Genomic DNA, 52,263 nt, shown 5'->3' with positions numbered 1-52,263 from the left:
GTGAATGGGTTGATTCAGGGTGGAATCCCTGAGTTGGCAGTATTGTTATAATACTATGCATATAGTGGAGACACTGTATAACAATATTGTAGAGGTATTGTACATTCACTGTTCATGGGTCCCCTGTGGAAGGATGTCGTTTCCTTCCCCTCCAGAGGTGTAAGGCAGGAGAAATTTATTAACTTAGTTTGATTCAGACGTGTACATGATAGGAATCTAATTGTCTAATGTGACATCTGACCGAGTTAATAAATTTCTAGAGGGTCATTAAGCTCATCATGAATCGATGACACCTCTCATGCTTATGCGTCACTTGACACCCTATTGTGAGACGGGGCTTGCCGCTTTTTGTATCACCACACATCTTATTCCGTCTCCACTAGACCAATTTATACCCATGGGTTAACACAAGCAGCATATATATATATATATATACATATAAGTCACATAGACCCATTAATTATCTTAATATTCATATTGAACTAGCTTTATATTTTAATCTATTAATTTTTTTTTTAATTTTGAAAAATCCTTTTGAGAGAAAGAAAGCTTCTCACTGGCACCCAGAGACAAACACAATAGCCATTATGCTTCTATGTTTGGAAACACAAACCAATGGAATTACCAAATCAATACCCATTTCAATTTAATGCTCTTAATTAACTCATTCATTCATTTTCTCTACCAATCTTTTTTCCTCCCCCAAATCACATCTCCCCTTTTTTTTTCTTCTTCTTCTTCTTCTTAAAAAACTTTTCATCTACCTTCACAGAGCAAGAGAAACAATGGAAAAGATTAATCTTTTTTTCTGGTCCTTTTGTTTTCTCCAATGGTTTGCAGGTGATTTTCCTCTGTTTTTATTTATTTATATTTATTTTATATATTTTAAAATGGTGATTTGACTGTGGCTGTGGTTTTTGAAGGTGCATATGATCCACTAGACCCAAAAGGGAACATAACAATCAAGTGGGATTTCTTTGATATTCATGATGGAGATGGATATGTCGTATGTTACATCAATCTCTAGTTTATTACCGGAATAATTTTTTCCGATTAAGTTTAAATTATTTTTATTTCAAAATAATGTAATCCATTCTGTGTTTGATTCATTTGGTTTGGAAAATATTTACTATGAATTTGTTTATTATATGTGTGTGCGTGTGATTTGTTTTTTTTACCCTTGTTACTCTATTGCCCAATCTTAGTGTTTTGTTATTTAGAATTGGATTTAAATTTTTTTTAATATAAGAGAAAAATATTCTTACCATTGTTCTTTAACTAAATATTTGCACTCATTTATTCACTTTTTTTTTAATCTCGAAGTAATTTGATATTAGAGAGAAAAAAAAAATTCTTTCTGATTTTCTCTTTTTTAACAAATGGGTGGCATAATTTATTTTGATTTTTTTATAAAATGAAAGTGGATAAATAATTTTGTGAAGAGTACTCAAACGACAATAAAAAGAGAATACAAAAGGTACTTTTGTTTTAACTATTTATTTGTATGAAAGAATGTATTTTCCATTTCCCCAATGTATCTTACTTCTATCTTTGTCATTTTAATATGCATCCACATCTATTGAACTCTGTTCCTTCTCTTTTACATTCTCAAGTTTATTTTTATCTTTTAAGTAAAACATGTTGAATTTAATTTATAAATTCAATAAAGTCGTTAGTTTTAAGTTTTAACCGTTTAAACTGATGTAACAACTATGTTTTGTATATGACGAATGAATCCATATCAGATAAATCATTTGACCAAATTAAATAAATATATGTTCACTTACTAGTTCAGCCACTACTTAGTAACAATAATTATATACATAGCCATGCATGACACTACATCTGTCCATCACTGTCACATCTTTCACTGGTACCAATAATGAATCACTGACCTTAAATTTAAAATCCCACAAATGAAAAAGCTCTGAACTTCCACCACTTTGTTTGCACACAGGTGACAGTGACCATGTACAACAACCAGCTTTACAGACACATTGAAAGTCCAGGTTGGGCATTGGGGTGGACATGGCCAAGTGAAGATGAAATCATTCTGCACATGAGTGGAGCTGAAGCCACAAAACAAGGTGACTGCAAAAGGTTCAAGAGTAATCCTCTGCCACACAGTTGTGAGAGGAGCCCTGTAATTGTTGACTTACATCCTGGAGTTCCTTATAATCTCCAAACAGCCAATTGTTGCAAGGGAGGAGTCATTTCATCCTTGACTCAAGACCCATCTAAGGCCATTTCTTCTTTTCAAATGGCTGTTCAAAGCTCTGTAAATTTCACTGCAACTTCTGGTGCTTTTGGAAGTCCTTCAAACTTCAGCATTGGTGTTCCTGGGTACACATGCAGTAATAATATGGCTCTTGTTGAACCTACCAAGTTTTCTACTGGGAATAGCCAAAGGATACAACAGGCTTTGAGTTAAGTCCTGTAATACTTTGTTTTAAGTTATGTTTGTGTTTTATGGATATAAAGAGTATTATTACTGTTTGATGCAGTGACATGGCAGGTGGTGTGTTCCTATTCTCAGTTCAGAGAATCAAATGCTCCCAGTTGCTGTGTTTCTCTGTCAAGCTTTTATAGTGATGCAATTGTAAATTGCCCTCGTTGCAGTTGCAGATGCCCACATACAGGACTTGCTGGAAACTGTTACATGCAAGCTTCTTCTTCAACCTTATTCTTGTTGCAGTTGCAGAAGTCCATATAATATCATATGAAAATAGTTTTCTTACCATTTCTATAATATTTATTTGTTTATGTATCTGTTTGCTGATGTGGTGGCAGAGATGATGAGCCAGATAACAAATTGCAGACGCCGAATGGAGAAGGAGATGACAAAATAGCGGTGAAATGCACAGAGCATATGTGCCCAATCCAAGTACATTGGCATGTGAAAGTGAACTATAAGGATTATTGGAGGGTTAAAGTGACCATCACTAATTTGAACTTTTTCAAGAACTATAGTGATTGGAACCTGGTTTTGGAGCACCCGAATCTCCAGAACATAACACAGATCTTCAGCTTCAGTTACCAACCTCTGATTGTTTATCCCGGCACCAGTTGAGTTCTCTTATCAGCTTTCTTGATGTTAGTAACTAGTGATATGAATCTATTATAACATGGCTTGATATTATTTTGATTATTTCAGATAGTTCATGCTCATAAACAAATATAGAAATGCACACATTCTTCAAGCCTTCATCTTGCTTTGTTTTGACACGTGAAGTTTATGAATATGTTAAACAGTATCCGGATCGAGGAGAAGAAGAGAAAATAAGAAGAAAATAGGACGGATAAATACAATGTGACAATAATAGCATTCTGATGTGAATTGGATTGATTGATTGTGCAGATGACACAGGATTGTTTTGGGGGATACCATTCTATAATACAATGCTACTGGAACATGGTGAAAGCGGGAATGTGCAGACCGAGATGATACTGCATAAGGATCACAGAGACTTCACCTTCAAAGGAGGATGGGCGTTTCCCCGGAGAGTTTTGTTCAATGGCCATGAGTGTGTCATGCCCTCGCCAGAGACTTATCCTTCTCTACCCAAGGCTGCTGTTGCTGCTGCTGCTGCTGCTGCTGTTCCTGTTGCTTCATCAATTGCACATTTCCTCATCACTGTGCTCCTTTTCTTGTAAATGCTTTTCCATATGTTATATTAAGATTATGCTCTTCATATCACTGACATGAAATAGCAAACCATCACTAGCCAATATGATTGCTTGCTTCTGAATCAAAACTGATTTTTTGCAGTGATGTTATAGAAACAGACCTAGATAGTAAAAAAAGTATGGTTATTATGCAGATATCTATATCTACATATGTATAGAGATATTCATTGTTGTGGCCCTTGAAGTGCCTGGACAATTTCCTTGGCTCTTGATTCAACACCTTTGAGATATTCGGTTAGAATCCTCTGCTGGTATGAACCTCCTTCCTGAAGCCAAGAATACAAGGTGATTTAAACAATGGATCAACCACTCACTTATTTTAGAATTCATTCACAATAAAAGGTACATCTTACGGTGCGAATTAAGATCCTCTCATTTCGTTTATTAATAACAGCATAAAACTCTTCAGGAGAAACTTCTCCATTTCCGATTGTAAGTCCGGTGAGTATCAGCTTATTCCATTCCTCTTCAGGGGCTGTAGTTTTCAATACTCATCAGACAATGCAGAATTATAAGGGGTTGCCATAAGAGCAAAAGCATTTTTTTTTTTCTTTTTTGTTTTTGAGGCAATAGTTGAAGCATTAAAGTATGTATGATGTATCAGGCCAAGAGCAATGTTAAATTGATCATAAATAATCCCCCCTTGCTAGATTACCTTCAAGAATAGATTCAAGGAACTTTTCTGCCTTTAAAACTTCTCCTCCTGCAAAATTTATGTGGAGAAAAACACACATTACAAAAAAATGATCATCTTTCAAGTTACATCATCAACCACTGAACCATTGGATAATCTAATGATTAAAATGAAAAAAAAGAAGAAGAAATCGATCAGTTGAAATGCTGCTTGTATCAAATACTAATGAGGTTTCCATTTGCACCAGATAAATTGAGAGTATGAAGTATAGTTTGCATAGCCCACCAAAACTATGCATACAAGAAAAAGAGGCAAGAGTTGTGGGATCAGTTCTAATGAAATTTTACCTTTGTAGGCATAGCTGCGTTTACAAAGAACTTTAGAGGCATATATCTGCAAGACCTTCTGCAGCATGGCCACAAGTCCTGGCTTATCGCCATCTTCTTTTGCCTACAAATGTTGTGAGCTTGTGATTAACAAGTACTCCCTTCATTTTGAAATACAAGTAGTTTTGAATTTTTTTCTTCCAAAATAATTGTTCTCGTCTTCAATTTTCAAAGGCATATAAATAAAGCCAGTCATATTCATAGTCCCAAGACTCCCAACAAAAAGATATATTTTCAACAAACGGGTAGTTTAGTAATTTGATTAATTTTTATTCTAAATTTTAAAAAAATTAATGCCACCCTTAATTTTTGTGGAAGATATTTAAACGACATGTATTTCAAAATCGAGGAAATAATATACTGATGAGAAAGACATAGCTCATTAACCAAACCAACAAGGACATGCGTCCGTCCTGCACAATTTACCACATAGTTACTCTTCCTTGATTTGGAGAGTTGGCAAGATATTGAACTTTAAGAGAGACCAAGATTTGGAGAGTTGGCAAGATATACTTAAATCTAGATTATCTAACCATATCAAGTTGCGGACTTACAGACTTAAAGCATAAAGAGGCAGTTCAAGAATCTTTATTGTACTTGGAAATTTATTATTGAGAAACATCCATACTTGCCGCAATTGGGCATTGACCTCTGAAAGAAACCCTTCATCCAGTTGTCCTTCTTGTTCTCTTCTTGTTAATTCCTGGAGAGCCACTTGAGTTTTAGAATGAAAATCATAAGAGATGAATGAATCTTTTGGGAATAATAAAATGCAAAAGTTCAGTGCAGAGGCAGTATAGAGACAACCCTATTTCTGTGGAAGATAAGAAGTGTGACACAGATACAACTCATACAACACTTCTATCTGCAGCATTTTGCACAGAAGCGAAAGAAGAGACATAAAGACATGAACTTTCTTTGCCTAACAAAAATCCAAGAATACGCTAAGGTTTCAAATAAGAGCACAGATGGAGTAGGTTATCTAAAATTTTTGTGATATTCATTTCAGAAACAAAAAGGTTTATACATCATTACAATGTATAGAGAAAACAAAAAGATAGCAGTTCATTTGTGATTACACAACAGAACCAGGAGTGTAAAGTACGAACCACAAACAAAGGAATATGGCTCACCATGCATGGATGGTTCCAATGGCTCAACCAATAATCATGGGTGACTCTAATTGCTGTAGATACTCATTTTCTTCTTAACCATATCAAAATGAAATATCATAAAAAGAGAAGAAGAAATATCAGGAGATGGGGACATCCCCGAAGCACTTCAACATTATCTTTCACTATTTTTTAGAGTTACAATAACTTACTTTTTCCATCAATATGAGGCCTTCAGGATCTTTAGGTGGCCATGAAGTTTCTTCAACGTCATCAACCACAGGTTTCAGGATTGCCTTGAGAATATCAGTAGCAGATTCAATTTTTTCCTGAAAGATAAAAGATACGTATGGTGCATGCTTAATTCAATCATTTGTCTAAAGTGAAACAATAGATGTACATGTAACAATAAAGCATTCATAAACATATAAGTAAAGATGCATCTGGCTTTGTCTCACCAATGGGGAAACCTATCCCTGTAACACTTCCAAGTTGCAACTTTGCTAATAACTATGGATGTAGAGTGTATCAATAAACCTTTTTTTTTTCTCTCCCTACGTTATGATATTCAAAGAGAGAAAATTCTGTTTGAAATATGATAAAAGATATGAAACACCTACAGTAAGTCTTTATGCTAGAAAAAGGGGCAGACAACTTGAAATGGCCATAAAAGATTTCACAGTTCCCGGATGGCAATACAAGTATACAACAGACAATACAGAGTAGAGACCTATGCAACAAATAAATTGCTCAAGTAGCGTTACTGCTTATTATGTTTAAATAATCACAAAAATCTTAAAAAATTAGAAAAGTAGGTTTCTGAAGAATGACTGAAGTATAACTTAAAAAATAGCTCAAGTTTCCTCCTTAAAAGAAGATTCTATTTTGCACCTCTTATATTTCAGAACTGTAAAGCATTTACAGCTCAACTACTTCATGCACATGAGTGATGGCAAAAAATTATAAAACCTACTGATTGAAAAGATACAAAACCTTACATGGGCCTTATGAACTACACAATCAACTATGCTCATCACTGATGCGGCTAATTCCTCGTAGTCTTTCTGTCACGTACAAAAATCAGATTTCCATCACAACAAAAGTAATAGCTATTGTAAGGAAAATTGACTCTGAAGTAAAAAATTGTAACTAAGAAGAAAACCATGCTTTATCATCATCAGATTTGCATGAGTCTGATCTAGCAGCAAGTCGGATCCAGAAGTCCTCATTGAATGCAAAGATATTTTCAACCACAAGCTTTTCTAGCTGTTTGGAGAAAAAGGGATCCATCATTAATCTAATTGATAAACTTTAAAGACAGCTTTCTTTAAGTAGTTATGAGGCATGACTCCTCAATTAGCTGAATTTCAAATGAAAAGAAAAGGCACAAGTGCACACTGATATTTGAAACCATTAATTAAAATTTCTGCAAATTGCTGGCATAGCGCGAAATTTTAGATGTTTTTGTCCTAAATGGATACGCTCTGATAAAAAAGCTACAATTTCAACAAGTCATCCCATGCGAAGTGTTGGAAAAGCCTGAATTAGGACCATGATTTGAGGGCTCAAAATAATGAATGACTAGTCCAGTTTTGCAGCAGAGATGTTACAGAAAGAATGGAAACTTTGAAAAAAAGGAAAGATATATTCTTGGCTATGGTCACTGTAATACTCAACAACAGAGCTAGGCAGGCAGGCAAACACCAAACAAAGAATATTATTCCACTTACTTCTCTAGAATTTGACTCCCTTAACATGTCAATCAGTCTATCAACTTCCACAGTTTTCTTAAACGATTTCTCAGCATCTTGATTCACCGCAAATACTAAATTTCTCCTGTTCATAGATCCAAACATAGAATTCAACATATTTAGCTCTTCACAAGATGCTTAGAAGATAAAGAAAGCGAGAAATATCAATAAAGAGAATGCTTTCCATCAAACAAACATCAGCCAAATCAGGACGAACCTCCTTCTGGACCGAAAGGGGCAAACTAAATGAGGAAGCCTTGAAGCAGCATCAATCCCTACATTCACGATAAATACCCTACTCGAATGGGGGAGAATCTGAAACACAAATCAAAAGCATCACAAAACGAGAAACAAAGATCATCAAGCAGTGAGCTTGGAGAACGATGCAGGGAGGAGACGCAATGGGGTTGACGGCGCCGAAAGAGAGAGACAGGAGTCATTGCCTGATGATGGAGGGGAGGAAGACGGAGGGATCGGGCGGCAATCGTCGAAGCAGCGGCCATTGCCGCCATTGGTGAAGGATTGGGTGAGCTCGGTGGAGCGGGAACGGGAGCTCAAGAGAAGCCCCAAGAAATGCGATAGTGTGTTGACGTGGCGGCCCATCAGTGGGCATTTAGTGAGCGAGCGTGTGCCACGTCAGACGTGCGTATTTTCACGTGGCAGAAAACTATTGATCCTTGTAGGCCTGACCCACCACAATATCTATTGTTTTGGTTATTTTATTTTTTTTTAATTATATTTATTTTAAATTTATTTATTTAGGAGAAGTTTGGTTGTCATTAAATGAATTTACATGTAAGTGAAATTACAGTATAAGTGAAATTGGTTTGCTGTAATTTAAAATGTTGTATTTGTTTTTTCTTTGTTTAGTTTGATATAAGTTGTGAGGTATAATTACCACGTAAGTGAAGTGGTAAGATTACCCCCTATCACATATTGTTAATACTTATTATTTAATATTATATATAAATTTTTTTAATTATATACTATGATTCAATTTTATTTTTAAAAACTATTTAATAATAAAAATAGTGAATTAATTAATTAATTAATTAATTAAAATGAATTAATTAATTAATTAATTAATGAATTCAATTTAAATTAAATAAATAAATTATCTATAATGTTTTAAAATATATAATTTTAAAAAAAATATTTTTACTATAAATCCAAATAAACAATAATATTTTTATACCACAAAACATTATACATATTTTCATTCAACAAATAAACCAAAATCACACTCACCATGTATATACAATTAATTGATAACTTAATAATAAAGTATTTATCAGCTAAGAATTTATAGACAAGTGATTTTAGTCTCACTACGAAAAATATTAATGTAGTACATTTAAAAAATTTTGAGTTCAAGCTTTCTTAAATTTAATGGCAATAACAAATTCTCAATATCACAGAGTGAGGGTGCATTAACTGAATGTTCAATTCCCATGAGCTAGATATTCAATGGTTTATGGGTCCATTCTCTAAACGTTAAAAATAAATAAATAAAATAAAATAAAATATTTATTAAAACCGCCCACCCACTGACGGGCGGTCAGCAACCAATTTTCCATGTTATTATTAATTTCTTCGCAAATACATATACAATCTACTGTTATTGTTAAGGAACTGTACTGTTCACCAAATAATTTGTATTTGGTTTGTTCAAATGCTCAAGTTTGAGTATATAATTGGCTTGTAAATTAAAAGAACTCGAGCTCAAATAAATAACAACTCAAAATTCAGAAGTGACTGATGGATTTAACTCTTTTAATTTGTTTAAAAAATAACATCAGAACAAGGAATCAACCTCTCAAAGAAAGGTCTGTCTGATTTTATTAGTACTTGATTAATGCCCGAAATCATGAAAAATATGATAATAAGGAAGAAATATCAAAGATGATAAATCAAGACTTAAGCCATTATTGAAATAGTTTGCAGCTTTTGCATTTGTAGATATATTGAGTCCCAAATATCCATGTGTAATCACTGGCATAAACAAACTTTCCCACTTTAAAGAATTATCTCTTCAATCCCAACATCAGAAGCAGTAATCCAAAATAATCAAATCTGTAGAGCAATCTCATAAATTTCAGCTTGCCTTCATCCCATGGTGGATATCTGAATGTAAATTCAGTCCAAAAATTTCTTCTAAGAACTGGTTTTGCATGGCTGAACAATTCAAAAGAGAATTTGCCATGGTAGTGTCCGAAACCACTGGCACCGACTCCGCCAAATGGTATTGTATCACAAAGATACTGCAAGACAACATGAACCATGATCACATTAATTTTCTACTGGCTCTTATTGCGTAATACAATACAAATACATAAAGTAATATCCTGATATATACCTGTACAATTGCGTCGTTGAAAATAATGGATCCTGAAGATGTCTCCGCGACAAGGCGATTTTTGAAATTCTCATTGTGTGTGAAAGCATATATTGCAAGAGGTTTAGGCTTACCCCGCAGAAATCCTATGCAATCCTCGATGTTTTTCAGCTATAAGAGAGTGAGAAATATCAGATAAAAGGTTATTGCAGATTGATTGGAAAGTCGGCAATGGCTAGATGTTCACTTACAGTAATAATTGGGAGTAATGGACCGAATATCTCTTCTGTCATGATCTCAGAATCGAGTGGTGGATCGACTAAGATAGTTGGCTCGATAAACCTTTAACATTTGAGAATGGAAAGCTTTAGTTTTGCGCCGAACTTTAGTTTAAGAAGGGTGAAAATAAACACTGAAGGTGATGGAAATTACAATGTATCTGAGTCAATTGAACCACCATACACAATTGATCCTGCAACCTCAGGATCTTTCAGAAGACTGCTTAGCCTTTGAAAGTGCTGCTTGGTAACAATCTTCGTCATGTATTCGCGTTTTGGATAAAATCTTTTGATTGTAGCCTTGAGTAAGTCAATCTTTTCAAGCCGAAAAAGAACAAAGTGAACAAAGTTATATTGAAAATTCGGAGAAAACATCCAACATAATGACATTGGAATGGAAAAAAATTTGACAAATTAGTAATGATACCACGACTGATAAGAATTTCTCTTCCACAAAGAGATAGTCAATTCCGATACAAGCTTGCCCATAACAAGATCCCCATTTTCCCCCAACCACTCGATTAATGGCTGTCTAATGTTCAGAAAAACACAAAAAAACAGCAATCACAATTGTAATTTGTAAAGAATGTTTGCAAAAGCTTACTTTCTTGTTATTCCTCAATGAAGCATGCATGTAAAAGCAGAAATTAATAAAAACTAGAAACAGAATTTCTCACCTGCCTATCTGTAGACCTTGATAGAGAATCAATAATGGCTGGACATTTCCCTCCAAGTTCAAGAGCAACTGGTGTCAAATGCTTTGCAGCAGCAGACATAACAATGCGTCCAACTCTACTGCTACCTGCTTAGTTTTTTAGTATCACATTATACATGCCAATTCAAGACATCTGTTTTCATACAATCATATACACAAATTTTACCAGTAAAGAAGATTTTATCCCATTTATACTGCAGGAGTTGTTCTCCAACTTTTTGGCAACCCTGGACAACCTTCACTGATTTTTTGTCAAGATATAAAGGAATGTTTTTTGCTAAAAATTCAGATGATGCAGGAGCAATTTCTGAAGGTTTCAGAACAACAACATTTCCAGCAGATAAAGCTCCAATCAATGGTTCCAAAGAAAGTCCTGCAGTAATAGATAAAAAAGCTCAATGTCATCTAATTAATGCCGTGGACCACAGACTTGAGTTTGAGCTTTATGTATCATTTACTATTCAACCAAAAAAAAAGTAACCATTTAATAATGACACCGACAGCAAATTCATTCACTGCCTGCTTCAGCATCTGAAAATCTATGTATAATTGGGAGAGATTAGTGGAGAAAGACAAAAACTGTGTTTTCATTTCATTGAAGATATGCACCATCTTGCTCAGTGAGTTGTTGTGCATGTCAAGCAATCTCCAGCAAATAAACAAGTCATTCAAATGTGAATTTATGAACACTAAAAACAACCAATTGCTCTGTTTCTTCCATTTAAGTATTGAATAGTTGAGAAAGATAAATTCCAAAGACAAACCTATGGGGAAGTTCCATGAGGAGAACAAAAGCAAAACCCCCAGAGGCTCCGGCACAATCTCCGCCGACGAAGGGAACGCAGCCAACGGAGTATATGCCTAAAACAACAACAATAACAACAACAACAACAACAAACATAAAAAAAAATACCAATCATCTGCTACCTTCTTTCCAGTCATCCATGTCTTCAAATTATCCAGTGCATAATCCACAGACTTTATCAAAGCACCTATCTGAACACCAACACACAAAACAAGAAGAACAACATCAAAAGAAAAGTCTTAAAACATGAATTCTCTGTTGTTATGAGACAAAAATCAATCACCTCATCCCTGAAGACCTCAACATGATGCTTGCCAAGGTCTTTATGAAGTGCCATGAAGATGTCCTCCTCCTTCTCTTCCAATAACTTCAACAGTGATTTCAGCTGAGCTTTCCTCCATTCAAAACTTCTCGTCTTCCCTGACTCAAAAGTGTTCCTCAACTCCTTAACAAGCAAGTCCAACTCCACTGACTCCATGAACTCCACCTCTCTCTCTCTCCTTAAACCTCTTCTTCCTTTGTGTGTATTAGAGTTGCTGAGAAGTTGGCCATATATAACAAGAGTTGTAGTGATTGGTTGAGGAGCAAACAAAGAAGCATTAAATTATCACAACGAGGTGTAGGTGTCATAACTCAAAGCGTTGCAAGGCTAAATCACCCAAACGGTTACGCTGACAAAAGTATGGATTTGACAAGAAGCATCCAAGAAACTATTTTAAGACAACATGAGCAAAGAATTTAAATTAAAAAAAATTGATTTTTTTTTAATGAAATTTACTTTTGTTTTAAAGGATGCAGTGATTAATGATGAATGCAGCGGTGGGTTAATTAATGGCAAAAGCTCTGTAAGAACCTTGGGGGCACACTTTGTATTTATTTATTTATTTATTATTTTTAATAAAATAAATAAACTGAAAACACATTAAAAAAAAACCAAAATAGCACAATAAGTTCCAAAATACAAAACAAGGAGAATGAAAAGATTGTTGGAAGAATGACAATAGAACACAGAATATATAATATGAGTTCACTGGAGGTGGATACAACATGAAATACTTGGAAATAAAAAGGCCCCAGATGTAAAGTAAGTTAGCTGGTGACAATATCATGATTATCATTACGGTTATACTCATGCCACAAAAAATGTATGGGAACATAATACTCTTTTTTTACCGCAATAAATGGCTCCTCTATTTTTTGCTTTTTAGTATCAAGAACCGTAGGCACCTCAATATAAATATGTGACTAATTAATGAATATAATGAGAGAGTTCTAAAATTAAAATTACATTTATTTCTATTAAGTCAAATTTGTCAAATAATTGGTGTTGCAAGTAGGGATTAAGATGCTCTATGCAAAAGACCAAGACCTTTGTACTAGCAATTTTATAGGCCTGTCACTGAATTTGAGATCCGGTCTAATCCTAAAATCAGCGCAAAATGATATTAAATGGATACTACGATAGGACAATTGATGCAAAGGTGATATGCGGTTGTTGGTAACTTGTTACAATCTCTACCATAAAGGTTATTCAAATTATGAATTTTGTTATACTAAACTAACCACTTAGCCACATTAAATTTCCAATGATAAGAGCTCTTTAGGATGATTAGAGTCATCCTGCATCATTGCCCCCATCATTTAGAAACTTATAAAAAAAATTGAATTAAGAGTCTACCAGTTGGTGTCAATTTCCAAGTTCTGTTGTCAGACTTCATAGGGAATTCAATTATGAAGTACTACACTCTTCAAGTCAGGTATACCTTACTACACAACCTTTGAACCAATTGTTGTGCCAGAAAGGATCGAGTGTCTTTGCATAATTGTTTTCAGGAAAGCATTGTTGTACTGGTAAAACTTTTTTTAAAAAAATCAAACTTAAATGTTTAAAGGGATTTAATACAAATTAGATTCTGGGAGACTTATATTTTTGTTAAATGAAAATCATAATTATATGATAACCTTTCCCCATGAGACTGTAAGTTACACTTCATCATCAGAAATTGCTTTTTTTTTTTTAAAAAAAAAATCAGTCTCTTTTATTTATGAAATGATATCTTGAAACAAATTTGCATTGATAACTAAAGGACAGAAAAATGAGTGGTAAAATGATAACAAAATCTCACAATTGGAAATTACTAAAGAAATAAAATAACTTGACATAGAAAAATGGTTATCAAACCAAACGTGAAGACCCACCAAACAGATATTAATTGATGAAAGCAATGCTCCAACCAAAAATTAATTGTTCTGATGCTGACTCATTAATAAATCTTGTGATATAACTAACTTTACTCTACTAATTAGTTCTACAGTTTCTTTTATTTTTCCTTAGAAAAATAAAATTAATTCTCTTAGTTTTAATGAAGAAGAAAATATATAAAAAAGATATATATATATATTGGGATGAAAATAATTTATCTCTGCTCTATTACTTTGGTTCATATCCAAGTGTTTGTTTCTCAGAGCACATGAAATTCTCATCTAGTTTTGTCAATAATATATACATGATTTTGATAATAAAGTGAAATACCACGTCATTACAAGGATTATGAATGAAAGTGAACTAATAATGACTTTTTTGGGCATCTTGTATGCATCCGCATATTTTTAGGACATGGAAAAGGATAGAAATTTATTAGCTTTTACTCCTTGGACTATTTTTACTTGTCCATTTTAACTATAAATTAAATTTTTTTTTTGTTAAAGTTAGTTGTTAATGTAAAATTTATAAAAAAAACTATATTAATTTTTCAAAATTACCTATATTAAAGTATGATTTAATAGAATGTGCAGTTGAATGTAATTTATTAGAGTTGTAGAAGTATATTAAATATAAGGGATAAATTTGAAAAAAATAATATTTAATGCTTTATAGATTCTTTTAATTGACAAGCAAAAAAATAAAAAAAAAGTTTTAAAATGAGACAAGTAAAAAAGACCGGAAAGAGTATTAAATTAGTATTTTTAAAGGATTTATTTATTTATTTATTTATTTAGATTAAGGCATCACAGCTTAAATTTCCTCTTGAATATTATATTTTAATATATTGAATTATATTAAATTTTGATTTAATTAATACTCATTAAAATAAATAATTTAAAATTTATTTTTTATTCATATATATTTTTTTTAATTAAAATTTGTTACTAAGTATGTTTCTTTAAACTATCAATTTTTTGGTCTATTTGTACTGATTCAGCGTAGGGTATTCATACTACATGAAGTCACAGGTGTGTTAAAGTATGAATTACACTCCTACAAATGCCCCTAATATGTTTGTTTAAATTTCGTCAAATATATATATATAATATTCTTAAATATTAATTGTTAAATAGAGACCATAAATGAAGAATATTAGTTACCATCTTAATAATAAAAGGATGATAACTCTCTCTCACAACAAGTGGCGTGAGCGATTTATTCACTTTGTTTTAATAAAAAAAAAAATTTAAAAGAAGAAGAATACGGGAATAGTCAAGTTGTTGCATTGTAATTTATCCACTTTAAAAAATATATATATTTACATATATATATATATATATATGGTGTCGTTAGCGTCTCATTGTATCAAACATGTGAAGTTGGCCCCATGTTGATTGAACCACCATAAATATATATTATGCCACTTTCATGACTCATTCTACCCCCAGTACTTCTCCTCAAAGTATTCATTATATTTTGTCATCAATAAAAACAATATGCAATTTGTATATCTCTATTGCATTGCAATAAAGCTTGCCCAATTCTACTGTACTCCTCTGTTTTCTTCTTTTTAATAAATTAGTGGTTTATCCACTTTATTAAAAAAAAAAAATAAATAAAGCTTGCCCAAAATTTTAGTTTCAATTCATAAAACCTCTCCAACAACTTGAATATTCAAATAATCATGGCATGCATGCATCATTTTCTAGTTGTTAGTTGGTAATTACTGCAAGTGCTTAAATATGTATATATATATATATATATACTTAATTGTGCATTTAATATTCCAACCACACTCAATAAAGTTGTAGCTAAATAACATAAGACATTGTTGATTTGTTAAAAATGAAAAAGAAACAGTCAACCATTCAAATAGATAAATAGAATGCAGAGCTTAATTACTAATTAAATATGAAAAAGACCACCGAGGACAATGCTGGAGTTGAAATTTAATGATCATCAAGGTCTTGTATCAATTAATCAGGCAAGGCTAAGATCATGTGAGTTGAATCTAAAGCCATGAAGATTAGGTTGGTTGGGTTGAAGCTGGAAGGCAAACAAGTGGGAAGCTCCGTTGGCCAGTGCTAGCTCTTCTTCATAGTTGTTGTGGCCCTCACTCAAATAAACATACTCTGAACTCTCATCTCTCATTTCCTGTACTCATTTGCAGCAGTTAAAATATAATCAGAACTCATATCATTCTATTTTTGATGTTGTTAATAATAAATTTGTAGAGATGTAACAGGGATAAGAATAAGAATTTACTGACCAGTTCATGAAGTAAATTTCTGTATGCTTCATGGGAGTTTTTTAACTGCTCACAAGGAAATAAATCAGTACAATAGTGTGATAATTGATGACAGAGTACTGATTTAGCTGAACTGAAGTTTTTTCTTATATTGGGAAAGACTTTTATTTCTGTCAATTCATATATATGGTGTTATCACATTGTTTATGAAATAAATCATTTTGCAGAAAAGTTGGAAAGGTGCATTTTCCTATTTTTGTAGTTGGAAAGGTGTATATTCCTATTTTTGTCAATTTAAATAGTTCAGACTCACAACAAAATAAATTCATAGTTTTATTTTCTAACTCAACTAATCAATGATTGAAGACTCATATAAAAAAAAAGTTGTCAGTATATATACTTGCTGTGAACTTGAATTAATCCTTATCCTACAAAATATCAAGTTTCAACCTTTGGGATTTCTTTAGCACAAGTGACTAATTTAAAGGTTGTGTTCAGTTTGTGGAAATGCAGGAAAAGAAAAGAAAAAACAAAAAGAAAGGAAAGAAAGAAATTTAATTAGTTGGGTTGGATGAAAGAACATCTGATCTCTAATCAAATGAAGACATCCTAATGGTTTTGCATATAACTCACATCCACTAATCCATGAAGAAGTCATTGAAATACACTCTTTGAATTGAAGTCATTTTTGGGGTGCGTGAGATGTGTTTGGGAATGAAATAAATAATTACATTAATTAACCACATGAGCAACCTAACATAAAGCAAAGCAAGCATATTATTTGAAATCAATTCAACTTAAAAACTTAAGTTTATGAAAGACCTATGTGATGAGACTATTAGTTACTCTAATAATATTTACGTTATGTATCAATATTGCGTTAGTTTTCTATTGTATATATTATAATATAATTAAATTTCTACTCTTGTATATCATTACTTGTTCTCACAGTCTTGTTTCTTGCAAAACTACCCTAGTTCATATTCTTAATTTTAACATAATTATGAACTCCTGATTACTTATTGCCATCTTCCAGTGAATTATTTTTATTATTCACTAAAATTCAGCCAACCTTTTAATTTGATATATTGATCTTAATTTCACTGATGAGAAATCACTGATTTTCATTGACAATCTTTTACCTTTGATTCCTAAAAACACTTGTCCACAACTATCATATCCATTGAAAGAAACATGTTACATGTTTTCCATCAAGGAATTAATCTCTCTTCCTTTGTAGTGTCCTTATTTCTAATTTTACTGTTTTCCACCTTGTTTATGTGACTTTGTTTGGTATGCTAACATTCAATTGCTACTCAAAGCATTTTAAATCATCTTAAAATGTTTAACAAATCTTTTATGCTATGTTTGGATGAAAAAAAAAATTACGAAAATCAAGAACAACATATATACAGATGAACAACTTTCATATATCTATTATCTTTTGTCAATTAATCCAACATATGAAAACAACTTATTTAAATAATTAAATGAACAAAGATAATAATTAAACCATCTAATAAAAAAGATTAGTCTAATTACCTTCTTCTTGTAAGTATCTGTCTGTGTGCTAATCACATGATACTGCCAAAAACAAAAACAAAAGCAAAGTATATACACATGATTATCCATCATAAGAACAAAACATCTTGTTCACATATTCATTCAAATACCACTACTAAAAGTAAAGGAAAAAAGAGATGAAGATCTCTTCTTTTATCTGTAGGATTATGACATGCACCACTATACTGTCTCGAACAAACAACTTTAATCATGTCTATTTATTTTGTGTTTTGCCTTTTCATTCCTCAGCCCAAAGGATCAAACAAAGAAGACAAAGAGGATGGAGCATGCAGTTATCCAATGGGCACAAAACTTCTCAACTTGTCAAATAAAATGAGCATCAAGTTTTTACTAAGTAACAAAAGTGTGTGTATATATATATATATACCTTTCTATTCCTGACAAGCTTTAAAGACTCATCCAAACTTTGCTCAAGACCGCGCAGTTCCTCCATGGCCAACCCTTCAGTATTTTCACCCATCCTCTGCCTGTTCATCAACCATATATATACATATATAATCAAGAACAACATACATAGAATTATAAACAAGACCTTATTTCCTTCCTGAGGTTGTGGTTGATTTCTTGCAGATGCTTCAGAGTGTTGTGCATTTTCTACTCCCATAAAAAACACACCATAAAAAACTTTACCAAATGGATACAAAGAAAAGAAGAAGAAGAAGAAGAAGTAGAAGTAGAAGTAGCAAGACATTGCCTCATATTGAGCACTCCACAGGTTAACACCAGAAACTTGCTGGTATCTATCAAACATCCTCTTAATTCTATCAGATCAAGGAAACAATAAAGGAAGAAGATTCAAGTTCAGTATTATGGGTGTCCAAACTAATACATGAAAGTATGACAAATGGATGCACATACTCAGTGGAAGGGCTGCAATACTCAGCAAACTTGCCAGTGCTGGACACCATGATAATTAAGACCTCAGCATCACAAAGAACAGTGAGCTCCTTAGCCTTCTTCATCAGTCCAAGGCGCCTCTTGGAGTAAGTCACCTGCCTGTTTGTAGGGTTCTCTATCTTCTTTATCTCTATCTTCCCCCTCCCCATCCTCTCCACCACTCTGCAACCTCATGAGTAGTCATGGACAGGATATATAATGCTTGATGATGAGAAGAGAAACAAAGAAGAAGACATTGATGGATGGGAGGGAATTCCATTAAAGGTAAGGGAGGCTAAAAGATAGAGTACCTATAAAAGGTAAAGGTTTCCAACATGCAGAGAGGGGTAACATGTGATGTCTTGCCTCTATTTAACAGTCAGTCACTTGTGGGAACTACTTGGTTTACCTGCATGAACTGGAAAGAGAGGTAAAAATACAGTTGTTATATGATGGTGCAAGTTAAAAGCATATAATATATTATTGTTTTCAGTGTATTTAATTAGTGTGATCAATATCTATCTTCACAACATGCTTTGATTCCTTGTCTTGTGTGCTTTTTTACTTGGTGATTCCCCCTTAAAAAATTATTCATCTTCTTTTTCTCTTTCACTTGTGTGATCACATGCAGTGGTGGTCCTCCTGAACAATGGAAAGCTTCTTTCTTCTCAACTTCAACTGCCCACTTTCTTGGACTGTCAGCTCTCAAACTTGAAGAAATAGAAAAGTCTATCAATTTAATAGTGATTGGTTCAAATAGTATTTAAAAGAGTTAGAAAAGATGCAAATGCATTGATTGGCAAGTGTTCGAGTAGCTTTATTAGGAGCCATTGTCAAGGTGTTAAGAAATGGTAAGCATGCTCATTGGTGAAGAGGACACTGTGACTTAGCTCCCATTATTCCTTTGTCTCCACAACCATACTCCTTAAAGTCACTCACTCAGTCACTCGGAAGAAAGTCCCTTGTGCATGTGGTTTCACTTTAGTGACAAGTTGTTTGTGTCTCCATTGGTGTTTGTTTCTCATGTTCTTTTGGCTGATCAAGTATTTAGCATTCATTCTTTGGTTTTATATTAAGCTTTGTATTTAGATTCAGGCCATATCATGTAAATATGTTAATATATCAGGTAATGTAAAAAGTTGTTTGCAAGATGTAAAACTATAAATACTCACCTTTAAATGTGAATGCTTTACTCATTTGCATGCTCATTTAACATTGGATGCTCTTCATATATGAATGTTTACTTTTTTAGTGTTAGTCCATTTAAACTGTCCACATCTACTTACATACAACCAAACAGACCACCTATCCCTAAATATTGTCCTGATTATTTCTAGATTGATGGTTGATGAGCTAATTAAAGATTTAAAAGCCAAATGTTGCATGTTTCAGGCTAATATAAACCAGCAGCAATTTCATCTAGGTTGCACCTCATTTGGGCTGCCTATCAAACATTTTTATGGGTCTAGTCCAATTTTAAATAGGCTTGTTTTGCTTTCAAACTAATGGGATCTTCAACAATAAGGTAGAGTCTGGTTAGATGTAGTTAAAGATATAGTGGGTTTCTAATTACAGTTTATTTGTAAATTTTTATATTTGAAAATTTAGAAGAGTCAAATCCAGTGTTTGGTTAAATGTATTTGATGTAATGGATTACAAAATTTTGTGTTTATTTGTAGGGATTTGTAAATCTGAATTACATATGGTGAGATTACCTCACCATGGATGACAATTAAGTTTTGTTAAATATTAAATATCATATTGTATTTTGTTAATTATAAAAAATTATTAGATATATATTTAATTACTTTTATATAAATTTAACTTTAATATATGATTATGTTTTTTAGTTTCATTAAAATTTGTTTTGTCTACTATTTATATTTAATATTTGCATGATATGAAAACTTATTTGAAATTTTTTTTTAAAAAAAATAAAACTAAGATACATGAAATTCATCGCTAATTAAAAAAATAATTTCTATCAATCTTGTTGGAAATCCAAATCTTAGATTTGAAAGTAAGCCTAGTTTGAGTGTAGTTCCAAATTCACCCCGATTCAATGGAAATGTATTTTCAAATCCACTTAACCAAACAAGTTACCTTAAAGAATTTTGTAATTGCAACTTTAAGAAATTTTAAATTCTACCAAACAAACACTAAGATAACAATTAGTTGTAGTGATGGCGCAGGTGTGATGGAGAGACATGGGCGTAGGCGCGCAAGTGGGCTGCCACATGCGCATGGTCAGGTGGGCGCGTGGGCTGGTTGCCGCACGTGAGTGACCAAGAAATGTGCGGTGGGGCGTCCGTGTTTGGCTAAGAACATGTGCAGTTGAGGAACTGACGCTTGCTCCAAGAGGTTGTTGAAGCGATGGAGTAGTGGACGGTTGCTGTAGTGGAGTAGTGGATGGTTGCTTCAACCGGTTGGCAAAGTGGTGGAAAACATGAGAAAAGTGGTCAACACTTTCCTCCCGTATGCGCATGATCACCGAGGTGGCGTTCGGTCATGAGTGAGTAGCCTTGACCAATAGCAAAGGTGGAACGGGCGGTTGCAATAGACTGTTGATACATGTTCTCCTTGAAGATGGACACTTGGTGGGAGCGATTGTAATGGATAGTTCCATTGGGCGGTTTGGCACTTGATCTCCTAAAAATGTGAGAGTAGTGGGTAGTTCTCAACCCATGTTCATGTAATGGTCGATTAGTGTAACCGCCATGCCCTTTGTGCTTAGATAAAAAGGCCTATGGCATGCAATTTTGTAAGCATCGATCAAGCATTAAGGGATGCAAGCATAGAGATTGTGAGATAGAGAATTGATCAAGGAAATCCATAAAGTTTAAACTAAGTTTGCACCTTATTGACTCTTATGGTGAGGTGAGGCTTGGCTGGCGATGAGCAAGCGCTCGCATTGCGCCATCGCAGTTCTTCAGAAGAAAAAAATATAATAAGGCATTGTTGCAGCGGTATCCTTTCACAGGTAGAGTTATGACAATACCCATGGTGAGGTTACCCCCCTCCTTGTGTCATTGTGTGACCATAGGTTTTGTGAAGTGTAAAATAGTCCATTAAATTTTTTTAATTATAAAATTAATAATTAGGTATATATTTATTTAATTTGTATACGATTAATTTAATATATGATAATTTTTTTTTATCAAAATTTGTTTTATGTTTAATATTTATATATGAAAACTAGTTTTATGAAGATACATGTGTTTAACAACTACTTTTATAAATAAAAACAAATTAAAATAAATATTGGTCAAATAAAAGTCGTGGCTAATTAAAAATACAATTTCAATCAATTTAAGGAAAATATGCATATAAAAGAAAATGGGAGTGGATCGGGCAAATGGTAAAGGGGTGTGATGGAGCTGAAGTTAGGGAAATGTGAAAGGATTGTGATGAAGGTCCAATCAACCTTTGTCAATAGCCTCACATGATGTAGCATGATGAAGTTGTTGGAGATCCAAATCATGGATTTGGAACTACGCCTGATTTAGGTGTAGTTCCAAATTCACCCAAAACCAGTTGATAAGCATTTCCAAATTCAATAGATATTTTAAATCCCCAAACCAAACATCTGATTTGGATCAATCATATAATTTCATCTATAATGACTTTCAAATACACCAAAAATAAACATGTGGATTTAATTAGGAAGTTACTTATGTTTTTGGCCTCTTTATGCTATATAGTCTACCATATTATATAATTATTTTCTAATATAACTCAACATTATACATGAATCTTGTGAACATACGAGGAGGCCTTACACCATGCTAAATAAGATTAAATTGACTATAACAAAAATGTAACAATTATCAAATATCACATTAATAGTTTGATATTTTCAAATAACAATATAGATGAAGGCTATCCTTCATAAAATACTTCAGCATTACCAAAACACAAGCAGAGCCTAAAACTTTAACACACCAAAAAAAAAAAAGTATTTGAAACATCCCAAAACAATATAAAAGCTAATCCTGTCCACTGACGAGGTACCTCTTGGCTCTTGCTACTCCCTTTATTAGAAAACTTATTAATAAAAATTAATGAGCTTAAAAAATTAATAATTTTTTTAGAAATGAATATATATACCTCTCACAATAGATTGGTATTTCTTTTTGAGTAATGATAAATGCACCAAATTCAATTCCCGAATTCGGTGCACGAATGACCTGGCAACCAGATCATTTTTAATATTTTTTTTAAATAATTTAGCAACTTTGCTGCACGTGGTTATTTTGCATCAACTTTATAATGGCCAGCAACTTTACTTTGTTTATTATTTTTTATTCAACCCGTGAACACCTCTCTTCTCTTCTCTCCTCACCACCACCTTGAGTCCCTCTTCTCCCCTCACCTTGCTTCGCCGTCGTCGCCGTTAAGCCCCCTGTCACTGTTGTCACGCTTAAGTCCACTGTCGGCGCTATCGCTGGAGAGCCTCTCGTCACTGCTATTGCGTTTGAGCCACATCGCCGTTGTCGCCGTTGTCGCCGTTGTGTCCCCGTCTACGTTTCACACTTGATCAGCATCTCTCTGCCCATCTTCTCCCTTATTCCCAGTGGACGCTTTCATCAATAATTATAAACAATTTGTGCTTATTTATTGGTGAGCAGGTCACCTTCCACCTCCCGCATCGGTGCTAAGACGTGAGCTTGACGGTGTTTACTATGAGATCCAGGCTACTGACCCAACTGAGATGGATTTGGAAATGCTCAGGGACTGCGCACACTAGGTTCTTGAGTTGCACAAGGCACATTCTAATTGGTTGTAATGGCACCTCCTGCTCTCAGATGTGGTTGACATTATGCCCATGCTCTCAAATATTGGTATTTGTGGATGACCTCTTTGTTTAGTTTGCCAGTGTCCAGAAAAATTTGAAACTTATCCCATGCTATTTTGATTGTTGTTATTATTATTATCATTATTAGCATTTATTTATTTATTTATTAGCATGTTAAATATTTTGTGCTCATTTGTTAGATATTGTCTCTTGAGATAAAGTTGTGATTCCAGTTGCTGCCATGATACACAAATCCATAAGTGTATCAATTGCTGGAAAAGAGAAGAACATAGATAATTTTCAATATGCATGAGCTTCTCCAGGATGACTGGATTGAGCATTCAAAAAACGGCTGCATAAATTCTCATGAACTATGATACTTCAATCACCAAAATACAAATTCTCATGAACTATAAAAGTTCATAATATCACTCAAAATCTGCAAATAACTTCTACAAACAAAATACAACAAACTAAGTAATATATTTTCCACACTCAAAATATGCAAAAAACTACAACAAAAAAAAATATACAACAAAATCTAACAAACAAAATACAAATTGAGTGATATATCATCAAAATAAGTTCAATGCATCCAGCAGCTTCCACTAAACAATAATCTAGAACCAGTAGATTCTCATTTCAAATTCTGAACCACAAATTCAGCAGCATTACAAATGGCTTTAGCATCCCTGAAGAACAAATTTCAACATGCATCATCACTCAAAAAAAATCTAAAAATAGATATACTTACAATCATAACAATTTTTTTCAACCATGAAATATAAATTACCTTTGAAGAAAAATCAATGCCAATAGTTTGCGTTGTGGAACTATCAACATGCATATTCGGCATATTAGGGAGAGAATTTGAATTCACCAGAGAGAAAAAAATGTATTCCAACATTTTAGATTAAAATGTTATGCAAGTTCATAACAAAAACAAATATTAATTGACATAACATTACCACACTTTCTTGAGTACAAAATTCTGCTAGTGTTTCATTATGGGTTTGAATATTTCCCTTTGCTTGAGATTTCTGAAATAATTAAAAATAAAATTAAAAATAAAATTAAAAATAAAATTAGAAATAAAATTAAAAATAAAATGAATACCTTTTTTTTATTTCTAATAATTAATTCTTCAACTTTTGACTTCTTTCTTTTGGATGGTGGCCGTCCTTTGCTACGCACCTTCAAAGGTGTTAGAAACTTCGTGGTTGAAGACATTGGTTGTTCTTGCTCATGAACTTCATTACAAAGTATTTGTTGTTCTTGCTCCCAACCATTATCCATGAGCTTCTCTATTGCCTCATCCATGCATTTCATCAAGAATAAATATTTCCCAGTAGTTGTTACTCCAATTTCAGCAAGTTTGGCAAAATGAGAATACAATTTGGTGTAGTGCACATTTTGTTCATTAGTTTGTGTGTCATCATAACAATTCATCATATAAGTATGTCTCCGCTTGATATCCTTTCTCCATCGAGGTAAAATATAATGAGATGGAATTTCTTTCACATTCCTCTCAATAAGAAGTTTGCATATATGTCTACAGAAAATTCCTCTAAACTCGAATAAAAGGCATGAACATTTGATGTCAAACTCAGCTTCATTGTAATAAACATTAAACACCACTTGCTTTCTAAATCTGCCTTCTTTCCCTTTGAATATGTCTGTCACCTGAAATGCATGTACTGGCCCATTTGAGTTGATAAGTCTGAGATTGCAAAATAACATTCCTCTCAACTCATTTTGGAACAACTTAAAAATTTCATTTGTATAAGTTTCATGTAACTGCTTCTCAAAATAACAATCAGTTAGCAATGAGAAGTTTGAGTTAAAAGAAGCAAAATCAGCCTTGTTCTCCTTCTCAATTTTGTTTTTCAATGCATTATCATATTGCTCCACAAATTGCTTTAAGGATGTTGTTGGCCCAACATAGCCATCAAAAAAAACATTTATACTCTCACTTCTTTGAGTTGTAGACATTCCTGCCCAAAAAACACCCTTAACATATATAGGAGCCAAACGTTGACGATTCATATACAAAAAATTCAGTCATTCATTCTTTTCAATATTGTAATCTTTTATCATCTTCAACCAAATGTCTTCAAATTCTTGCACATCTATGGCCTCATAAACAATAGACTTCAAGATTTTTTTTATTGCTTTGTAGTGAGTCAATCCTCCAAGCTTCTCAGGGACCTTTTTCATGATATGCCAAAAACAAAGACGATGATGAGAGTTAGGAAAAACCATCCTAATTGCACCTTGAATAGCCATGCATTGATCTGTAATTATCGCATTTGGGGCCTTCCCCGACATACATTCCAACCAAGTTTTGAACAACCAAATATAGGTTTCGGTATCCTCCTTTGACAATAAACCACATCCGAATAATATGGTTTGCCCATGATGGTTTACTCCAACAAAAGGAGCAAAGGGCATATTATACTTATTTGTTAAGTATGTTGTGTCAAAGGATACAACATCACCAAAAGATTCATAGGCTGCTCTAGACAATGCATCAGCCCAAAACACATTTCTTAATCGGCCCTCATCATCCATATCAACCAAATAAAAAAATTTGAATTTCTCCGTTGCATGCGAGAGAAATAAGCCCCGAGTGCATCAGCATCCCCAACACCAAGCCTGATTTGCCTTGCTTTCGCAATGTAGTTCCGACAATCTCTTTCTGTGTATGCCAAATTTGCATATCCACCACTTTCAACAGCTAAAGAATGAAAATTTTTACTCAAACTGATACCTGCTCGATCATTTAATTCAAGTCTTCTCTTGACATGTGCATCAATTTTTTTATTGCATTTTTGAAACCTAGATTTCTGGGGACTAAGTGCGTGATTGTGCTCCAAATGGACCGAGATATAGTATACCTTCCATCATTGCCAACAATAACATTAATTTTTGCTGGACAATCTGTTTTGGTGGATAGCCTTGGGTTGAAGGAATTTTGTGAAGAAGATATTCTTCTTTTGCCACCTCTTACACATGCAAGTGTGTAATACTTCAACCTTCCATCATCTCCGGATTTTGTTGTTCTTTTGGTAATACCAAACCCTTTATGTCGAGCATATTCAACATAAAAATTTTAAACTTCTTCTTCTGAGTCAAGCGTCATACCGGCCTTAGGAATAATTGTTTCACATATTGAATCTTCAAAGTGCACATTTTTTTCTTTTTCTTCATTTACTATTTCAAAAATAGAAGACCCTTCTATCCATTCTTGCTTGGTTTAGAAGACTCAATCTCTAATTCTTCCATATTTAACCAAATACCACTTTGGATATTATATACGTGCCTATGCAACCAAATATTTGATTAGATCAACAAAATAATAATCATATACAAGATAGTCTTAATGATATTAATTATTATGCATGCAAAATTCATGTTATATAGGGCTAGAAAAATTAGATATATCATATTTCTACTAATCTAATTTAAATCACAGCTCCACAACACAAAATATCCCAAAGGAACAAAACAAAAAAAAGTACCTGCGCCAATGAAGACAATAGACTACAGTCAATCCTAATAATGGATCTGAACATAAAAGTTTAGAACTCTCATCCTATTGCCTTCAGCTTTTGGGTTGAAAATTGAAATGGACTTCAACTAACTGGCTTATACCAGGAGAGCTTAACTAACAATCAATCCTAATCATTTGTTATAATTCTTTTGAAAAAAAAAAATTTACTTAATGAGAAAATTGGTTAAAAATGAGCATGGAGACAGAATAACACCGGTTGCAAATACAGATCCAATTTGGAATTCCTATGCATATTAATTACTTACAATGATTTGTTTGGAAAAATCTCACACCAAATAAAGCTCTATGAATTAATAAGCACAGAGAGAAAGAAAAAGATATGGGGTGTCCTTTTTTTTCAATTTAATTAATAAAAATATATAAATATAGAAACTAAAAATTATAGGAAAAGTTTACAAAATATTAGGCCACTAAACTGACTATGAATTCGACACACCAGCCATAGGCCATGAAGGTTGATAAAGGAATTTCGATGGTTGATCTTAATGATTATTATGCATACAAAATTCATGTTAGATAGGGCCAGCAGAATTAGATCTATAATATTTATACTAATCTAATTTAATTCACAGCTCCACACACAAAAAATCCCAAATAAACATAAAAAAAAAGTACCTGCACCAATGAAGACACTAGACAACAGCGTCCACTGGGAATAGGGGAGAAGATGGGCAGAGAGATGCTGATCAAGTGTGAAACGTAGACGGGGACACAATGGCGACAACGGCGATGTGGCTCAAACGCAATAGCAGTGACGAGAGGCTCTCTAGCGATAGCGCCGACAATGGACTTAAGCGTGACAACAGTGACAGGGGGCTTAACGGCGACGACGGCGAAGCAAGGTGAGGGGAGAAGAGGGACTCAAGGTGATGGTGAGGAGAGGAGAGAAGAGGGGTGTTCACGGGTTGAATAAAAAATAATAAACAAAGTAAAATTGCTGGCCATTATAAAGTTGATGCAAAATAACTACGTGCAGCAAAATTGCTAAATTATTTAAAAAAAAATTAAAAATGATCTAGTTGCCAGGTCATTCGTGCACCGAATTCGGGAATTGAATTCGGTGCATTTATCATTACTCTTTCTTTTTACCTAATTGGCAAAGAGAACATTAGATTTTTCATTCATTTTCACATTAAAATCAATCCTCTGCCCAATTATAATTCCGAAAAATGTAAACACTTAATAAAAAAAATTCTAAAATAAAAATCAAAAGCTTTTTGATTTTTAATAATTTAAAAAAGGGAAAATTTACATAATTTTATTTTTCTTTTCTTTTTTTTTAAAAAAACATATTAAGGAATAAGAGGATTGAAATCTCGGCAAGTGGCCGGAGGCTTTTGCTGGGCACCGCGGCAGAAGTCGAACTCCATGGGACACCTGAACAAACAGTTGTCGCCCAAGCTCACCGCCGCCGGAACCCCTCCGCCGCCGAGCATCAAGCTGGGCACCGGCCCACACAAGTAGTTCCCGGCCAGCATCAACCTCGCGAACGGCTCCACTCCAGCTCCTCCCATCCCTGCCGCCCTCACCGCGTACCCCGCCGGAATCATCCCCGTGAACCGGTTCTTCTCCAGCGTCACCGCCCTCAGCCTCGGCATCATCCCGATGAACGCCGGCAGCATCCCTCCCAGTTGATTGTGCCCTAGATCTAAGGCTATCAATCGGCTCCCGACCCCTCCGTCCGATGGGACCTCGAAGCTCTCGAACTCGTTGTTCGCGAGCACGAGCTGTTCTAGCGAAGGGTGCTGGAATACAGCGGCGGGAACGGTGCCGGAGAGGGCGTTGTTGCTGAGATCGAGCACCTGGAGCCACGGCAACGCCGAGATGGCGCTGCTCGGTATCCAACCCTCCAATTTGTTATTCCGCAACGAGAACTCAACGAGAGATTGGGGCAAAACATCGGGGAATCGACCGCCGAGCTGGTTATCACTGGCATCCAGGAAGTAGAGCGACGAAAGGGATCTCAGATCTGGGATCTCTCCCGAGAGGTTGTTTCTCTGTAGTTCCAGCCTTTTCAGCCGCGCAATGCCGTGCGGGATGGAGCCAGTCAAGAAGTTACTGTCGAGATAAAGCTCTTCCAAGGAAGAAGAAGGAGTGAGGGATGGGATCTCACCGGAGAAGGAGTTGCGAGAGAGGGCAATGCGGCGGAGAGTGGACGGGAGACCGTAGGGAGGAGGAGGTGGGATGGGGCCAGAGAAGCGGTTGTCGGAGAGATCGAGGGATTCCAAGGAGGGGAAGGAGGACCAGAAGGAAAAGGGGAGGTGGCCGGAGTAGCCGGCAGGGTCGAGAGCGAGCTCAGTGACACGGGCAAGGCCAGATGCGGGGTCACGGCCGTCACAGCGAAAGCCACATGTGAAGCGATCGGTGAAGGCAGAGTCGCAGGGGTCGCGATCAAAGTCCCAGCTGCTCAAGCAGGAGCCCGCCGGGATTGAAGAAGGTTCCACGGCGAGCTTGAAGGCTTTCAAGGCGGAGACGTCCGCCGGCGAGGTGAGGGAGAAAATGGAAGATGCGAGTGAGAGCGTGAGAAGGAGGAGAAGTAGAGCGGTGGTGGTCGGAGAGGCATCCATGGGTTACCGATGAAGAAGAAGAAGGAAGAGAGCACGGGAAGTGTTCGATGAAATGACGAAGTAGTATTGTGCGTAGAGTGGGGACAGTGGCGCGGATCTATCACATGGGTATGCCACTGCTGTTGCTTTCTCTTACTCTCTTATCTTTCTTTCATGGCTTTGGAGTTTGGTCCCTCTTTTCATAACAAAAATATCTTATATCTTTCAGGATGATGAATTTTTAGTTTGAAAAATGAAATTTTGATGTCATATAAAATATTTTTTTTTTTTTTTAAATTGATAACCATATTTATTTGGGAAAATTCATTCACTAATTCGTAATTTTTCAAAAGCTTTCCCAAAAACCCTCCAACTTTTTGCACCCCGGACATGTACTCAGTTATATTTTACATTCGCTTTTAACCTGCACGGTAAGTTGAAGTGGGTCCGCGATATAAAAATTTCTTTTTTGCCTTGCGAGGTGGGAAAAAAATGGCTCAATCATAAGCTTTTCTTTATCGTAGTTTTTGATTTTTTTGCTCCTCACTGCTTTTTCTCAAAACAAAGTTTAGAAGGCTCGTATCTTTCGTTATCTTCTTCTTCTTCTTTTTCTTCTTCCGTTTGGTGTATTCGATTTTAGTCTCTTGGATTAAATTATGAGAGTTTTTTTGTCTTATTCTTGAGATCTGACTGGGGAGGGGACGAGTGCTTAATGTTTGTGTTCTACGTTAGTGCTGGTCTAAGTTGATCTTGCGTATTGTACGACAGTAGTGGCGTTCGAAGGTAGAGATACTTTGTTGAGGAGCGGACGAAGTGCGGGAGCGAGGAAGGCGACCCAGGCGTCTGAGGCGAAAGAGGATCGAGTCAGTGGCGTCCAGGGGTCCAGCGAGATGCGTTGTAGCCATTGCCACGCCTCTAGTCACGATCGTAGATCGTCTGATGAATATGTTGTCGAGTGGGCGTTGTGTATTGTGTATATAGTTACATTTTATTATGTAACTATGGAACTTAATGTTTAACTTTTATATATTACTGGTTTAACTATATTAGTCTCGTTTAACTTTTTTTATGTTTAGTTTAAACTACATTATAATCCGTTTAACATATACTGCCTTGATGTGGCGTGGTTCCCCAGCGTAATTAATACACACTCGGATCCCCAGCGTTTCTCTGTTTAACTTTCTATGTTTCAGTTTAAACTACATTAGTATCCATTTAACATATACACAATATCATCCAACAGAAACGAACCTCAAAAGCGAAGCAGAATGAATTTAATTGAATTTAGATACATGTACATTTACATTGACAAAAATTTGTCGTGTTCTTGGAAAAAAATGAATTGAATTTAAAAGCGGTTTACATTTTGAAACTATTACACCTATCTGATGACTATGACCCCAGCTTGCGTACACTCCCCTCGGTTCGTTTTACAGGTAAAGCGGAGTTTAAACAATTACATTGATATTTACACAATGAACTATATACTTAAACAATGAAAGTGTATGTTAAAGCAGATGAATCGGATTATTAAAGAAAGAATCGTGTATCTGAAATATAGAAAAGAATGACTAAGAACCCGCTTGCGAAGACTCCCCTCGGGTCGTGATCGTCGAGCGCCTCCCTCCCTAAGTATCGCGGAAACATACCTTAATCGCGAGATAAGGGACGTCGGTCTGCGATGCCCGTAGCTTCTCACGGCGTGATAGCGCTCGATAAACCGCATGACGTAGGCAGCTGCGATCGACACTTCCTTTTTACGTCGTGGGGCTTCGATTAGTCGTGAACAAGCGGGTACTTTGTGGTCGCCGACTCGCCCTAACTCCGTGTCGATCTGAGGTCGAATAGGTTCACTGTCGAGATATACAAGTTCGTATTGGAATGCTTGATTATTTCTTGAACACTATTACACAAACACAAATTATTAAAGCACTTACCATTTCTAGCGGCGTTTTTTTATCGTATTCTTCGCTTTGGCGTGAAGAATAATGCTTGTATTCTTGTTTTTCATTGTCGAGGGCGACGGACGTGGAAGTGGCCACTCATAATTATCGGGAGGATGAGCGATGTCCACTTCATCGCAAGTTGCTGCGGCATCTCGATCATAGCCATCGTGGATTCGTAGTGCGTCGTCGCCACGCTTTGACGTGAACAAGGCCGATGGCGCGTGTGATGGAGCGCGCCTCTTATAGCGATATGGCACTACGCTCGTCGTCTTTTTGCGAGATACATACGAATGCGTCCCATCACGTCGATGCGTGACCATCTCCTTCCCCTCGAGCGGTCGAATAGATTGGCCCGGTGTGGTGTTGGCGAGTCGTTCTTCCACACGAGCAGTCTTTGTGGTTGAGCGGAACAAAGACATGTAAACAATGTTGTAAGTATAAAATTAAGCGTTAAAGTATAAACTTTAAATTCTATATTGAATGTTTAAAGCGATAGCGGTAATATTTAAAAGGGTATCACTTATAAGTTAAATGTTATACAGTAAATTTTTAAAGCGTTAACGCTCATACTTAAATGGTAACTAAAAAGCAGTTTTAAACAATATCATAAAAAAACTTCAAACTTACTTGTCCATAGGGCGGGTTGAGGAAGATCCTTATCAACTCCTGCTCGTACTTATTGAGTCGCGATTGGCAGCGTATTTTTTTCTTGGAATGAAGACTTTCAGAAGTTCTTCTACTTTTATTGGCTTCCTTTAATGGGGGCACTGGCCAGGGCATCAGCGGAGACACTTCCCTTACATGCTTCTTGTTCTTGTGGGATTGTATGCGCCTCGATGCGGCAGCGGTCGGCCGTTAGTTCCACCAAGTGAATTCCAGCGGCGGCGTCAATCACGAGACACAGCGTTATGCGGTTGTTCTTCTTCATGGATTGTGTCCGTCTTTGATCTTCTGCTGTTGTCGGCCCTGGGTTCCGCCGTATGCATGATGTCAGTCGACAACGAGTCGACGATCTTTTCACCGCAGCGAGCTTCGGACGCCATCTTGATCTCCTCGCGTGATGGGCGTGTCATCAGCGTTAACAACATCGGCATGCGATGGTCTTTGCTGCCGATAGTCTTTGCTATTATTTCATCGTCGGTAGCGCGGGTGGAGACGGAGGCGTTATTGTTTTCCTCTTTTTGCAAGCTTCTTGAATGAGGCCGTCTTGAAGGGTCGCCCCGATGATGTCCTCGTCGTCGAACTCCGACGGCGTATCCGTCCGGGTGCTTCATTTGTTTGAAGGGAAGGCGCGATCGATTGTGTCGTGGCCGAGCCTTCGATGCCTCACTTCGGCGGCAAGTCGAGGGAACTCGGTCGTCAAAAATTTGGCGAGACTGCGTGAGAGTTGCGATGACATCCTCGCTCTAGTCTGGCGTGAGGGCTGCCACGTTCGAGGTGACAGCGGTCGGGGGAAGCCACGGTCGGGCGGGGTGGGGAGGGCTTCTCCGGCCTCGGCGAATGCGTTTTGGCACAGGCGGAGGAGAGCAGGCGTCCGGTAGCGAGGAAGAGGTTGCCACTTTCATCTTGCCTTTGAGCAGCGGTTCGGGAGCGATAGCATCCGATCGAGCGGTTGGCCGAACAAATACTTCTTCATCGACGTTCGCAGGAACCCATTTCGGGAAACTAGCATGTGTAAAAGCGAAACAATCTTAGCGAAATTATTTAGTTTAAACAATTAAAACTATATTTACACATGTAACTCGTATATTTAAAGCGTTATAACCTATTGTGTTAAAGCGATGAAAACAAACAAATTAAACATTAAACTAAAAAGTTTAAAGCGGTAGTTGAACAAAGTTAAGCGGTAAGTTATAATGTTAAGCGATAGATGAATAAAGTTAAGCGGTAAATGATATGGTTAAGCGTTAACGTCTACGAGTTAAACAAAAATATTTTTTTGAATTATTACCTCTTTTTCCTTCGAGAGATGACAAACTCGTCTCTATCGTCAGCTTGCTTCAGTAAGTATTTTTCACCGTAGCACGAGCATCCTTGGGATCTTCAGAAACGGACTTTCTTTCCGGGTTCCGGGTCGACTCATAAAACCCGGATGTTAAAGCGCTACGATGCGACCCTTAACATACCCGGTGTTGGTCTTCTTCCCTAGCGATCTAGATTGCGACTCGGGTAGCGGCTTGTGGTATGTCCTCCATGCAAAGCCACGTGCGTCGCTTGCGCCCGTGCGTGGCGCCCCATTCCGGGTAGATCATCGAGCATAATCAGCGATCCGGTTAGGGAACCGGCGGGAGGTATTTGGGAAGAGGATTGTACCCGGGGAGGTACACCATCGATGGTTGGCAAAATTCTCCTCTTCTCCCTCGTCCGACGAGTTCTTTGAAGAGTGCTCCGATGGAGTCTCGTGTCTCTCGTCGTCTTCGATAAATACCTCTCTTGAGTGGCGACGTGTTTTCTTCTTCGAAACACGATCGCCTCCCCATCGCAGCGCAGGCCGAGAAACGATTGCCACATCTTCGAGCTCGAAAGTCGGCATGCTTTCCCGATCCCGAATTTATTGATGCGGTTATCGTATCTACGCAGCGAGAGTCAAGAAGGGCCCGCTCTTGGTATCGACTTCCAACTCGATGAAATCGTCGTGAGCGGTGTCCTTCGGATGATCTCCCGATGTCGAGGGATCATGTGAACTTTCAATTCGACCCAGCGGTCTCCACTCACGGGTGTCAAGTAGCATCGCCCGTTAACTAGATTGACCGCCGTAATCACAAAGCTGCGGCGATAATGACAGACATTGTTAAGCGGAAATGTAATTTGTTAAGCGGTTAACACTCGGTTCTTAAACATCGATATCATTTTTTTAAGCGATGGCGTACTACTATTAAGCAGAGATACAAATAATTAAGCGGAGACGAACTAACTTAAAGCGGTAGAAGCTCGTTGTTTAAAGCGGAGACCCTCATTTTTTACAACTGCAACCATATCAGTCGAAAGGAGTAGCGTAGATTATAAACATTACACAAAAGCACAACAATCGGAATACCATTTCGATCGATATATCGCAGCGAAAAATGTAAAAACAAAACAAAAACCCTAGCCGAGACATCTCCTGCAGACTAACAAAACCCCGACCGATTAATCCCCCGAAAGCTTGATGTCTTCCAACAAAAACAAAATCACAAACCAAAACCGAAAAAAATGTCTCTTCGTAATGGAATAGTTAACAAAAACCATAATGAATACCTTAGAGCGCAAAGTGACGAAATCTCGAATACTTGCAGGGACTTCTTCTTGAGACGCGAGTGGAAAGGGAAGAGTCAGCTGGGAAGAAGAAGAGCTGGAGACGCGAGTTGAGCTGAGTCGCGAGTTGAGAGAAGACAAGCAATCTGTAATGCCTAAGAAAAACCCACCCACTTCCTCTCACATCGCCGAAATGGAGTGCGAGCCACGACTTCCCGTCAGAGGGCATTTTCGTCCATAAAAATTTTTAAATACACTCCGTTTAATGCCGTTATGTACTTTGGGGGTTTCAAAATCATGGAGTTGAAAAGGAAGGGGTTTTTGGGCATTCCGAAACTATGGGGGTTTGTTTGGCAATTTGGCAAAGTTGTAGGGTTTTTTTGGCAATTTCCACTATTTATTTTATTTTATTTTATTTTTTAAAAAAAAGGCAATTTCAGCTTATAAGTTATATAAGAATTAGGCCAAGTAATGTTAGGTTGGTTTTATGTTTAAAATTTAATGTAACTTATTAATATTACCTACATTAGGTTTTTAGTTTGTTATATTTAGCAGCGGTTTGATTCATACATAATGAAATTACTATAATTATAAAATTGATAATGGTTATATATTTAGAAATATTGTCATAATCATGTTTCGTTAAAAATTCATATTATTAAAAATATTTTGCTTCAGTATTTAATTGGTCATAATAATCAATTTTATGGAGTGCCAGAATTCTAAAAATACTTTTAAATCTTACATAAATGCCTACTACTAATATGGATCACACACATAGATATATAGCACATTATATGTATGTATTTGCATAAATATGTACATATATGTCTATAAAGTATATACATGCCTATATATATATATATATATATATATTTTCTTAGAGACACTTGACTTGATAGCACTTACAGTTTGGGTTCAATTTTCTCTAATTTATCAATAACGAAATATTACTAACTGTTTGTGTATAGTTGGTTGACTTGGTTTGCTGTGAATTGAATGAAAACCACACATTAGAGTTAATTTAAAAGTGGTAAAAAAAATTTATCTTTGGATTTTGTGTTAAGTAAAGTAAAATGCAAGATGAGTCCAAAAGACAGGCTGTATCGTTTTGATTTTGGTAGTACTGGGGTACCCTGAGTCTTGTCACGGTTGGAGGTTTCCTGAAGGTGTGTAGTCACCTAAAAAGGGTATGACTTTGGGTACAGTGTCCTTTCCTGTGCTGGAGAAATCTATGCTATCTTAACATTGTCCTTTTTGTTTTCTTTTGTTTTTATTTTTATTTTTATTTTTCCTTTTGATTGTTTTTTGTTTTTTCAAAGAAGATTAAAGTACAATTAATAACTAATTAGGTAATGTTTCTTATCATTGTTTCATGTTATATGAATTCTGATTTCTATGAAACTTTTGCAATTTAATTCCAAGTCCTAGCGTTCTCAAACATAGCCAGTTTGTCAGTGGTTTGAATCGTTTGATGGAGATTAAAATTATGGTATTTTTCTCATTAGTCCTTTGAATATTTTTCTTGTACATTTTGAGGTAAGATTTGAAGTAAAATTAAATAGGAATATATTTTTTTTTCAATTTAAGTAAAAATAGTTTGTGTTGGAAATTAGAGAATCTTTTCTATTCTTTATAAATAACTTTTTTTTTTTGCACTAGAAAGAGACCATTTTTTATTCATGCATGTGATCCTTTTGTTTTATATATAAATTGATAATTACTTTATAATCATGTTTATAGTTACTTTTTCATACTAAATTTGAATGAAATGAGTTGTAGTAGAATAGTAACTTTATTTACACACAAGAAAAAGTTCATTTTGAAACATTATAATGACAATTTACTTTCTATATATTTTTTTTTTCCATGGCCAAGACCTAACAAAATTAATTATAGAGACCTACTGCAACATATAAAATGCAAAAAGAATTTGACCCATTTTTAAATAAAGAAGATCCTCACAAACGTTGTTGTACACTTGTACCCATCTGTTCTTGCAGAGTTTCAACTTTCAACACACACTCTCTGCTTGTTTATTTTTTTATTAAAGAAAATATAACAAAAGAATCTATTCTTTTAGTATTTAAAAATAAATTTCTGTTCACCAAATCATTGACATGCATTCAAATAAATTATATAAGTGATATTGTCAATTAAAAAAAAAGAAGAAGAAAATACTAACATGTATGGTAACATATATAAATATCATCACTCATTTTATGTACTTTCTATATAAATTATGTACATGTAGTATGTTCTAAGTAAAATGAGTGCCTTGTTTAAAATTGATTCATTAAAAAATAAATAAATAAGTTGATGGTGTCCAATAAACTAAAAGATGAAATGAAAAAGGCCCAATAACAATTTTCTTTAGCCCATTTAGCAATTACAGCCTTAGCACTCCATTCCAACAACCAAACTTCCAAATTATTTTTTTAGAAAAAATAAATTTAATTTATTCTTTATCATTATATAACAAGTCACTTCTTCTGAAACAGTGTATCATTTTTTTTTAACCACCTAAAATTTTATAGATTAGTGTTACTTATCCATATCTTCAAAACGAATACTAAAAAGTTTCAAGATATATCTTATATTCTAAGTCACTAATGGTCGCATATTTGAATGATGATGACTACTTATTAAAGAATAATACCCATGATTATTATATAAACTATTATTAGTTTTCGTCAGCTATATATATCTACCTTAAAGGAAGATACTAGGTCAAGATAGGCAAAATTAATGAAAGCTCATGTAGGAACTAAATGGCTTATGCCAACCTACCTATTGATTGTCACATTTAGCAAAACTTACTAGACTAATGTACATTAACTTTAGTTGTCACATAAAATACTGACCCACATCAACATAATCCTAACCAAAAGGAATAAAATAAATACTATTCTCAAAAGTTTTTAAAACACTATATATATATATATATTTATCTGTAAATGCTTTGATTGTCTTTGTCCAAATGACACGTTTGATAAGATCCATTCTATAATTAGATGTGTTTTTATTTTTTAAATTACCAAAAAATCTCCGAAAGGAGAGTAATCAAGTCTATGTTTTCTCTTTATATAAATCTTTGGTTAAAGGAACCCCTCAATATTATACTACTAATTATTCAAAGAACCAAGTATTTGTATCTTAATTGCAAACGTATGAAGTCCAACTTTACATATATTATATGTTAGAAAAATACACACAAAAGAGAGAAAAGCATGGTGGATAGAAGAAAGAAAAACCTACTCAATTCTAAGGAAAAAACAGACATGTATATATGACTTATCTAGAAGTCCAACTATATCTATAGAATAATAAAACTTCTCATTTTCCCAAACACTATATTCTTTATTAAGTGCAACTCACCATCTCATTAACTAAACAACACTTCATTAATTCTAGGTACCACTCGCATAATTAAGTTTAATTTCCAACATTATAAATGCACTGTTATATGGATTTCAAGAGAAGTGCTATCATGTGGCCAAAACACATGCAAATTCAAACGTTAGGGTCTAATCTTATGCTAAGAACTCTATGAGCTCATGCTAATTAATTCTTCAGAAAATCAAACATATAACTTCACCTTCAAGCACTGTCTACTTAAAATGTTGTTTATTAATTAACGGATATAAAACAATTAATCACATCCAACTCATCCTGATATAATATTCTGTTTAAGAATTTTTAATTAATTTATATAAAACTATTATCTCTAGCATCATAATGAAGAAAAAAAACAGCTCAGTGAGTCTTTATAATAGACACAAGTATGCATTTATGAGAAAGTTTAATAAGAGTGTTAGATAAAGAGTTCAGTAGGAACCTCAAAACACACAAAGAAAAGAAACAAAGAAAAAAGTCAGGAACTTCATCAGCATAAAGAACTCTGTGATGCTTGTGTTTGCTAAAAGGAAAAGAAGGTGATAATAAAAAGAAAAAAATAAAATAAAAAGGGAAAACATCTTTGTTGTGCTTGGCTGGATGAAGGAAAAACAATGAAAAAGAAAGGCAAGTAAATGAAGGAAAATTTCAGCACTAGAAGTTTCATTTCTGATGAAAATTTATTGCATCAAATGACATGGCAAATGCTTTGCCATCCGTGCAAAGTGATCCAAGAAAAGATCATGGTAATGGCTTGGAGCACTCATCACAAGTTGAGATGCAGCACTGAATTAATGGCCATCCCTCTCAAAAGACTTGCATTGAATCACTAGAAGATGAATCTTCAAGCTTTACTGGATAATTCAATACATGTATACTTGATCTTCTAGATATACGAATCAAAGACAAATCATATATCTACATATGCATGACCTTATGTGAAAAACATAAGATGATCATGCAGTATTGGAATAAAAGAGAGTGAGGATTTCTTTGTATTTGTCTTGTGTCTAGTCCTTGAGAAAACTGTGGAAATATCAAAGAAGTAGAAGATAACAGTCGCATGCAAATGAAGGCATTAAATGGAGGGATGATAGCTAGAGCTGAGTACATGTCTGCATTCAAGGAGAACATTGAAGTTCAGGAAAAGCAGGTAGATGAATATATATATATATATATAAATATATATGATGAGAGTTATATCTTAATGAGATGTAACAGCCTTTTCTATGCTTTGTGAGAATACCTGAAAAGACAAATACAATTCAAAAGAATGTTGGCAATAGTCCGAGACAACATGCCTGACAAGATGTTCAAAAGCTTTAAAAACATATTTTTTGTGTAATATTAGAGAAACACAACAACAAGCTTCTTCATGCTGGGAAATTAATAAAGAAAGAACAAGAAGACAACATGAATATTGTTCAAGATAAAGTCATTAGTTTATGTGTCAAGATGACATTTGATATGGCAAATAAGGACGAATGTAGCTCAATGTGGCGCATTTCATGAAGAAACAAGAGCAGAACAATTGAATGAAGATAAGCTTAAATGCTAGGCTAAAATTTATAAAAACTTAAATTTGAGACTCATCTGACCACATGTCTACTCCAAGAAGCACTTTATTCTTGTAGCCATATTTCATAGAAGTACGAAAAATAGCCAAAAGATAAATTCTAAGTGACAAGTGCTTCTGTTGCAAGGCATGTTTTTGTCCCATCACTGATCAAGAAACAAGGGAAGAATGCTTAGGAAAACAAGAAAGAGAATAAGAGAGATCAGCTAAAGAGTTGAGGTTTGGGATTGGTGAAGAGAGGCAGTAAATGGCAGGATGTGAATCTTTTTTTGGAAATCTAGCTAGGAGGGCTTATAGTTTCAGTGGTGAATGAACCAGAATGGCATGGTTGGTGATATCATTAGGCTAATGTTCTTAGTTTCAGATCCATAAAACAGGAAGAAGACTAGAGTCACATCCATCAATGCCATTTCACAAGTCAAGAGAGAAGTGCCAACCATGCCATAAATAATGCTAAATGCGTGCAAAACAAGGAATGGAAAGGAGAAAAAAACAAAAACAAAGAAGAGAAGAAGAAGAAGCAGAAGGTTAATAAAAAAAGAGTATATATAATTCTCTTCTCCATAGTTTTTTATGGGGTTTGGACTTTGAAGTTCATGCATGGCATGGAGAGGAGAGACTCTAGTGCTCAAGAAAGCATAAAATAAGGCTTTTCATCTATATTCCGTCATCCATTCATATTCTCTCTAAAGCTGGTTAAAAAGTAAACCAAACAAGAGTTACTAAGTCAAGAGACCCATACCTTTGTTTGGCTCTTCCCAACTCTAGCTACTACTGCTATTCTACTACTACTACTACTACTCCTACTCCTCCTTCCTGTCAAGTGAGTGACTAAGTACCAAACCACCACCTTGTCAAACCGGCAAGCTTATCGGGCATAACCCTCAAAACGCGCCCTTCCACTCGACCAAGGGGGCCGACACCAAGAAAAAGGAAAGCATGAGACAAGAGAGAGAGAGTGTGTGTGAGAGAGGGAGATATAGATAGAGAGAGAAAATGAAGTACTGAATGCTCATGTTTATGCTATGCTTATGCTAATGCTAAGCTTAACAATACTCGTTAGTCTCAATGGACTCTAACATTACACTGAAGTAGAGATAAAAAGAAGAAGAAGAAGAAGAAAAAGAAGAAAAAAGTTCATGATCAAGGTCTGGGATGATGAGGAAAGAATTGGGTGCTGGCCATGAAAGCGCTGAGAGGAGCGGGATATAGTGATCCAGGATCAAGCAATGCAGCAGTGGAAGTACCAGTAGTAGCAGCAGTAACAACAACAGCAGAAGCAGAAGCAGCAGCTGCAGTGCTGCTACTTGGAATTGCAGCAGTAGTAGGAGAAGAAGAAGATTCACCAGGGTGTTGATGGTGTAAGTGAGAATCAGGACCTTGATCATAGAGAATGCCTTTGAATACATGTCCACCGATACTAACCGCCGTTTGATAAGCATACTCGTCTTCAGCTTCATCCATCGGACTCACTCTCACGCACCGGAACACCGCCGGTGAGCTCACTTCAGCCGGAAAACTTATCGCTTCCATTCCTATATATAACAAAATCCTTTCTTTTCAGTAGTAATCTAAAGAATAACATAGATATATATAGAGAGAAAGATGGGGAGGAGAAGAAGATGGATACCAGAAGAGGTGGTGGTATTGGTGTTGGTAGTGGTGATGGGGAGTTCACGAGGGCGTTTGGAAGGCTCTGGTTGGCGCTGATGCTGAAGAACAGTGAGCTGTTGCTGGCGTTCCCGGCGTTTTGAGGCAGGAACCCAAGTGCTTTTAACGTGGGTGGAGCACTGGAAGCCGCGGCTCTTGCAGCAAGTGCGGCAGCGCATGTGGGAGCAGTCTTTCTTGGCTTGGTTACCGCAGTCTTGGCAGCTCATGCCGCTGCTGGAGCTACCGCGCATGCGGCCGCTGCAGGTGGAGAGGCCAGGAGCGGAGGCAGGCTCAGCGGAAGAAGAGAAGGAAAGGATTGCAGAGGAGGAGAAAAGACGTTGTTGCTGGATCTGGTGTTGGTGCCATAGCTCAAAGCCACGGCTAGTGCTGCTGCCACCGTAAAGAAACAGGCTTTCGGGTGGGATAACCGGCGGTGGTTGTTGCTCGTCGTCACCGCCGGCAGCTTGCCGGTCACCTCCTAGTGAGAAACCAGCCATAGCAGCAACACTGGTTGTAGTAGTAGTAGCAGTAGTGATGGTAGGAGTAGGAGTAGCTGCTTATCTAGTGACAAGTAGTAGTCCTTGTCCATAGGAACAAGAAACAAAGCAACAAGAGATACACCACATACACACAGACACTCTCTTACTCTCAAAGAAGAGAGAGAGAGAGAGAGAAGAGAGAGAGCTGATTTAATTTTGGCTTTTCTCCTGCTTTCCTTTTGTTGATACTTTTAGAGAGGCGGCAGCAGGTGCAGCAGCAGTTGCTGCCTGCCTCTCCCCTCTCCTTCTTGAATTCTCTTTCTTTCTCTCTCTTTTCCTCCAAAACAGCATATTTAAGACACAGAATTAGCTAGAGTCACTGCAACGCCGCCATGGACTCTGAACCCATCTCTGCCACCCTTCTCAATCCCATTTATGTCTTTGTCCCTCTCTCTCTCTCTCTCTCTTTCTCTCTCTTTCTCTCTTAAACTAATCAAAAAACACAAACACAAAGTCACAAACACAACCAGAGTTAGTACTGCTGCTCCTGCTGCTCTTCTGCTTCTGCTCCTGTTGTTCTATGAATGAGAGGATGGATGACTATAGAGATAGAAAGAGAAAAGTTTTAGAGATTCTAAAGAAGATGGTTGAAGAGATTTAAGTGAAGAAGAGATAGATTATAAAGGAGGAAGTGAGAAGGAGGGCGAGAGGGAGATGAGGTTGGGAAGGGGAAATGGAAAAAGGAAAAAAAGAAAAGAAGGGGAAAGTAAAAGGAAAGATGTATCTAATCTGTCCGGGCGTGTTCCCTCTCTTCCCCCATATTCTGGTTCCACTCGTCCTAACTCAACACATCACCATTGGATCTCTATCCAATGGCCATGCACTCTTCCATTTGTCAGTTGGCCAGCTTTTGCTTGCTCGTCCTTGCCACCAGAAAACCCGGTGCTTTTCTGGGTCACCCCGCCATTTCCATATACCAACTTATTAACCCAGTATTACTATTACTACAACTATTACTCTGGTCTGTTCTTCTAAATTTACACAAATTATTATTATTATTATTATTATTATTATTATTATTATTATTATGTTTTGGATTAGTTTTGGAGGAAAAGAATAATAGTGTTAGTCTTTGCTGTCTTTCTTTCTTAGCTTCTTGATAAGTTGCTGTTGTTGTTGTTGTTGTTGTTGTTGTTGATGTCGTTGTTGTGTTATGGATATGAGTCAACCATGATCTTAAATAGTGATAGTACTGTCGTTTGTGATGGTTATATTTTTATGGAGAGTTATTTTATTGGGAGCCAGATCTAACACAATCTATATTTTGTACCTACGGATGCTGTCCAACAAGGTTGGTCTTTAAAGAAAAAATTATGAGGGGGGAATCCCTCCCTTCCCTCCCTACTCTGTTGCTAACTATGAGACACTTGGGACTTTGGGGAGGACCTTTTTTTTATTTTTTATTTTTTTATTTGCTAAAATTATCATTAAAATTGATCGAATAATGTTTTATTGGTATCATAAAATTATATATATATATATATATTCATATTTCGGTATTCAGTTTAAACTACACTGGTAACAAAAAAAAGAAAATTTGTATTTCATTTTCTTCTCAAATCAAAATTAAAGATTCAAAGTTATATAGTTTTATCATATATTAAATTATTCTCTTGTATCTTCAGTGAATTTTATATTTTTTATATGACTTCTCGTATAGTTGTTTCTTGAGAATTATTTATTTATTTATTTATTACCTGTAATTATTTATTATGATTTTTATATGATATAAATGTTTTTATGTGTGAAAAAGTTATGTTCCTTGCGTGTTGGTGTTGAGTGAGTTGTTGCATATAAATTTTGGTGCTAGCTTTTGATTTTGTCAGTGATTATGAATGAGAGATGGCCTAAATAGATTCCCTTAAATAAGAAATGGAGCATTGACAAACAAATGAATTAAAAACTAAAATGTTTCAATATGAATGATGAATGTACTGATCAACCAGAACTAGCATTAATAAACAAATTGAATTAAAAAGTGATAATTTTCAACATGAATGATGGAAGTACTGATCAATAGGAAACTAAAATTTTCTCATATTAATGAATGAATTAATGAAGGAATGTACTTCACGAAAACTAAAATTTTCTTATGTGAATGAATGAATAAATTGTACTTAACCTTTCATCTAATATCAGTGAAGAAATCATTTAAAAGATATGCATAATTTTATTCAAATTGTTTTTTTTAAATTTTTTTAATTTTACTTTATTTGGAAGGACATTCTATTCATTGTTATTTCTTAATTAAAAACCTGCTTATGTTATTAAAAATTAATATCATTCTAACTTTTCAAAAAATAACACACTGTAATTTAATTTGAAACTCATGCATGATCTGTGACAACTTATCTAACAATTCTCATGTCTAATTAGATTGTATATAAATATTTTATATTTGAAAATATATTATGTTAAATTACAAAATTGATATAATATACAAATGCAAGCCTAATTTTTTTTTTAAATAAAGTATCTTAAAACCAATAATTTATATAATATAATTAGATTGTGTCATGTTAATTAGTGTTCGTATATCACCAACGACACTTTAGCCTAGTGATACAACATCTTCTATGTGTATGTGAAAATCAGAAGCTGAATCCTCTTCTCGTAAATTGAGAGCATGTGATACATTTAGAAAACTCATATCCCTCTAACACATAATTAGTACTCATATATCACCAACGCCACTTTAGCCTTGCGACACAAGATCTCCTGTGTGCATGCAAAAATCATATTCTGAATCCTCTCCTTATAAAGTGAGGGTATATGATATATTTAAAAAACTTGTATCCTCTGACACGTATTTTCTCAATATTTATTAAAAAATAATAATTAATACTCATACTTGTGTGTGTAAATATATAGCAATGCTGAGTAAATAAATAAATAATGAAACTTCTCACTTAAAGAACTTTGGAGCACTTTATTGCAGGGAAAATCTAGTAACAAAAACTTGAAAAAAAAAAAATTCTCTTTGGATTAATGTTGTCCAAGAACTTCAACTTAAAGCCACACATGCAAAAAGTGAATACTCTTAATTTGTCTGAACTCATACGTTTTTTTAGCATGTCTATATAGGAAGTTGCTTTTTTTTTTTTTCTAATTATTTTAATTTGTATATATATATATATATTAGGCTTAAGCTATAACAAACTAAGCTTGCTTACAAGCTAATAAAATTCAAAACTCATGAGGTTATTTATTAATTAAGATAAGGTTATTATTGTGGGACAACTCGGTTGCTTGTTAACATAATTGAATGTCTTGTTTTATTAGGTGTTTTTGCTGAGCTTTTGTTTGTCATTCATTATGTTATTACATCCATCTTGTTATTTTTATTATATTTGTTTACATTTCTATTATCAATGCACGTGAACTTTTCTTATATATGATGTGACTTATCTATTTTTAGAAAAGAAAAAAGAAAAAAAAAAAAAGCAGTACGCGTCTTAATTAACACATGTAACAATAGTAAATGTTTGCATCCCCACTTAGTTATGATCCCTTATTAAATAGATTACCAATATTAGTTTATGCTATGGCCTTACAAATATGAAATAAGCTAAAAGAGGAATTCAAATGAGACATTGCTTGTAGGGAAAAAAAAAAATTAAATATTTCTAATTAATTTTAAGTTTGTACAATAATAGTCTCTGAAGCCAAATCACATGCAATTAGTATTTTAAATAAACTTATAATATTTTAATTTGAGAATAATGTGTGAGGTTTTTAATTGAAAAACGAGGATAACACTTAATATATGTAATAAATAAAAAACAACACCAATTATGTAATAAGAGAGTTGGGTTTTTTTGTTATTTTTCCTTTTGAGTCTGTTATGATAAATACATGAGAATAATTAAAAATTTGATGAAATACAAATACAAATACACATACAATTATGTATTAATTATTAAACTAACTTAAAACATAGAATAAAATATCAATACTAATTAATATATAATTTATGTACGATAATTTCGTGTAAATAAATACAAGACACAACAATTAATTATAAATAATATTTCAACCTAAGCATATAAAATAAAAAACACACACAAAAAAAAAATTTAACCAAATTGATTAAATAACTGAACAATTAATTAAAATACATAAAACTCTTTATTCCACCCCACCCCACCCCATCATAAAGATAAAAAATAAAAAAAAATAATTAAAACCATACACATACATAAACAACAATGAATAATAAATTATTCAAATTCAAAATATATTTTATATCATCACATATGTTAATTTCTAAGAATTACTCCCAATTTTCAATCCTCTTGTTTATAAACTGTCTTTTATTTTCTTTTTATTTCCGGATGTTTATTTCCATTTTTAATAGATATAGTACACAAAAAAGTGTAGTACACGGTACACCCATGACCAATGAAATGAAATACAATGTGGTCTATATATGTACTCAAATAAAAGAAATATAAATATATATATATATATATATATGTTACGAATGATGATCACACTGTAAAAAGAAAGAAAGAAAGAAAGATTAAATGTTGTGACAGTGTGAAAATACAAACATATATACATTCCATGGATGGAAATTGGAAACATAGAAACTGGAAAGGAAAAAAAAACACACAGAAAAGAGAAGAGAGAAAGAGAAAGAGGTAATAAAGTAGCTGATTTTGTGGGGGTGAATGATGTGTGCGACTCCCAATAATTGTGTTCCTGTCTCTTTCTCCTTCTCTTCATCGAGCCCTGTGCGCCACCCCCGTGAGTTGACTCTTTTTCTTCTTTTCTTTTCTCTTCTTCACTCATCCATCACTCACTCACTCATTCATGCATGCCATTTCTTCTCTCATTCATTCATTCATTCATTCATTCTCCTATAATATATATATTAATATATATATATATATATATATTAATTACTTCATTTTTATATAATATACACACACACACATAAACATAATACGGTTTGATTTGATGAATAAAATACAAAGAGACAGAGAGAGGATTAAATTATAATGGGAAGAAGAGTGAGAGGGTGTTTGAAAGAGAGAGGGAAACACTAAGCTCGATGGAATGGAAATGGGGATTAGAGTGTGCACGGATCCCTATGATAACTAACTTGTATATGATCATATATGATAACTAGGTTTGATAGGGAGGGGATGAGGTGGTGGACTGTGGAGCATCAACATGAGCATGAGAGCATGTGACTTGTATTTATAGTTGATGGACTCGTGTGTGATTAATTAATGCTAATCTATTGAAGTTGAGCATCACTGTCTCCCATTAACTACAAGATGCTAACCTCCATGTGAACCCCATTCTCTTCAAAAGATAAAAAAAGAGTTTTTTAATTTTATTTTTTTCTCACTTTGCTTTCTGTTTACCATTTGAAGTCTTTGTGATTGAGTGAAAGAGAATGAGAGGATTATGAGAGAAAGCATCTTTGTTAGGTGATCATATGTATATATATATATATATAGACTTGTTTTGATAATAAGACTAGTCTCTTGATACTTAATTAGTTTGGCCAAAATAATGACTATGTTTATGAACTTTAATTAATTTGCACCTTTCTTTTATTACCTCAGGAATAGGAAACAAAAGTAAAGAAAAGAAGATGGGAAAAAAAAAAAAAAGAAAGAGAAAAAGAATCATGTTTATTACTTTTAATTCAATACAGTACATACAGTGGAGTGAAGACTGAATAGAAATGGGAGTCCAAAGAGAAGATATGAAGAGATGGAGAGAGAAAGCAAAGTAAAGAAGAATATTTCATATCATGCACTGCAGGAAAAATGATAGTGCCCCAGCAAAAGGCCACAATTGATGTTTAGAAAGAGGATTGATACATGACTCATTGTTATCTCACTTTGTGTTACATTGCTGGGTCCAACAAGCAGTATCCAAGGAGTGTGTCTTCCATGCTAGCTATCTCCCATCTTAATTCATATATATCTCTCTGCTTTCAAAACAATTAGCATGAAAACCAATAATATCATTAATACTTCTCCTCCTCCACCATATAATTAATTAACTACATTATTACTATTATTCTTATTATTATTATTACTATTACTATTAATATTAAAACACGGAGAATGAGATAGCAAACAGTGACATGAGTTGACTGCATGGAACCCACCACAACGAATGAATGATTCAACGTCCGGAAACTGCATGCCTTGTCTTCCTTCCTTTCTTTCTCTCTTCAGAAAACCGGGTTTTGAGGACAAGTGAACTCATATAATAAAGTGAAGATGATGATCTTATTACCACCACTTGTTTTTATTTATTTATTTATTTATTTATTTATTCAAACGAGAAATAATGACGTCATAATTTTCAAGAGAGAAGAAGAAGAAGAAGAAGAAGAAGATGATGAAGAAGACGAACTCTTTAGATAGAAAGTATATATATATATATAGAGAGAAAAAGATAGACGACGTGTGAGTTTGAGCATGTGCGTGCATGCACACGCACACACAGAATGGGAGTTGTGAAGAGTATATATTATATGGGTGCGCACGCCGAGAATGAGGACGAAGACGTGTAAAAAAGTAGCGCCCTCGAGCGCACGGCTCGTGCTGCTGCTGCTGCTGCTGCTGCTGCTGCTGATGAGCGGTCCACATCCACTGGGTTCTATTTGTTTCCTTTCTCAGTTTCTCCCCATCCACACAAACAAAACTATACATGATCCAACCATTCTCCAATAACAACACACACACACACACCTGTTTTTCTTTTTTTTTTTATTATTTTTTTAAAATTTTGGGGTTTTGTTTTTATATGATTTATTGGTTTTGGTGTGGTTGTGGATGGGTTTTTTTAATTAATGAACATGTGTTTGATATGAAATTTTTTACTTTTTCTAGTTGCTTGTTTGTATTAGGGTACTGTGGTAAACAAAAATCTTTGATTTATGAATAATAAGAAACCAAATGATGATTGGTATAATAATCTAACAGTAAAATATGAGAGTATTATGAATAGTATAAAGGACCAAATGTATTGAGTTGAATAGACTATTCTCTGTTGTAATTATAATCTGATTCTGCCTTTTGTTTTTCTTCTGACCAAGAATTATCATGTGACGATAAAAAAAAAAGAAGAGAAATATATCAACTTTTTTAAGTTATTAAAATTGTGGAAATGATAATTAAAGGTGCAACAGTAATTTGCTCGTTATTCCATGTATTTTGAAACGAGTCTAAGACTACTAAAATCATGTAAGAGCAATTAAGAGTAAAATCAGGGTTAGAATAAATGATTTGTCACACTTGTTGACCAATTGAGTATATGCAAAATATAGAAAGTGAGTGCTTTTTTTTTTATTATTATTGGTTCGTATCGTGGCAGATGGATTTAGATTAATAAATATATTTTAGTTTGCTTGTTTAAGGATGCAATTATATTTGGTTTACTGAATATGTTTGGTAGATGAATATGGATTAATAAATATCTTCTCGTTTGCTTGTTTGTTAAAAGAAAGGCAGTGGAAACTTATGACACATTCTTTATTTTTCAGATGGTTTATGGATTTGACACTGTATGGCATAAATTTTTATTAGTAAATGTCACTTTGAAACAAGTAAAAATTGTGAATAAATGTACCTTTCTCCGATGGGAGATTTCAACCACATATGTAATTATTGTGATTTGAAGAATGAATGAAGTTGGCAAAGATAGAGTGTTGCTTCCAAAGTAACAAAAAATAAAAAAGGAAGTAAAATGTAAAGTACTATATTGATGATATCAGCATTTATAAAATCATATCATTTCTACCGTTTCAAAATATATTTGTTGAAAATAAGATAAATTATAACACAAAAGAAGTAGAAAATATTTCACATAATTGAACAGGTGAAGAGGTGAAAGTCACTTTTCTGAAAAACTCATAGATGAAAGATCTAAATGAATATATTAAAATAGATATGTGTTTAAAATAATCAATGTTGAACTTGTTATGTTTAATACTAGATTCCATTCTTGAGACTTGATGCACCAACTAACAAGAGTTAGCTATTTGATGTCGATGCTCTATTTGTCTTCAAAAAGTAAACTAGACTATGAATTTAAGGAATTTTTGGTTGGTGAATATTTGTGATTATCACTCTTAAGTCTTTAACATGTGGACTTGATGCTCTTTATTCTATCAAAAGTTATAAGAAGTTAGTTATTCATTAAAAACATATAAAAATTCAAAAATTCTATCCATATCACACAACTGCACCACCCAACAAACCCATATAGAAAATATATATCTCCTAATTCCTAACCAAACACACTGTTCATCAAACATTATCACAATTTCATGAACCTTGCTGCAGGAGTAATTAAATATCATAATCAGACCAAACTATCTTTTAATCATAGACATAAAATAAAATAAGAGTAATGAATTGTCATTTTTTTTTTAAATTACTGTAAGAGTGGTTTAGCATCACAATAAGACAAAACCATCTTTTTTTTAATCATAGGAAAAATAAAATTAAATAAATTAAATAAAAGAGAGAAAGAAAAAGATGGCAAAATATATTTAATTTTGAATCTATGAATCAAATGGGACATTGGTGTTCTGGAGTTGTGGTTGTGACATGATGTGAGGGACCCAAAGAACAGTGGTGTGAGTCATGGAGTGAGGGTGACATGAGAGTATAACCAAAAGAACATCAATTTTCCATTTCAATCATGGGTATCAATGCAATATGATACCAATCCTAAATAACAAAAGCCAAGCAGCCACATGCCTACAATCCTTAACCCCAAAACTGAACACCCAACCAATGTTTTGCCAATAATTTCTAGAGCTGCCTCCTTATGGACAAGCAAAGCATAAATTCTCACTGAATGAGAAAACTACTATAGAGTGAGTATAGTAGCATGTGTTCATATTTTTTAAAATGAAAGGGGGGCATGATCTTGGGGGACTACATATGATACAAGTGCAGGTACCATGTTATGAAGGTTCATATTCAAGGATACAAAGTTAGCAAAGGCACAAAGGGGAATTGAAGGGCTTTTAAGAGAATGGTCAGAAGGGCATGTGATTGCCTCCCTAGATGGTGTTGAGGTGTTGGAATGATTTGGGACCATTGCGCCTTCCCACACTCTGATGGCCTATATACTATTTTACCCCTAAGCCTACAACTTTCTTTAAATTTCCTAATCATAAGTGAAGACAACAAGAAGATGGTGCTAGGAAGAGACTAGGTGAGGAGGATGCCTAGTAGAGTGTTTGATCCAATTGATAATAAGAGAAAAGAAAATTGAGAATCTACACCCAACCCAACTGGCCACCATCATCAGTAGTAGCATCAGCATCAGCATCAGCATCACCCTCTTTTCCTGTGCTTTCTCATATTTCACTTTCTTGTGTTGGTTGTTGGGACAAGGAGATGAGAGAGTGCCTTACTGTTTCAAGGTCTCTATACTGGTCCACAAAATCCAGAAACTCATCTATGTATTATCTATGTATTGGCTGTTCCTTCAGTTTAACTACTTCTCGCACTGCTTCTGCTTCTGCTTCTCTATAGGGTAGTTAGTGAGTATTTATTTCACTTCCAACAAAATAGCATAACAGTAGATCTTCTAACTTTCTTTTTTGTTGTTATGAAAGATGAAATGTTTCTAGTGATGAGTGGCTTTTTCTTCCGAAATTGCTTTCATGGGTCTTGATTTTCAATGTGTGAATCATGTACGTTGGAGTGATGAAACTGGGGCCACACATGAAAAGGGACAATACCTATAGCTGTGAGAAATGCATCCTGCACTAAACTACATAGGCAAGCTATCTTACTCTACCATGTGGCAAGTTCCCATTCCAGCCAGCAAGCACCTTCTAATTAGCAACTGCAAAAATTGTTTTTATCTAATGATAACAAGATGTTTATCACTAAGTGACCATCGTTGCGTCCATCATTGTCATCAAATTGGAGCATGATATCAACTTGTTATATTTACTTTAATTTCAAATGTATCATGAACAAAGGATTAAATAATTTTGGTCAAAGCAATTCAAGACAGTGATATTTGAATAGCTCAATCTCTATGCGCAATTAACTCTGGAGGTATTTCCGGATCTCTTTTGTTAAGACACAAGAAAAGGAGATGCCTTGTAGGTATTTTATTCAGGACTATAAACTTGAGATCAGTTTCACATGTGCATAAGGAAGCCTTCAAACTGGCTTCTTACTAATAAAAAGCCAAAAAGAGTTGGGGAAAAAGAAGATAATTAACTTATATGGATGAATTCAAGGAAAGATGTGATACCAACCTTTCTAGCACTCGGTATTTACATTGGCAAGAAGTTATTGGCATCCAAAATTAAGCAGAAGCAAGTTTGAGCAGTGATACTTCACTGCTTAAGGATGGACTGTTGGTTCCTTTGATTCTCCACTTC

At 34.7% G+C, this 52,263-nt stretch overlaps 7 protein-coding genes and 1 pseudogene across 8 annotated transcripts in view; 1 reads left to right on the top strand and 7 right to left on the bottom strand.

Annotated features, from left to right (window-relative positions):
• Positions 1–732: 732 nt before the first annotated feature.
• LOC120259217 (COBRA-like protein 7) lies at positions 733–3,686 on the top strand. 2 transcript variants are annotated; one of them, XM_039266786.1, is made up of 6 exons: positions 733–840; positions 924–1,006; positions 1,958–2,426; positions 2,505–2,661; positions 2,791–3,065; positions 3,253–3,500. In XM_039266786.1, exons 1-6 carry the CDS (start codon positions 786–788, stop codon positions 3,312–3,314), a joined length of 1,101 nt encoding a protein of 366 aa, XP_039122720.1. In that variant the 5' UTR covers positions 733–785; the 3' UTR covers positions 3,315–3,500. The 2 variants fall into 2 exon arrangements, with proteins under 2 accessions (XP_039122720.1, XP_039122717.1); XM_039266783.1 differs by having other exon boundaries at positions 748–840; positions 3,359–3,686.
• Positions 3,557–8,142, bottom strand: LOC120259218. Its single transcript, XM_039266787.1, has 12 exons — positions 8,014–8,142; positions 7,788–7,885; positions 7,550–7,655; positions 6,987–7,085; positions 6,818–6,883; positions 6,032–6,148; positions 5,336–5,410; positions 4,669–4,771; positions 4,343–4,390; positions 4,041–4,162; positions 3,789–3,953; positions 3,557–3,697 (listed from the first exon to the last, which is right to left on the bottom strand). The coding sequence occupies exons 1-11, from the start codon at positions 8,080–8,082 to the stop codon at positions 3,852–3,854; spliced, it is 1,005 nt and encodes a 334-aa protein (XP_039122721.1). The 5' UTR covers positions 8,083–8,142; the 3' UTR covers positions 3,557–3,697; positions 3,789–3,851.
• Positions 8,143–9,326: 1,184 nt separating this feature from the next.
• LOC120259277 (aldehyde dehydrogenase family 3 member F1-like) lies at positions 9,327–12,304 on the bottom strand (the record flags this gene model as incomplete). Its single annotated transcript, XM_039266858.1, has 10 exons — positions 9,327–9,831; positions 9,927–10,076; positions 10,157–10,247; positions 10,338–10,498; positions 10,611–10,715; positions 10,861–10,985; positions 11,065–11,271; positions 11,663–11,759; positions 11,826–11,894; positions 11,987–12,304. Coding segments are annotated over 10 exons (1,560 nt in total), but the record flags the coding sequence as incomplete, so codon positions are not given.
• A 3,382-nt stretch (positions 12,305–15,686) lies between these two features.
• Positions 15,687–18,814, bottom strand: LOC120257876 (MADS-box transcription factor 16-like). Its single transcript, XM_039265165.1, has 7 exons — positions 18,600–18,814; positions 18,436–18,502; positions 18,274–18,335; positions 18,109–18,208; positions 17,700–17,741; positions 16,179–16,223; positions 15,687–16,063 (listed from the first exon to the last, which is right to left on the bottom strand). The coding sequence occupies exons 1-7, from the start codon at positions 18,785–18,787 to the stop codon at positions 15,890–15,892; spliced, it is 678 nt and encodes a 225-aa protein (XP_039121099.1). The 5' UTR covers positions 18,788–18,814; the 3' UTR covers positions 15,687–15,889.
• A 5,235-nt stretch (positions 18,815–24,049) lies between these two features.
• LOC120258319 lies at positions 24,050–26,554 on the bottom strand (annotated as a pseudogene).
• A 1,556-nt stretch (positions 26,555–28,110) lies between these two features.
• On the bottom strand, positions 28,111–29,767 carry LOC120259583 (probable LRR receptor-like serine/threonine-protein kinase At4g36180). The gene has a single exon (XM_039267222.1). It carries the CDS (start codon positions 29,551–29,553, stop codon positions 28,279–28,281), a length of 1,275 nt encoding a protein of 424 aa, XP_039123156.1. The 5' UTR covers positions 29,554–29,767; the 3' UTR covers positions 28,111–28,278.
• Positions 29,768–40,676: 10,909 nt separating this feature from the next.
• LOC120259593 (protein SHI RELATED SEQUENCE 1-like) lies at positions 40,677–42,862 on the bottom strand. Its single transcript, XM_039267229.1, has 2 exons — positions 41,315–42,862; positions 40,677–41,219 (listed from the first exon to the last, which is right to left on the bottom strand). The coding sequence occupies exons 1-2, from the start codon at positions 41,829–41,831 to the stop codon at positions 40,828–40,830; spliced, it is 909 nt and encodes a 302-aa protein (XP_039123163.1). The 5' UTR covers positions 41,832–42,862; the 3' UTR covers positions 40,677–40,827.
• Positions 42,863–51,968: 9,106 nt separating this feature from the next.
• LOC120258992 (protein MICRORCHIDIA 2-like) overlaps positions 51,969–52,263 on the bottom strand; it is a 12,344-nt gene continuing 12,049 nt past the window's right edge. The window contains exon 19 of the mRNA XM_039266503.1: positions 51,969–52,263. This exon is cut by the window's right edge and continues 60 nt beyond it. Coding sequence (XP_039122437.1) covers positions 52,219–52,263 — 45 coding nt within the window. The 3' untranslated portion in view covers positions 51,969–52,218.

The sequence above is a fragment of the Dioscorea cayenensis genome, chromosome 4 (assembly GCF_009730915.1).
Source record: "Dioscorea cayenensis subsp. rotundata cultivar TDr96_F1 chromosome 4, TDr96_F1_v2_PseudoChromosome.rev07_lg8_w22 25.fasta, whole genome shotgun sequence".
Classification (NCBI taxonomy): domain Eukaryota; kingdom Viridiplantae; phylum Streptophyta; class Magnoliopsida; order Dioscoreales; family Dioscoreaceae; genus Dioscorea; species Dioscorea cayenensis.
Note: the sequence above shows the minus strand (reverse complement) of the source record. Positions and strands in the feature narration are given on the sequence as shown.

Excerpts from the sequence above, each read along its gene's own strand:
- LOC120257876 (XM_039265165.1), bottom strand. The coding sequence starts at position 18,787 with ATGGGGAGGGGGAAGATAGAGATAAAGAAGATAGAGAACCCTACAAAC. Across the intron at positions 18,336-18,435 it reads TGTGGAGTGCTCAATATGAG|AAAATGCACAACACTCTGAA; the intron begins GCAATGTCTTGC and ends TTATGGGAGTAG. Across the intron at positions 17,742-18,108 it reads AGCTTGTCAGGAATAGAAAG|TATCATGTGATTAGCACACA; the intron begins GTATATATATAT and ends TGTTTTTGGCAG.
- LOC120259583 (XM_039267222.1), bottom strand. The coding sequence starts at position 29,553 with ATGGATGCCTCTCCGACCACCACCGCTCTACTTCTCCTCCTTCTCACG.
- LOC120259593 (XM_039267229.1), bottom strand. The coding sequence starts at position 41,831 with ATGGCTGGTTTCTCACTAGGAGGTGACCGGCAAGCTGCCGGCGGTGAC. Across the intron at positions 41,220-41,314 it reads CAATACCACCACCTCTTCTG|GAATGGAAGCGATAAGTTTT; the intron begins GTATCCATCTTC and ends TGTTATATATAG.
- LOC120259218 (XM_039266787.1), bottom strand. The coding sequence starts at position 8,082 with ATGGCGGCAATGGCCGCTGCTTCGACGATTGCCGCCCGATCCCTCCGT. Across the intron at positions 7,656-7,787 it reads CCCTTTCGGTCCAGAAGGAG|GAGAAATTTAGTATTTGCGG; the intron begins GTTCGTCCTGAT and ends ATCTATGAACAG. Across the intron at positions 6,884-6,986 it reads GCAAATCTGATGATGATAAA|AAAGACTACGAGGAATTAGC; the intron begins GCATGGTTTTCT and ends TGTACGTGACAG.
- LOC120259217 (XM_039266783.1), top strand. The coding sequence starts at position 786 with ATGGAAAAGATTAATCTTTTTTTCTGGTCCTTTTGTTTTCTCCAATGG. Across the intron at positions 1,007-1,957 it reads ATGATGGAGATGGATATGTC|GTGACAGTGACCATGTACAA; the intron begins GTATGTTACATC and ends GTTTGCACACAG. Across the intron at positions 3,066-3,358 it reads GATTGTTTATCCCGGCACCA|ATGACACAGGATTGTTTTGG; the intron begins GTTGAGTTCTCT and ends TTGATTGTGCAG.